At 43.6% G+C, this 71,730-nt stretch overlaps 4 protein-coding genes across 7 annotated transcripts; 2 read left to right on the forward strand and 2 right to left on the reverse strand.

Annotated features, from left to right (window-relative positions):
• Window positions 1-9,573: 9,573 nt before the first annotated feature.
• Window positions 9,574-17,577, forward strand: LOC121568920 (eukaryotic translation initiation factor 3 subunit D). The gene is made up of 16 exons (XM_041879401.2): window positions 9,574-9,679; window positions 10,358-10,483; window positions 10,594-10,639; window positions 10,805-10,941; window positions 11,037-11,122; window positions 11,235-11,307; window positions 11,538-11,653; window positions 12,665-12,797; window positions 13,026-13,173; window positions 13,372-13,502; window positions 13,678-13,763; window positions 13,994-14,123; window positions 14,233-14,375; window positions 14,845-15,037; window positions 15,293-15,386; window positions 17,473-17,577. Exons 2-16 carry the CDS (start codon window positions 10,361-10,363, stop codon window positions 17,487-17,489), a joined length of 1,656 nt encoding a protein of 551 aa, XP_041735335.1. The 5' UTR covers window positions 9,574-9,679; window positions 10,358-10,360; the 3' UTR covers window positions 17,490-17,577.
• Window positions 17,578-20,521: 2,944 nt separating this feature from the next.
• LOC121568916 lies at window positions 20,522-25,591 on the reverse strand. Of its 4 annotated transcripts, none has more exons than XM_041879397.2 (5): window positions 25,471-25,591; window positions 24,104-24,200; window positions 22,296-22,886; window positions 21,876-21,998; window positions 20,522-21,778 (listed from the first exon to the last, which is right to left on the reverse strand). In XM_041879397.2, exons 2-5 carry the CDS (start codon window positions 24,133-24,135, stop codon window positions 20,785-20,787), a joined length of 1,740 nt encoding a protein of 579 aa, XP_041735331.2. In that variant the 5' UTR covers window positions 24,136-24,200; window positions 25,471-25,591; the 3' UTR covers window positions 20,522-20,784. The 4 variants fall into 4 exon arrangements, with proteins under 4 accessions (XP_041735331.2, XP_041735329.2, XP_041735332.2 ...); XM_041879395.2 differs by having other exon boundaries at window positions 21,876-22,001; XM_041879398.2 differs by lacking the exon at window positions 25,471-25,591 and having other exon boundaries at window positions 21,876-22,001; window positions 22,296-22,881; window positions 24,104-24,348.
• An 8,541-nt stretch (window positions 25,592-34,132) lies between these two features.
• On the forward strand, window positions 34,133-35,037 carry LOC121568627 (GTPase IMAP family member 4). The gene is made up of 3 exons (XM_041879038.1): window positions 34,133-34,214; window positions 34,354-34,926; window positions 35,027-35,037. Exons 1-3 carry the CDS (start codon window positions 34,133-34,135, stop codon window positions 35,035-35,037), a joined length of 666 nt encoding a protein of 221 aa, XP_041734972.1.
• A 30,773-nt stretch (window positions 35,038-65,810) lies between these two features.
• LOC121568628 (apolipoprotein L4-like) lies at window positions 65,811-66,899 on the reverse strand. Its single transcript, XM_041879039.2, is given in 3 exon segments — window positions 65,811-66,138; window positions 66,140-66,694; window positions 66,793-66,899. Coding segments are annotated over 3 exon segments (990 nt in total).
• Between the last annotated feature and the right edge of the window lie 4,831 nt (window positions 66,900-71,730).

Below are 71,730 nucleotides of genomic sequence, written 5' to 3' on the forward strand. Positions count from 1 at the left end.
AATTAACTAATTAGGATAGGGATTCGAGGGAGTAAAACAGTTGATTACTCTTAAGGAACCAATTGAGCTCTGCTATAAAAATCAAGAATTAAAATACCCATACTGGTATCAGAACATATACCTATTGCATTGTTGGGAAGAGAAGCATTGTGTAAGTTGAACTGTACAATAAGATGTACACCAGACGGCTGTCTGGTAGAATATTTTCTAAAGGAGGCTAAGGTTAGGAGAAGATTATAAAGGAGTAGGGTTTTTGGGAATCATATTTGCTTGAAAAGACAATCTGTCTGAAAAATAATGTTAAAAGGGGTGACTGTTATTCTTGGTTACATTCCTACACCAAGAGGGGAAAGAGATTTCAAACTAGGCTAAAAGATGTTCAATCGTTTGCCAAGTCTGTGTGTAAAGAAGTCAGAAGCAGGTGGGGACTTCCCGATCACATATTCTAATATTAGTGGTAAGGGCTTTTGTGAATGAATCAGTGAAATGGTTTTTAAAAGTTATGAGAACTAGGGTTGAAGGAACTCTAGGACAGTTAGCTAAGTTTCAATGTTAGTTAGTAGTAAGAGAGAGAGAACTAGTGGTGACAGATGGAAATACAAGTCAAGAGTTCAAAGTCTTAGGGAGAATGGATGAAGTAACAACAATGAGATCAACACTTCAGCCTATTATAACAACAGTGAGAAGCAATTTAACTCCTTCAACATTGACAGTTATTAAAGCCATAAATATATCACATTTGATACAAGGGAGCCAATCGCTCCAGCACCAATTTTGAGGAAAAGACTGTTATTAGGGTTAGGATGGGTGATACAGCTCATCTTCCTTGTAGATGTGAGAGATGGAGTGGGGGTGGTGACGTTCCTCCCACATGGAGAGATAATTATGGAGAAGAAGTGTTGTTATTAGGACCAGAAGTAGAAGCTGTTGCACCTAGTCAAAGGAAGTATATTTTGTACAACGATATGAAGTGGAAGAGGGTTATGAGTGATTGCTCACTTATTTTGCGTAATGTTACATTGAAAGATCAGGGAGAATATATGTGTACTTATTTAGTGCAAGCATTAAAGTCTGTTCCGGCTAAGAATTATTGGTTAAAAGGCTATGTAACTCGTAAGGTGACGCTTATGTTAGAAGATTTGAAGTCTGTTGAAACTTCCACAGTCACCAAAGGAGTTCAGGAGAAGCATATTACAGTAGCTACTCCAACAGTAAATAATACGCAGAGGATATCAGTAACTTTCCCACTGGAAATAGTTAAGAGTGTTAATACATCAACTAAAGCAACTATTTTAATAGTAACTTTGAAAGAGATTAATGGTACGACGGAGATAACAAATGTAGGAAGTATGACACAGACACCAACAACAACTTTTCTGAAACTAAAGGATGTAGCAAGAGTGACTCAGGAGTTTATGTTACGGATGAAGAGTGCTGTCAATGGTAGTAAGGATAGTGTTAAAATAGGAGAGCAGATGGAGGTAGAGAAGGATATAGATTCATCTGAAATAGTGCAAGGTACTATCATGGAGGTACAGGATGAGTTCTTTGATTTCAACGGAACATCAGAAGATACATCTGATCAATACCGCTCGTTAGGGAAGAGAGAAACTAAATGGAAGGCATATGGGTTTGATTCTTCTGTTTTGAAAATTAAAGATGGATGGGCAGGTAGGAATCTTTGGTTCCAGCAGTTAACTCATTCTGTAAGATCAGTGAGGAATATTGAGGGTCCATGTCTGTTGAGAATTCCAGCACCAGGCACATGGGGTTCTATTTTAGAGACGGTCGCTAAACCTTTATCAAGTACGTGTCAATCTTATGCTTTATCATGGCTGTTGTATCAGCAACAATCATTAACGGATACAATAATGTCGTTGTCGAAACATTTGTTTAGGCCTCAGTTTAAATGTTCTTGGTTAAATTAAATACCCTATGTGAATTTGTTAGATAGGAAGGAAAATCAGTTAACAGCGCTTCATGAAGCATTGGAGAGGAAACCAGTGAGGGCTAAAAGCTGTTTTTGTTCTAATAAAACATATGATGGATAGGAGTTATTTAGGGGTTTGTGGTGAGAGTATATATTCTTACCTATGGATGGATAGGATGTTGTTACATGTCGACGTTGAAGCTTCCATATGAGGTTTTTACCATTGAAAGAGGGGAAGCACCGGACACAGATAAATCTGAGTCTAGGTTTGGAAATAGGGTGAAAAGGGACATGGCAGAATTTCATAGTCTGGAAGCCTACCATTGGAGGATAAGTCTAGGAGAGAAGTGGGGACTGGGACTTTTTCCATGGTATGGTGTAACATTTTTTGCAGATCATATTGATAATATTACTTATACTTTGCAGGGTTTTGCAAATGAAATGGTAAGAGGGTTTAACCTTCTGTCGAATACTCAAAGAAGTCACAGACTGACGCTGTTGAAACATGACATGGCTCTTGACTATATTCTAGCAAAACAAGGTGGCTTATGTTTGGCTATGAATTTGACGGGGGATGATTGTTATACTTTGATTCCAGATAGTTCCGATAATATCACTAGTGTTATAGATGCATTGAAGAATATAAGGGATGCATTTGGTAGATCTGAAGGTGCTGGATGGTCAGCGAAGACTTGGTTACAAGATCAGTTAGGCCCAGTGGGAGCAGTGATGGTTCAGATTTTAGTAGCAGCTCTGATAGCACTGTGTGTGATGTTTTGCTTTTGTACCTTGTTACTGACCTTTGCGAAAGCTATGATATTGAGATGGGTTGGAGTTGTGATGCCTGGAGACAACACTCAGATGCCGTTGTTGACTGTTCCTGATCTGGATGAAGAGGGACAAGTGGGACTGGATGGAGTATTGATGGATAAATATCCATTTTGATTATTTGATCATTTTTCAAATGTTTTTCAATATTAGTGTGATTTTAGTGTTTTGTTATGAATCAAAGGGGGGAAATAGAATAATGTGATTCATTCATATATCATTTATATATCATTTTTATATTCTTTCATGTATCATTTATATATCATTTTTATATTCTTAGTTGATATTGATGTTTTAATTTGAATGTGTTGTTTTGCAAAAGATACTGTTTGGTCTTTTCTTTTCTTCCAGAAGCATATGGGGGAATATGTAGAGATTGAAATACTCAAACAAGGACAATATGAAAGGACAATATGAAGGGACTGGAGGAAATGGAACAAGGAAGGTGTGGAAAGGTTCCGATTCCATCATCGATGATGCATTGGAAGTCGACACTGCTGAGGAAATGAAGTGTAGTGGACTACATTCCAGTGTCTGCAATGAAATATAGACATATTTGCATGTGTAATACATAATTTGTGTCATATTCTTAGGTATTAATTTTTGTAGAATGATATTTGATGTTATTGGATACATGTGGGGATCTTAGATGTTTTTGTTTATTTCGTGGAAGCTTAGGGACATGGAGTCTAGGCAGGGATAGAGATAATCCACAGTAGGGTCCGATGGGTCGACCAGCCTGAGAGTGGACATTTTGGATAGTATTTTGTTTGCTGGGGCTTTCATGTGTATTTAATGGCATCATAGTTTCAAATGCATTGATAAAGATTTCTGAATTGATCTGGAGTACTTAGGTGGTTGCCTGGGGCAGAGGGGCCGTGAGAGAATTGTACTGTCTTGATTGATGGATGGATATTTGGAAAGAAGGCTGCCAGACAGGTTTTTCGCTCTCACACTTCATAAAGATTTGTTCATATTTCATAATGTATTCACACTTCATAAAGATTTGTTCATATTTCATAGAAAGGTATTTGCACTCCATAGAAAAATTAGTTTTTGGTTTATTGTTAAAGATACTCAATAAGATAAATTGTTACTTGTCATAATCCTATTATTTTTGTTTTCGAGACTTTTAGTTAGTCTCGAAGGGGGGAAATATGTAGTGTATTAAGAATTATGACTTTGCTAATGTTTTTAAGGGGAACCTGAGAGGCTGTTTATTCAGTGTTAGAGGGAGTAGTTTTAGAGTGACACCATAGAACAGACAGAGTCTGTTTGTTGGAGACAGGTGATTGGACAGTAGAGGGAGCCACCCATATTTTGGGAAAGATTATAAGTACTGGATGGGAACAAAGAAGGTCAGAGCAGCAGACATATTATTTTCGGACACTGCTCTCCGGATGCTATATACATCTGTAAACTTATGCTGAAATCTTGTGATATGAATAAAACTTATGATCAAAGCTCAGTATAAGTGGACTCCTTTGTTACAGCATAATTAGCAACATTAACTCGACACTACACCATCATGAGGTTGCTACAACCTAGCCTATGAATGAAAGTTTACCTTGCACACAGGTCAAGAGTACATTTTTAGATGACAGACAGTGACACATGGACAGACAGTGACACATTCAATACCGCCTTGCACACTCTTGCCTGCATCTATCTTATCTAGGGTGTAATCCTTAGTCCAACAGTTGCAAACAAGAGTTTCTATTGGACAAATTCAGGTATTTTTATCCCTGTTTCGTTTGCTTCCGTTTAAGAAACGTTTTTCAACAGAATCGGCGGAATGAATACACCCTTGATCACGCATAAACACAGTTCACTTTCATAGCAGCCACGTTGTATTCCTTCTTGCCTCTATGCACTCTCCTCCCCTCACTTTTTCCCTTCGTTTGTAGACTTCAATGAACAACACATTAGCTGTATGACCAGGCAGAAAAACCTTTCCAAGCCAAACCAAGTCATAAACGCTACACACAGCCTACATCGTTGTCCCCATATTAGCTAAAGTAACATCCTAGTCAACATAGATAATAGAACTAATGCGTTAGTAAACCCGCTACAATCATGTAGTAATGTTTCAGTGTATAGTCAGTAAGCAGTTACACCGGCGGGCCCCGATGGCAATAAATTAATAAAACCAAAAGCTTACCTTGACTTGGAAGAGTTCCAGTTTTGTGTTGGATAGTCATAGCCAGCTACTAACATAGAATCCCTCTGTTTGAGCCGGGTGTTTGAGTAACTAAACTAGCCAGCTGCATTTGCTTCTCCTTCATTTTGAAGAAATGAACTTGTTGAAAACTGTTCAACTATTGTCGTTCTCTCTCTTTGATTCAACTACTCACCACATTTTATGCACTGCAGTGCTAGCTAGCTGTAGCTTATGCTTTCAGTACTAGATTCATTCTCTGATCCTTTGACTGGGTGGACAACATGTCAGTTCATGCTGCAAGAGCTCTGATAGGTTGGAGGACGTTTTCCGGAAGTTGACATAATTACTGTGTAAGTCTATGGAAAGGGGTGAGAACCAAGAGCCTCCTAGGTTTTGTATTGAAGTCAATGTACCAAGAGGAGGACGGAAGCTAGCTGTCCTCCGGCTACACCACGGTGCTACTCTACAGAGTGCTGTTGAGGCTACTGTAGACCTTCATTGCAAAACAGTGTGTTTTAATCAATTATTTGGTGACATATTCATATATTTTGTATAAATTAATCTAACAAGGATAACTTTTTCAATGTTTTAACAAAACATTTTTTATGAAATTCACTAAGGACAATGGTCCTCCCCTTCCTCCTCTGAAGAGCCTCCACTGATTAAGAGCCATATTCCTGTCAAGCTTAGAGATGATATCATGTCAAATGTTGTTGAAGTGCTGTGGTTGAAGGTTCACCTGCCTCATCTCAAGCCTATTCTTGTGGGGTGTTGCTATAGGCCACCAAGTGCTAGCAATCAGTATCTGGATAGTATGTGTGAAATGCTTGATAGTGTATGTGATGTTAACGGAGAGGTCTATTTTCTGGGTGACCTGAATATAGACCGGTTTTCATCAAGCTGTCCACTCAAGAGGAGGCTTCTCACTGTAACCAGTGCCTGTAATCTGGTTCAGGTTATTAATCAACCTACCAGGGTGTTTACAAACACTACAGGAAATATATCATCCACGTGTATTGATCACATTTTTACTAATGATGCGGAACTTTGTTCTAAAACTGTATCCACACCCATTGGACATGGTGACCATAATATACTGCAGTGGGCTATATCCAGAAAAGCCAAAGTTCCAAAGGCTGGGCCTAAAATAGTGTATAGGAGATCATACAAAACGTTTTGAAGTGATTCCTATGTTGAATATGTAAAAAAGATTTGTTGGTCTGATATGTGTAATGACGAGCATCCAGACGCTGCACTTGATGCATTTATGACATTGTTTCTTCCAGCTATTAATAAGTATGCATCTATTAAGAAACTGCCTGTTAGAACTGTTAATGCTTGATGAGGAATTGAAAAACGGTATGGTTGAGAGAGATGAAGAAAAAGGAGTAGGCTAATAAGGCTGGCTGCACATCTGATTGGCAAACTTACTGTAAATTGAGAAATTATGTGACTAAGCTGAACAAAAAGAAGAAGAAACTGTATTATGAAACTAAGATAAATAATATAAAGTATGATGAAAAAAAGCTTTGAAGTACTTTAAATGAAATAATGGACAGAAAGACTAATTCAACTACATCTTTCACTGAATCAGAAGGCTCATTCATCACAAAACCTTTTGATATTGGCAATTATTTGTATGACTATTTCATAGCTGAACTGGGCAAACTCAGGCATGAAACGCATAAAAGACCTAATAATGAAAGGAAAGCGTTGAAAAAAATGTTTTCTGTCAAGTTAGTGTGAAAATGTATTGTTGTCCATCAATGATGAGAAACCACCTGGTATTGACAACTTAGATGGAAAGCTACTGAGGATGGTAACGAACTATACTGCCACTCCATTTTGTCATACAGTGCATTCGGAAAGTATTCAGACCCATTGACTTTTTCCACATTTTATTACGTTACAGCCTTATTCTAAAATGGAATTAATGATTTTTCCCCTTGTCAATCTACACGCAATAGCCCAAAAACAGGTTTTTAGACATTTTTGCAAATGTATTAAAAATAGAAAACAGAAATATCTTATTTACATAAGTATTCAGACCCTTTGCTATGAGACTCGAAATTGAGCTCAGGTGCATCCTGATTTCATTCATCAACCTTGAGATGTTTCTACAACTTGATTGGAGTCCACCTGTGGTAAATTCAATTGATTGGACATGATTTAGAAAGGCACATACCTGTCTGTATAAGGTCCCACAGTTGACAGTGCATGTCAGAGCAAAAACCAAGTCATGAGGTCGAAGGAATTGTATGTAGAGCTCCGAGACAGGATGGTGTCGAGGCACAGATCTGGGGAAGGGTACCAAAATATGTCTGCAGTATTGAAGGTTCCCAAGAACACAGTGGCCTCCATCATTCTTACATGGACGAAGTTTGGAACCACCAAGACTCTTCCTAGAGATGGCCTCCCGGGCAAACTGAGCAATCAGAGGAGAAGGGCCTTGGTCAGGGAGGTGACCAAGAACCCGATGGTCACTCTGATAGAGCTCCAGAGTTCCTCTGTGGGGATGGGAGAACCTCCCAGAAGGACAATCCTCTCTGCAGCACTACACCAATCAAGCCTTTATGGTAGAGTGGCCAGACAGAAGCCACTCTTCAGTAAAAGGCACATGACAGCCCGCTTGGAGTTAGCCAAAAGGCACCTAAAGACTCTCAGACCCTGAGAAACAAGGTTCTCTGGTCTGATAAAACCAATATTGATCTCTTTGGCCTGAAAGCCAAGCGTCACATCTGGTGGAAACCTGGCACCATCCCTACGGTGAAGAATGGTGTTGACAGCATCATGCTGTGGGGATGTTTTTCAGCGCCAGGCATTGGGAGACCAGTCAGGATCGAGGGAAATATGAACAGAGCAAAGTACAGAGAGATCATTGATGAAAACCTGCTCCAGAGCCCTCAGGACCTCAGACTGGGGCAAAGGTTCACCTTCCAACAGGACAATGACCCTAAGCAAACAGCCAAGACAATGCAGGAGTCTCTGAATGTCCTTGAGTGGCCCAGCCAGAGCCCGGACTTGAACCCAATCGAACATCTCTGGAGAGACCTGAAAATAGCAGTGCAGCGACGCTCCCCATCCAACCTGACAGAGCTTGAGAGGATCTGCAGAGAAGAATGTGAGAAACTCCCCAAATACAGGTGTGCCAAGCTTGTAGTGTCATACCCAAAAAGACTTGAGGCTGTAATCACTGCCAAAGGTGCTTCAACAAAGTACTGAGTAAAGGGTCGGAATACTTATGTAAATGTCATATTTCAGTTTTTTTTTTTTTATCAATTTGCTAAAAATGTTATAAACCTGTTTTTGTTTTGTCATAATGGGGAATTGTGTGTAGATTGATGAACAATTTAATCCTTTTTAGAATAATGCTGTAACGTAACAAAATGTGAAAAAAGTCAAGGGGTCTGAATACTTTCCGAATGCACTGTATATATGTACACTACCGTTCAAAAGTTTGGGGTCACTTAGAAATGTCCTTGTTTTCTAAAGAAAAGCAATTTTTTTGTCCATTAAAATAACATCAAATTGACCAGAAATACAGTGTAGGCATTGTTAATGTTGTAAATGGCTATTGTACCTGGAAACGGCTGATTTTTAATGGGATATAGGCGTACAGAGGCTCATTATTAGCAACCATCAGTCCTGTGTTCCAATGGTACGTTGTGTTTGCTAATCCAAGTTGATCATTTTAAAAGGCTAATTGATCATTAGAAAACCTTTTTGCAATTATGTTAGCACAGCTGAAAACTGTTGTGCTGATTAAAGAAGCAATAAAACTGGCCTTCTTGAGAGTAGTTGAGTATCTGGAGCATCAGCAATTGTGGGTTCGATTACAGGATCAAAATGGCCAGAAACAAATAACTTTTTTTCTGAAACTGGCAGCTTCATTAAATAGTACCGCTAAAACACCAGTCTCAACGTCAACAGTGAAGAGCGACCGGGGATGCTGACCTAGGCAGAGTTGCAAGAAAAGCCATATCTCAGACTGGCCAATAAAAATAAAAAAGATTAAGATGGGCAGTCTGAGATATGGCTTTTTCTTTGCAACTCTGCCTTGAAGGTCAGCATCCCGGAGTCGCCTCTTCACTGTTGACGTTGAGACTGGTGTTTTGCGGGTACTATTTAATGAAGCTGCCAGTTGAGGACCTGTGAGGCTTCTGTTTTTCAAGCTAGACACTCTAATGTATTTGTCCTCTTGCTCAGTTGTGCACCGGGGCCTCCCACTCCTCTTTCTATTCTGGTTAGAGCCAGTTTGAGCTGTTCTGTGAAGGGAGTAGTACACAGTAAGGTTGGCTTCTTGGCATTTATTGCTATGGTCATTACTGCACAGATGGAAAGCAGAGACGTTTTTGGGTGTCAAGATTTTAGTGTAGAAGAACTACAGGGGGGTTTGAGAGAAGGGGGTTCCAGCCTCCCAGGGCGAGGCCTGGTGTAGGATGTTAGGGCCAAAGTAGTGTGAAGGGGTGGTGGGTTTGTTGGGGATAGTGGTGTATATCTAGGGTTAGATGGTGGTGCAATGCATTTTTTCCCCATTTCACTTTTTTGGGGGGAACAAAATGTGCAATTCACACTCCGACCTGTGAATGGCAGCAATATGCAACAAAGCGTCTAGTCTGCCGGAAAACCAGTCTTTACGGTAGTTTTACAGTCTTTACGGTACTTTTATACTTCCTTTTTCTAAGGCGCTTTTAGAAGAAAATTGTGACTCGGTTGATTGGCCGAATAAAAGCTGCCGTTTGGTCGTCACAATCTTCAAGGTGAGATTCGAATGAGACATTTAAAGATGTATGAAAATGTCATGTTTACAAAGATGTTTTGGATAAACATAATGTGAGATGTACTCGAGAGGACGTTACTGCCACTGCTGTTAGCAACTTGCTATCTGCCACCTGGCTAACGAGCTAGCAAGCATGCTGGTTAGCGTGCCATAGTGTCCATATGGAAACAGAACGTAACTACGCTCACTCATTGATGTCCCCTTACTACATTTGGGTGTTGTGAATTTTTTTGTTAGCTAGCTAACTAGGTCACCTGCTAATATAATGCTAGCTGGCTAACGATAGTAAGCTTAGGCCAGGGGGTTGTAGATAACGACGTTAGCTATAGCTTACGCTGCATGATGATTACGTATACAATATGCAAATAGTATATCGATGGCAGTTTTTTAGCAATCCAATGGTAATGTCTCCTGGGTCCGTGATGACTAGGCCACTGCGCAAACTGAAATGCCTATCTAATGTTAGTGCATTGCTGAGTGAAAACAGTGCTGTTCATTGATATTGTCTGAGACCCTGAGGACAAGGTTACTAATTTTATAATCCACTTGCCCTCGTATGTACACTAAATCTCAATCTAATATACATAGTATAAGGTAACTAGATATTGTTCAAATCAGCGTTTCGTTTGAAATGTTAAAACATCTGCCCTAACCTCAGACCATGGCGAAGTTCCACGCCCCTGAGATTCAGGACAATCCCTCAGGATGGGGTCCTTGTGCTGTCCCTGAGAAGTTTAAGGACATGCCCTACCAGCCCTTCAGCAAAGGAGACCGTCTGGGAAAGGTTGGTCTTCCTCTGCTGCCTCACACTTTTAATTATAAACAGCAGTTTGTCCTGCTTCAAGAGGAGGAAATTAGGCTGACTGATCTACTTTATTCTGTCCATCTGTGCAGGTAGCTGATTGGACTGGAGCAACCTACCAGGACAAGAGATACACAAGTGGGTTAAATTGTATTGTAGGATTCATAATAACAACATGATATGGTGTGAACATAATCCAGAATATCTTGCCTATTCTAAATGTCTATATTCAATATTTATTTATTTTCTGGTATTTCAGACCATGGATGCCATAATTTGACGTTTTGTTGATTGTTTTGACAGACAAGTACTCATCTCAGTTTGGGGGTGGTAGTCAGTATGCCTATTTCCATGAGGAGGACGAGACGAGCTTCCAGCTGGTGGACACTGCCAAGACGCAGAAGACTGCCTACCAGAGGAACCGCATGAGGTTTGCTCAGGTACAAGACTAACCTGCTCGACCACACACACAGTACCCCAAAAATGCTTTTCTGTGTCACCTATAACAGGATGGTGTTTTTTTCTGTTTTTACAGAGGAATCTGCGCAGGGACAAGGACCGCAGGAACCTGACCCAGTTCAATATGCAGACCCTGCCGAAGAGTGCCAAGCAGAAGGAGAGGTGAGCTGCATGCAGTTGTTTAGCCAATCCACTGCTAATGTGACATTCTAAAACTCATGTCGTTGTCTGGTTTTCTCTATACCTCTGTCTAATCTAATGTGGCTCTGTCCAGGGATCGCATGCGTCTACAGAAAAAGTTCCAGAAGCAGTTTGGTGTCCGTCAGAAGTGGGACCAGAAATCCCAGGTATGGGAAGATCAACGATGAATGTGGACTGTTTTATCAGTGCACCTTCTGACATCTGAAGCATATTGTGATACTCCTCAGATAACGTCTGATGTAGTCGTATAAATTTTCTGGCAACAGTCTTCCCAAACACCTGCTAACGCTACCATACGTGCCTGTCTCTCCTCCTTTCCCTTTCCCCCTTACCCCCCTTTCCTTTCCCCCCTCATACCTTTCATTTCAAGGCCCAGTTGAAGCCCCGGGACTCGTCGGTGGAGGTCCGGAGTGACTGGGAGGTGAAGGAGGAGATGGACTTCCCCAGGCTGATGAAGATGAGATACATGGAGGTGGAGGACCCCACTGACATGTGAGTGACTTATCAACACTGCATCTGTGCTCAATCCAGGGGAGAACGACTGCCCCCTCGCATTGAGGATTTCAAGTTGAAGGCCGACCGCGGTACTGCAGGCAATGTTTCCAGAAAACAGGATCCCCGTTATAGTGAATGGGGAAATGGCGATCTTCGTGGTCAATATTTGTGGATATACAAAAAAAAAACGAAAAATATTCATGGTACCAATAATGGCTTCTATTTCACCAGATGTATGTCCTTGAACCGATTTACTTTAAAATCACACACGGACGAGTTATAAGAATAATCTAGTTGCTAATGGCAGCCTGCAGTACCTCTGTCGGCCTTCAACTTACATTTACATTTTAGTCATTTAGCAGACGCTCTTATCCAGAGCGACTTACAGTTAGTGAATACATATTTTTTTATACTGGCCCCCGTGGGAATCGGAACCCACAACCCTGGCGTTGCAAACGCCATGCTCTATCAACTGAGCTACATCCCTGCGGCCATTCCCTCCCCTACCCTGGACGACGCTGGGCCAATTGTGCGCCGCCCATGAGTCTCCCGGTCGCGGCCGGCTGCGACAGAGCCTGGATTCGAACCAGGATCTCTAGTGGCACAGTTAGCACTGCGATGCAGTGCCTTAGACCACTGCGCCACTCAGAACTTGATATACTCCATGAGAGGGGGCAGCATTGAGCTAGCCTTCAACGTCGCTTCATAGAGTAGGTCAAACTGCGCATGCAATGTTTCCAAAAACTCCTCCATGTAAAAAGATGGCGACACGCTGAAATGACACTTCCTGATCATCGAATGCGCCACTGAGCAATCTCATATGAAACAATGGGGTGACGTCATCGATGGCTTTGTCCATATTTTTTACAGTCTATGGCTCAATCACACAGTTCAGAACAAAACCCACAGTCTGAATAACATGATGTTCAAGCTGCTTTTCAGCTGCAATCAGTCCGTTTTTTCCCTTTTATATCCACGTAAAGTCAATAGATGTTCTTTCTCCCTCAGTGAGTGCTGTGGTGCGTTGGAGTACTACGACAAGGCCTTTGACCGCGTCACCACTCGCAACGAGAAGCCTCTCAAGAGCATCAAGAGGATCTTCCACACAGTGACCACCACCGACGACCCTGTCATCCGCAAGGTACACACTCTCAATTCCACACATGTACAGCACTGTGCCAGGTACAATAAGCCAGAGCAACATATTATTGATTCAGTCCTTTTTGTTGTTTTGTCTGCCCATTCTTGTTCAGAACAAATGGTTTCACACATTTCAGAAACAAAAACATGGTTATTACAATGTCCACTGCCCTGTAGACTGTGTTCTCTGCTCTGATGTAAATCCTTCCCTATACCCTCCTCTCTGCAGTTGGCTAAGACCCAGGGCAACGTGTTTGCCACCGATGCCATTCTGGCCACCCTGATGTGCTGCACGCGCTCAGTCAACTCCTGGGACATCATTGTGCAGAGAGTGGGCAACAAGCTCTTCTTTGACAAGAGGGACAACTCTGACTTTGGTGAGGCTTTCTCAAGTAAATCTATTCAACTGTTGGTCTGTCTGACTGGTCAAGGACGTCTTGTTTACTAGTGAATCAGTAGTTATACCTAATATCCAACTCAATAATATTTCAATCTTCTTGTCATCATAATGCCAATGTTTAGGGGTGCTTTTGTTTTTTTTGGCTCATCGAACCATTTGTAAATGTTCATGTCAGATCTGTTGACGGTGAGTGAGACTGCCAACGAGCCACCACAGGACGAGGGCAACTCCTTCAACTCGCCCCGTAACCTGGCCATGGAGGCTACCTACATCAACCATAACTTCAGCCAGCAGTGTCTGCGCATGGTAAGACCACAACTATACACCAATGGACATGTCTAGTGCCATTCCTTCAATGTGAGTGTGATGTGGAAAGAGTCCATGCTTTTATGCCATTGTAAAAATACATCTTATTTGGATGTTAATTATTTAAAAGTTCAGAGAGTTCTAGTATGATGACGTGTCTTTGTTTTTCCCTCAGGGCGGGGAGAGGCACAAGTTCCCTAACCCCAACCCATTTGTAGAGGAGGACATAGACAAGAGTGAGGTGGCCTCTGTTGCCTACAGGTGGGTACTGACCCCTGCTCTCATGCTGCTCTCAGTACTGCAGACCGTCTGATCAGTCAGTCTATACACAGTTACTTCATTTACATCTGTAAGAAGACATTTTTTTTTTTAGGTACTACTGTTTTTAAATGGATCCATGTAATCTGTGTCCTGCAGGACTCTATACTCTGGGTTAGTGGTGAGGGGTGTTGCTGTGTAGACCTGTAAACTCACCTGTGTTTCTGTCTCAGGTACCGCCGCTGGAAGCTGGGGGAGGACATTGACCTGATTGTACGCTGTGAGCATGATGGAGTGATGACTGGGGCCAACGGAGAGGTGTCCTTCATCAATGTCAAGACCCTTAACGAGTGGGACTCCAGGGTAAGAGGCCAGTAATAGATATTTGATGCTATCACTGGGGATGAAATGCAGTGTTAACCTCCCCTCTAATGGTTAATGGTGTTGTTGAATGTTTTGTTCTTGTCTTTAGCACTGTAATGGAGTGGACTGGCGTCAGAAGCTGGACTCTCAGAGAGGAGCTGTTCTGGCCACTGAGCTAAAGAACAACAGCTACAAACTGGCCCGCTGGACCTGCTGTGCCATGCTGGCTGGGTCTGAGTACCTCAAGCTAGGGTCAGTACCCCCACACACACACACACACACACACACACATACACACAGGTAGAGTGCAACTATACTGTACACATAAACAGTTTTTCCCCTTCAAATGTCTATAAATTCACTTGGTTATCAGTTGAATTTGACCCTGCTGGTCCTCTGAACGTTTGAACATCTTGAAGAACAATCTCGTCTTAATGGCCATGTACTCTTATAATCTTCACCCGGCACAGCCAGAAGAGGACTGGCCACCCCTCAGAGCCTGGTTCCTGCCTAGTTTTTCCTAGCCACCCTGATTCTACATCTGCATTGCTTGCTGTTTGGGGTTTTAGGCTGGGTTTCTGTATAAGCACTTTGTGACATCTGCTGATGTGAAAAAGGGCTTTATAAATACATGTGATTGAATAGCTCGGTACATCCTCTGTTGTAAAACAATTCAACCAACCTCCATCAGTTAAATCCCCCCTCCCTCCCATGTCTCCAGGTACGTGTCTCGTTACCACGCGAAGGACTCAGCACGCCACGTGGTCCTGGGCACCCAGCAGTTCCAGCCCACTGAGTTTGCCAGCCAGATCAACTTGAGCATGGAGAACGCCTGGGGCATCCTGCGCTGTGTCATCGACATCTGCCGCAAGCTGGAGGAGGGCAAGTACCTCATCCTCAAGGACCCCAACAAGGTGAGCCCGGGACTGCTGAGCCTCTGTGATGCTTGACCACGGAGCAGAGCATACCCTTGACTGTTTGTGTAGAGAGCTGCCAATGACTTGAAAGACTAGTATTCAAAAGACTAGTACTTGTCTCCGAGCAACTTGTAGTAGTTAATTTCCCCCATTGTCTGACACCGTGTCTGCACACAGAGCCCTATAAATGTTAGTGTTCCTTACAGTGTGAGTCAATATCATCATCTTGTGTTTGTGTGCTTTTGCCAACAGCAAGTGATCCGCGTGTATAGCTTGCCTGACGGGACCTTCAGCTCAGATGAAGATGAGGAAGATGATGATGATGAAGAGGACGAGGAGGAGGAAGGTGAGGACTGCCACCTTACACTACGCGGTAGCTGTACAGTGTTTACAGTGCATTAGGAAAGTATTCAGACCCCTTGCCTTTTTCCAAATTTTGTTACGTTACAGCCTTATTCTAAAATGGATTAAATTGTTTGTTTTTTATCCTCATCTACACACAATACCCCACAATGCCAAAGTGAAAACAGTTTCATTAAAATTTTTTGCAAATGTATTACTAATAAAAAAACGGATACCTTTTTTTATTTGCTGTGAGGCTCGGGTGCATCCTGTTTCCATTGATCATCCTTGAGATGTTTCTACAACTTGATTGGAGTCCACCTGTGGTAAATTCAACTGTTTGGACATGATTTGAAAGGCACACACCTGTCTATATAAGGTCCCACAGTTGACAGTGCATGTCAGAGCAAAAACCAAGCCATGATGTTGAAGGAATTGTCCGTAGAGCGCCGAGGCAGGATTGTGTTGCGGCACAGATCTGGGGAAGGGTACCAAAAAATGTATGCAGCATTGAAGGTTCCCAAGAACACAGTGGCCTTCATCATTCTTAAATGGAGGAAGTTTGGAACCACAAAGACTCTTCCTAGAGCTGGCCGCCCGGCCAAACTGAGCAATTGGGGGCGATGGTCACTCTGACAGAGCTCCTCTGTGGAGATGGGTGAACCTTCCAGAAGGACAACCATCTCTGCAGCTCTCCACCAATCAGGCCGTTATGGTAGAGTTTCCAGACGGAAGCCACTCCTCAGTAAAAGGCACATGACAGCCCGCTTGGAGTTTGCCAAAAGGCACCTAAAGGACTCTCAGACCATGAGAAACAAGGTTCTCTGGTCTGATGAAACCAAGATTGAACTCTTTGGCCTGAATGGCAAGAGTCACGTCTGGAGGAAACCAGGCACCGCTCATCACCTGGCCAATACCATCCCTACGGTGAAGCATGGTGGTGGCAGCATGCTGTAGAGATGTTTTTCAGCAGCAGGGACTGGGAGACTAGTCCGGATCGAGGGAAAGATGAACGGAGCAAAGTACAGAGAGATCCTTGATGAAAACCTGCTCCAGTGCCCTCAGGACCTCAGACTGGGGTGAAGGTTCACCTTCCAACAGGACAACGACCCTAAGCACACAGCCAAGACAACACATTTACATTTACATTTTAGTCATTTAGCAGACGCTCTTATCCAGAGCGACTTACAGTTAGTGAATACATCTTTTTTTTTTATACTGGCCCCCCGTGGGAATCAAACCCACAACCCTGGCGTTGCAAACGCCATGCTCTATCAACTGAGTTACATCCCTGCCGGCCATTCCCTCCCCTACCCTGGACGACGCTGGGCCAACTTGTACCACCGCCATGAGTCTCCCGGTCGCGGCCGGCTGCGACAGAGCCTGGATTCGAACCAGGATCTCTAGTGGCACAGTTAACACTGCGAAGCAGTGCCTTAGACCACTGCGCCACTCAGGAGTGGCTTCGGGACAAGTCTCTGAATGTCCTTGAGTGGCCCAGCCAGAGCCCGGACTTGAAACCGATCAAACATCTCTGGAGAGACCTGAAAATAGCAGTGCAGCGACGCTCCCCATCCAACCTGACAGAGCTTGAGAGGATCTGCAGAGAAGAATGGGAGAAACTCCCCAAATACAAGTGTGCCAAGCTTGTAGCGTCATACCCAAGAAGACTCGAGGCTGTAATCGCTGCCAAAGGTGCTTCAACAAAGTACTGAGTGAAGGGTCTGAATACTTATGTAAATGTGATATTTCCGTTTCCTTTGTCATAATGGGGTTTTGTGTGTAGATTGAGGGGGGGGGGGAAACAATTGAATCCATTTTAGAATAAGGCTGTAATGTAACAATGTGGGAAAAGTCAAGGGATCTGAATACTTTCCGAATTCACTGTATATATTACAATGTGTGGGCAGTGGTCTCTGAATTTGATTTATATTTGATTGTATTCTCAGTCTAATGGTTTGTAAGTAATGTGATTAATAGATGACTTTTTGTGCAATACGTTTTCCATATTCTGAATGACTTATGTTTACTGATTTAATGTCATTTTCTCTCCCCCTCCTTTCTCTCTACTTCCTCTCCTCTTTTTGTAGATGAACCAGAACCCTAAGGTGTGGCGATTGCACCAGTGACCAGGTGGCCTGCACCACACAGAAAATACTCCCTTGTTACGTTCAAATAAAGATCTGTGAAACTGGCTCGTTTCCATTTATTTTTTATATTCTCCTACTAAAAGGAGAGATCATTATTTTCCTACTGAAAAATAAACACTAAGCAGGCATGAGTCATCAAAATGAGTAATGATGAGGATTCCTATTCTGCTCGGTATCTGTGAAGTGTGTATATAGGGTTGATAGCAGTTGAGTATTCTGGTATATTTACAGATACTTGACATTTCTGTATACATGTTGAGTGAATGGCTACTGGGTAGTTGGTGAGGGCAGAGCTACATCAGTCAGACTGCTGATCTATGTCCCAGATTACTACCAAGGCATGTCACCCGTCTGCTCCTCAAACACATGGTCAAAGCTGAGCCAATGTAAAGGTGTTCTTCCAGTCGATGCTTTTATCTGCCAAAGAATGAATGTTGTTTTTAGAGAAGGACCTTCAACAATCAAACATAATGACAAATATGACCTTCATTCATTACTAAGGGTGAGTTCTTACATTCAATCTTGTTTGCCAGAAATGTGTTACTACTGAAAAGTGAGTCTGTTTCGTTATCGCCAGGGCCCTGTCCAGAAACAACCCCTCCCAACTCATCAGGCGCTGAGCCAGTGTCCAAAAGTTGAATCTTCCTCAGGCACAATAAATAAGCTGTTCCCAAACAGTATTGCTTGGGGCAGTGTTAAAGCCAGACCGTTATTTCCTGCCAAAGTAGTGTTGTCTAGCTGGATGAACATTCAAGGAATTCCACTGTGAACTTTGGATCCCTCGGACAGTAAAGATTGATTAGTAGGGTATGGCTATAGACCGTAAGCCATTCAGAAAAGACTTCCCAAGATGGGAGAGGAGAGGACTGGGGAAAACATTGACTGTATACGTTCAGTTCTGATGAAAGTGGAGTATTTTCGAAGGCACTGGTTGTGTGTTGCCATATCATACAAGTATGATAAACAGTGGATTCAGATGAGGTCATGGTGGAAATGGAACACTGGAGGCTCAGATTCTCAACCAGGTCATCTTTTGATCTATCCTGGCAAAACTAGAAACAGGAAGTGAAAACACACACTGCAGTCAGATAAACTGTCCTGACAGTCTCTCAATACAATGATTGTAATGATCTCATGAGTGATTTTCATTCACAGCTATAATACATACTGTGAGAAAAGGTTGTTTAATAGAATTATGTTATTCTGTTTGTTCATTTAGGCCAAGCAGTCCCTCTCTGTAGTCTCAGGGTTGCGAATAATCCTTATCGGAGAGAGGCGGGAAAGAGTGCTGTGGGCAATGCCATCCTGGGCAGAGGGGGTGTTTGACGCGGTGGGGGTGAGAACCAGGGAGGCGCTGAGGAGGCAGGGCAAGGTTGCAGAGAGGAAGGTGACAGTGGTGGACACGCCTGGTTGGAAGGGGTTCCCCTCCAGGGGCTTCTCTCTGGGGGTCCGGAGGGAGATCATCCACGTCGATCCTGGAGGAGGCCAGGGAGAAGGAGGGGCAGGAGGAGAGGTGGCACCAAGAGGAGGACAGGGAGAGAGAGAGATGGGGCTGGACAGGGTCAGCTGGAGATGGAGGAGGAGACAGGGGAGGTGCAAGGAGAGGGAGAGGAGGCCACGAGACGGCAGAAAAAGAGGATACACAGAGGAGAAATCAGACAGTGAGTAAAACACTATACTATACCTACAGTACTCACTGAGAAAGTTGTTTTATGTGATTAACAATATATACTGTATGTCTGCCAGTATTTTCTCAATGTGTGTAAACGATAAAGAATGGAATGTAAATATAGAGTCTGAACTGGATGGAAATGTATCATTACTGACTCGTTACTGCTTGATAGAACCTCGTTACTGTTTGATAGAACTTATCTGCATGCACTGTATTCCCATCATTCTGCATATTTTGAATGTCTGATCAATTTGCATGATTTTCTGTTATTAATGTGAATATGAATCATTATAGCCGCAATCCCTACTAGTTCTGAAAATAGCTCTGATTATCACAAGTTACAGTGTGTGTGTGTATTGCTGCCTTTGATTACCACACTTGACTGTTGCCAAGGCTACACTGGGGCAAGGGCAATACACTGGCTGTAAAAAGCTATTGCCTCTCAGGATGTCCTATGCGAGTCCTCCTGCTTTTGTTTCCTTGTATGCAAAATATAGAAAAGTCAAATGATATGGGCAAGGGATTTAACACTTTCTGTACATATAGGATTACATATAGGGAACTCACATGTTTTAGGATGATTTATAATCACCATTACAATAAGTTGTGTGGAAGCAGAAAATATTAGGTAACACATATGGAAAGTGTTCTTATTGTGTTCTGTTGTACAACACAATGCTTTTGTCTTGAAGTACACATGACTACGGACTGCTTCACACTGATGTCTGGTATTAAATTGTCATGATGAAAATGAGAATGCAGTACAAAATACCAATAAAATAATATTTTAAAAAATAATATGCCATTTAGCAGACGCTTTTATCCAAAGCGACTTACAGTCATGCGTGCATAAATATTTTTTTTGTACATTGTACATACATGATTTATTTAATACTTTTTTTACAAAGGTATTTCAGAACGCTAGAAACTAGGCCTACTATTATTAACATTTACATTTTAGTCATTTAGCAGACGCTCTTATCCAGAGCGACTTATAGTTAGTGAGTGCATACATAATTTTTTTATACCCCCCGTGGGAAACGAACCCACAACCCTGGCGTTGCAAACGCCATGCTCTACCAACTGAGCTACATCCCTAACACAAATAAGGCCAGACATGATGAGTCCCTTTCCATTTCATAACGTCTCATAGAAAACTTTTCACACAAGTCAACATCAGAATAAATTGCACTAACATGTTTCATTGCCTGTTAGCAAGACGTCTTCCAACTTCTGGTAAAGTGAGGAAGATGAGTCTTCTGTGCATGAAGGTACATGTCAGCAGCACAATCATAGAAACATTATTAAAAAAAAATATTTATTATTTCAGTATTTTGACTGAACACATCCTTGGAAACAGGCCATGACATTAAACAGACTACTCTGAATAAGTGCTAAGCTGGATACATTTAATTAAATTGGCTTCATTTTTATTTATTACATTCAATTATGAAAAAATTAAGGAGAATCAAGTAAAATGCATAATCAAAATGACTCACAGACAGGCAATGTACAGTATGTGCAACTGTACAGTATGTTTTGAGGCCCTAACTTCAAACTGGTAAGTCATTGATGTTGTCCTACTGTGTCATACACATCCATTTTTTCTCTCTTTCAGATTCTCCTCCAGGAGGGTAAAAAGGCTGCTCCAGGATTCTCTGGCACTTTCTGAACTTCCAAATTCCTATACACAGCGAGTCATGAATCCTCTGCCAGGAGTCCAGCTCTCTGCGCCACAATGCCACTCTGGCACGGATGAGCTGGGAGATCTCACTCTTACTGCCTTTGGCCAGGCTCACACTGTCTTTACAGATGAAGAAAACATCCAGGCCAATGAAGAGGGCGTTGAGGGTGATGAAACCAGCCCGCGCTGAGCTGGAGAGGGCGAGTGGGGTGCCTTTGGCCACCTGTCCAATGTCCGGGATGTCCCCTGCTAGCTTGGGCAGGTTTCGTGCTGCTTTGCCTTCCTGGAGCGCCAACTTACCAGCACTTGCGATCAAATTTTCCTTTGCAAGGGCCTTCACACTCAGAGTCGAGGCACAGTCCACTATGGAGTCGATGCCTTTTACGATGGCCCCACCTCTAGCAATCACATTCCCTGCTCCCAGCACGACGTCCACCCCTCTCTGCCCCAGGATGGGCTCCATATTCCTGGCCACATCCTCCAGACACTCCTGGAGACTCGCCACGTCCTCCATGAAACTCTGGAAGAATTCACTGGCTTTCTTCTCATGGATGCTATTGACCTTCATCTCTGTGATGCCAGTGGTTAAACTGTTGACCCCACTGGTGACCCCCAGGCTGACCCCTGCAATGGTGAGAGCCAGTGACACCCCAGCAGTGACAGGGGTCAGAGCTAAGCCCACGATGGATAGGATCCCTCCAGCCACCCCCACTGAGCTGCCTGCCACACTGGAGATCTTAGCCCCCAGCTTCATCCTGTCCAGCTGCACAGCACTCTCCTCCAGCTTGGTCAGAAACTGCTCCATCCTGGGTCGGCGCTGGCTGAACCGGCCAATGAAGCACTGAGCAGCCTCTTGGAACAGGAACGTCAGTCTGAGGTGCTGGTCCATCCTGACAGAGGGGACACAGATTCAACATCTATTTACTGTATACCAGTAAAATAAAAATATTAACAGAAGTTTAAAGAGAACAACCAAACTAACCTTACCTGATATCACTCAGCTGATTCAAATGATCCAGCATATTTTGTATGGACTCTTCCCTCACATCACCAAGGTTGACCACAGGGATGTCATTCTTCTTTTCCCAAAACAGCATTTGACTGATGGAGCTACTGTAACAATGCATTTTAATTTCAACATTACATTATATTCATTAGATTATTATGTGGCTTTTGAATTATATCACAACAGCCCAAGAACCTTGTCAAATTACATTTCTGAGAAGAAAGGACAAAAATAGTACAATTATGCTAATATAATATAAATTATGACATTAAAACTGTATGAGGCATCTTACCCAAGTTTACTCTCAAGCTGTGGTCTGATCTGTATTCTAACAGTAAAATGGCAATGAAGAACATTACATAAGTTAATGTTGAAGCATTTGTGATGGGAGCTCCACTTACCCTTTCTCCATCCTCTTACAGAGCTGCTGGCTGATTTGTATGTATCTATCCAGCTGGAAGGCCAGCACCTCTACATTGAGGAGGCTGGGCCTAAAGAAGGCCTTAGCATCCCTCTTAAAGTGGATGAGGAGAGGGCAGGTCATTCTGGCAGCAATGATGACAGCCTGAACACTGGCAGGGCTCTTCCCCAGACAGAAGAACCTGTTCTCCTCAAACACCAACAGACAGGTGACCGCCAGACACTCCATAGCATCCAGGAAGTAATCCAGCTTCTCCAGGCCTCCCAGAGTGTCCTTTAGTACAGCCCCCAGCTCCTTCTCCAGCTCCTCACGCCTACTGTCTGCAGTCACCTGGGTCAGACCGCTCCATAAGAACTCCCCAAACGCCTTGGGCTTGGTCGCTGAGTTACGGACATGGTCGAACTTAAGGTTGATTCTGTCTGCCCTCTCCTTGATGTCCCTCATCATTTCCAGTTCTTTCTCCCTCTGAAGGGCCCATTTGGAATGCCTGTCGCAGAACTCCCTCACTGTGTTAATGTGGCTGAGGGTGTCTGAGATGTACCGGCCCAAGAGCTCCCTTGTTAACTCTGATCTGTAACAAAAGTGGGCTTCAGTTAGGAGCTTTACTATTGAATTCAGGATAATCAGTATATAAAATTACGAAGTTGTAGATTTACAGAGTGCCTATCCACCAACTTTATCCTTTTATTGAACGGCCTTTATTGAATGAACCTTAGATTCTTTGTCAACACTGCCCTCTGTTGTCTTTGTAAAGTAGCCCAACAACACTCTCCTTTCTGCCCCAGTTATTAAACCTCTTAGATGTAAGGTCCCCTGTTTAGGTGACCTGCGTGGTTCTGGTACCGAACGACATTTTCGCTTATAAATCGATCTGTGGACACCGTAGATCGAAATGGCTTGCATTGAGCGAAAGCCCTGGTTCCCACAGACACAGTAGTATCTTTTTCTGAACCTGTGTGATGCAGGATGTGAAACCTGAAACCACTTGAAACTGGGATGTCCCTCCTACCATTTCATTCACTCTTCCGACTGTCCATCAACTCCTGAACCCTATGCCACTGACAAAGCGCATGCCTGCAATCGTTACATCATAGAGAAGCAGGAGAGAGTGGTTTCATCATGGTAGCACATTCAGAGATCGAATTATAGCCATTCATCTAAAATCATTCATAGCTTTAAAAAATAAAGACATAAAAATAACACATTCTGTTTGTCATAGAGGGCCAGGATTGATATGAGATGAAAGGCGAGTTCCTAATGAGTTCAGGAAGCCAAGCTACAGCTATGTGAGATGTTCACAGCCATGGGGCAGACATTTTGATAAAGAGAGACCTTTAAAAGATATGCACAGTTTCTCTAACACTAAACATACAAATATGTAATTTACAGTTATAAGGAAGGTGAAATGTTATATTATACATTTCATTATGCTATATTTAGAAAGCATATGTCATTTCAAGCCATATTCATACAGTTTTGTTGAATAGGAAATACATCATAAAATATTTCATATTTTCATGTGTATCATATTTGTACTGTGTACTTGAGCTTGTGTCCTCAAAAGTGACTACACCTCAGCAATTTATAACTATTTTTTACCAGAAAGGTGAGATGTTAACCTTTTTTTGAGTATGCAGCATTACTAGTTATTTTGTATGGCCCTCATGAGCCCTCGTGATACATAATTACTTTTGGGGATTACGTTAATGACATTTTCGATTACATTTAGTTACATTTAACTGGTTAACGTCTGCTAAATGACTAAAATGTAAATGTAAATAGTCTCACCGTGACATGATGCTCTCCCTGTGTTTGGACATTTCCTGGTTTGGTTGATATCGTTACTGAACAGTGTTGCCTTGTCCCCATGGCATGTCCAATGCAACTGTAGATAATTCAAAAATCACAGCCATTAAAAATAAAAGTCTACATTTCTATTCTGATATAATTTATAAACAGGATTCACAGAAGGATGAACGCGCTTTTACATGATGGTCTTTCTGGGGGGCAGGGAGAAATAACGAGGAAGCAACTTGATTTACGCTCTGGGGGGCGGGAGAAATAACGAGGAAGCAACTTGATTTAACGCTCATCGCTTTTATTAGAATGTTTACAGTACGAACAGTGAAACAATTAATAAATCCTGCCGCGAGAGGTACTCGATCCGGGTAAATATGTGCCTGAACGAACAAAGTCAAATCTGAGACATGCCGGATCCTGTTCCAACAGCTCAAATTAAGCACAGGGGCAAACGTGTTGAAACAACATTTAAAAGGAGCAATCTGCAGTTGCTACATTCATTTTTTGATGTATAAAGTGTAAGAAATGCTATTTTTATAAATAGCTTATTGCTATTACATTGCTATAACTAATTCCTTTTTTCAAGACAAGTTTTGTCAAGAACTCGAAGGCACATATATTGCAGAAAACATGTTCTGCATTGCACAAAAGGCACATGATGCTGAACACACACTCAGAGACAGAATGCTGACACCAACCTTGCATAGACATTGATAAAACAGGAAACGCCTGACCACAGGGTGTTAGGGTCATTGCTGATTATAGACAACAACATCTCGTGACTCTTGCCACAGATGCACTCACACACACAGACTTACTCAAGATAAGATAACTAAACACACACACCAAATCTCCTACTTTGCTGAACATTCGGAACAAAGGGCCTGAGCTACAGCGCGTAGATCTCCTAGACCCAATCACAGAGGACGACGCTCGAACAGCATGGACCAACCAGAAGACCAGATCTGCCAGACTCAACCTACTTTACTAAACTGTATAAAACATATGTGCACTGTGTTTTCGGGGCTCCGTCTGCAAGTTCCATATGAGCTGAAAGAACGAGTCCGTGCACGCTTGTACCAGATATCTTTACTCTGAATAAACTGCCGCTTGTCATACAATTTACCACCTAGTCTGAATCCATCCTTGACCGACTCTCCCTTCTCCATATCCCGTTATCAACAAAAGTAACGATAGCCTTGAAGAATATAACTTATTGCCTCATTAGCTATCTCCAGTTCCAACCCTCCATTTTTAGCTGAAACAGGGGCGGGTAAAATGCTTTGTTATTGTTTCAACTGTTGATTGCCCATTTCATTTGTGTAAAGAAATTTGGATTTATAAAACTCACTCACCTTGACAAAGAGGCTAAATGCTGTTCAGGCTCCCTACACCAGGAATGTTGTCTTCCCAGTTTCGTTTCCCTTACTTCACCAAACTCAACTTGGACCCATTGAGCTATGATAAGAACGCTTGTACACGTCACCACCACTCCTTTGAATGATTGAGACTGCGAGGCAAGAAAGAAACGCCCAAATACAGAGCAAAGCCTTTAGTAAACAAATTTGTTGCGTGGAACAAGATTGTGGTCTATTTTTATAAGCTAATTTTAAAGTTTTATTTAGAAGGATGGCGAGACTAAATGTTCTGTAAAATACTAGCGACTTCAGAGGGTAGCTGACAAATATAGTAACCATTTCAGACAGATGTGGTATGTTACCTGTAAAAACATATAAGGCAATGTTTATATCTCATATAGAGCAAGTGAACAGCAAACCTGGTTCCAAAAAACTATTAAAGCAACACCTCGTGGCACAACGCCTCTCCCTCATGTGGCCTACTTTTGTGTGTATGTACTGACATGTACAGTTGAAGTTGTAATTTTACATACACCTTAGCCAAATACATTTAAACTCAGTTTTTCACAATTCCTGACATTTAATTCTAGTAAAAATGCCCTGTCTTAGGTCAGTTAGGATCACCACTTTATTTTAAGAATGTGAAATGTCAGAATAATTGTAGAGAGAATGATTTATTTCAGCTTTTATTACTTTCATCACATTCCCAGTGGGTCAGAAGTTTACATACACGCAATTAGTATTTGGTAGCATTGCCTTTAAATTGTTTAACTTGGGTCAAACGTTTCGGGTAGCCTTCCACAAGCTTCCCACAATAAGTTGGGTGAATTTTGGCCATTCCTCCTGACAGAGCTGGTGTAACTGAGTCAGGATTGTAGGCCTCCTTGCTCGCACACACTTTTTCAGTTCTGCCCACACATTTTCTATAGGATTGAGGTCAGGGCTTTGTGATGGCCACTCCAATACCTTGACTTTGTTGTCCTTAAGCCATTTTGCCACAACTTTGGAAGTATGCTTGGGGTCATTGTCCATTTGGAAGAACCATTTGCGACCAAGCTTTAACTTCCTGACTGATGTTGCTTCAATATGTCCACATAATTTCCTTCCTCATGATGCCGTCTATTTTGTGAAGTGCACCAGTCCCTCCTGCAGCAAAGCACCCACACAGCATAATGTTGCCACCCCAGTGCTTCACAGTTGGGATGGTGTTCTTCGGCTTGCAAGTGCCCCCTTTTTCCTCCAACCATAACGATGGTCATTATGGCCAAACAGTTCTATTTTTGTTTCATCAGACCAGAGGACATTTCTCCAAAAAGTACGATCTTTGTCCCCATGTGCAGTTGGAAACCATAGTCTAGCTTTTTTATGGCGGTTTTGGAGCAGTGGCTTCTTCCTTGCTGAGCGGCCTTTCAGGTTATGTCGATATAGGACTCGTTTTTCTACCTGTTTCCTCCAGCATCTTCACAAGGTCCTTTGCCGTTGTTCTGGGATTGATTTGCACTTTTCGCACCAAAGTACGTTCATCTCTAGGAGACAGAACGCGTCTCCTTCCTGAGCGGTATGACGGCTGCATGGTCCCATGGTGTTTATACTTGCGAACTATTGTTTGTACAGATGAACGTGGTACCTTCAGGCGTTTGGAAATTGCTCCCAAGGATGGACCAGACTTGTGGAGGTCTACAATTTTTTACCTGGGGTCTTGGCTGATTTCTTTTGATTCTCCCCTGAATCAAGCAAAGAGGCACTGACTTTGAAGGTAGGCCTTGAAATACATCCACAGGTACACCTCCAATTGACTCAAATTATGTCAATTAGCCTATCAGAAGCTTCTAAAGCCATGACATCATTTTCTGGAATTTTCCAAGCTGTTCAAAGGCACAGTCAACTTAGTGAATGTAAACTTCTGACCCACTGGAATTGTGATACAGTGAATTATAAGTGAAATAATTTGTCTGTAAACAATTGTTGGAAAGATGATTTGTGTCATGCACAAAGTAGATGTCCTAACCGACTTCCCAAAACTATAGTTTGTTAACAAGAAATTTGTGGAGTAGTTGAAAAAACGAGTTTTAATGACTCCAACCTAAGTATATGTAAACCTCCGACTTCAACGGTACGTGTAACTGATAGATGAACACACATGCGGACTACATGTGACATGTATGTGTAACTGATAGATGAATACACATGCGGACTACATGTTGATGTTTTAAATGTATGTCAATTGTAAAGTATTTTGTCTGTAATGTCTTTTTTGTTATGTGTCGGACACCAGTAAGACTAGCTGTCACCACTGACATCGGCTAATGGGTTCCTAATAAAATCCTAAATCTTACCCTTTCGAACAGACCCTTATTTATCACTTATTTGCAGGTATAACCATTTTATACATATCAGTGGGTAACTGGCAAATTGGGAGGGGTGGGGAGTGGGGGGTGTTGCGTGGGGGCTGTTTGCAGTTCAAATTAGGGAGGTGTTAAACAATGGAAGTGTTAAAGAATTTACCTGCAAAAAAGCAGAGAACCGTTCACACAGACCTGATACCTGTATTTTGGTTACAGGGTCCGTGAAAATACAAGAATCAGGACTAGGTCTTTAGGTGGCTTTTATTTTTCCATGTTTAAAAAAAAACTCCACTACCCCTTTCAGATATACGAAAAAACCTAGTATAAAAATGCAGGCATGGTAAATTAGTGGGATTTTGGTCTGTTTATGAAAGAGATATAGATATAGGACTGTCATGATAAAAGTTACTGCAGTATCTTCTACCTGCCACACGAGGGGACATGGCACCAACCTGATGTCACGCTCTGGCTCCGGGACTCTGTATGTTGAGCCAGGGTGTGTTCGTTTCTTTGTGTTCTGTTTCTTGGTTGGGTTGTTCTAGGTTGTTGTATTTCTTTGTTTGAGTGACTCCCAATCAGAGGTACGCAGTGTCAGCTGTTGGCTCGTTGTCTCTGATTGGGAGCCATATTTAAACTGCCTGTTTTCACCGTGTGTTTGTGGGTTTTTGTTCCTTTACGGTCATTGTTACTGTGGACTTCACGAGTCGTCTTTTGTTTTGGTTTTTTGTGCGTTTGTACAATAAAGTCATCATGTTCACCTTCAACGCTGCGCATTGGTCCTCTCTTGTAGACGATCGTGACACCTGAGTGACTGGAGTAAAGCATATGATCCTAGCATTGTAGTGTTGTGATCATATACCTCTATGCTTGTTCATGATGAACACATAGCCTATCATTAATAGGCATAGAATCATCAAGAAAGAATCTGATGAATCTGATGATGAGTGTCAAAGGATAGTTCCAGTGTGTTTCTTGTTTCATGTGTTATGTGTAAATCAAAGCGAAATGTGTTCACTGTTTTATCCATTCATCCATTAACTCACTCATGGATTCATTTGTATGCATGTTGTTTTTATTATTATACCTGCAACCAAATTGGCCAGCGATAGGCCAAAGAGTTTCTGATTTGATAGTTTCTTAGCATTTATCCCACCTCAATCAAATCAAATGAAATTGTATAGGTTGCGTTTTATCGCAGGTGCAGTGAAATGCTTATGTTTCTAGCTCCAACAGTGCAGTAATACCTAACAATACAAAACAATACACACAAACCCAAAAAATAAAAATAAAGAAATTATGAATATCGGAACGAGCAATGTCCAGAATATAAATATCTATGTATATGATGGTGTGTCTAGACAGTATGGCCAGTATATGAAAATAAAAGGTGTATACAGCAGTAGTTATATAGGATGAGCCTTGACTAGATTACAGTATATACACTGTGTACAAAGCATTAGGATCACCTTCCTGATATTGAGTTGCACCCCCTTTTGCCCTCAGAGCAGTCTCAATTTGTCAGGACATGGTGTCAAAAGCGTTCCACAGGGATGCTGGCCCATGTTGACTCCAATGCTTCCCATAGTTGTGTCAAGTTGGTTGGATGTCCTTTGGGTGGTGGACCATTTTGATACACACAGGAAACTGTTGAGTCAACAGTGGGAAGCATTGGAGTCAACAAGTAGAGGTGCAGTTCAAGACACACTGATAGATTAATTATTAATGACTAATTATTACACCCTGAAACTGTGTGAAATGTGTTAGAATGTGTGAGTGTAGGACCAGTAAAGATTATGACATTGTGTTACTATTTAGCAATGTGAGTAAGAGTTAGGCCAGACAACAAAGGACAAGGATAACTATCTACAGGCAATTGAGAAACCAAGATAACTAGGAATTTAGGGAGGAGAGAAACTGTTAGGCTTGGAAAAGTGTGTGTGTGAACTGATGGTCAGGAGAGCAATTATAAAGTGGAAAACTACAGCCTGCCTAAAGAGGGGAGGGATTTTTGTGTGACGTATGAATATAAAAGATGGACTCTGAAATTGTGATGGCAGAATTCTCAATGAATAAATATCTCTGACAATGCAGACCGGGACTCTGTCCGTTTCTTGATTTTGGGAGATGCACAGAGACACTGAAATAGTTTGTTAAATAATTAACTTAACACACATTCAAAGCAGTGTGCCTGGCACCTACTACCATACCCTGTTCAAAGGCACTTAAATATTTTGTCTTTCCATTCACCCTCTGAATGGCACACATACACAATCCATGTCTCAATTGTCTCAAGGCTTAAAAATCCTTCTTTAACCTGTCTCTTCCCCTTCATCTACACTGATTGAAGTGGATTTAACAGATGACATCAATAAGGGATCATAGCTTTCACCTGGATTCACCTGGTCAGTCTAGAGAGAGTGGTTCAATATTCCCCTGTACAGTGGGGGAAAAAAGTATTTAGTCAGCCACCAATTGTGCAAGTTCTCACACTTAAAAAGATGAGAGAGGCCTGTAATTTTCATCATAGGTACTATGACAGACAAAATGAGAAAAAGAAATCCAGAAAATCACATTGTAGGATTTTTTATGAATTTATTTGCAAATTATGGTGGAAAATAAGTATTTGGTCAATAACAAAAGTTTCTCAATACTTTGTTATATACCCTTTGTTGGCAATGACACAGGTCAAACGTTTTCTGTAAGTCTTCACAATATTTTCACACACTGTTGCTGGTATTTTGGCCCATTCCTCCATGCAGATCTCCTCTAGAGCAGTGATGTTTTGGGGCTGTCGCTGGGCAACACAGACTTTCAACTCCCTCCAAAGATTTTCTATGGGGTTGAGATCTGGAGAGACTGGCTAGGCCACTCCAGGACCTTGAAATGCTTCTACGGAAGCCACTCCTTCGTTGCCCGGGCGGTGTGTTTGGGATCATTGTCATGCTGAAAGACCCAGCCACGTTTCATCTTCAATGCCCTTGCTGATGGAAGGAGGTTTTTACTCAAAATCTCACGATACATGGCCCCATTCATTCTTTCCTTTACACAGATCAGTCGTCCTGGTCCCTTTGCAGAAAAACAGCCCCAAAGCATGATGTTTCCACCCCCATGCTTCACAGTAGGTATGGTGTTCTTTGGATGCAACTCAGCATTCTTTGTCCTCCAAACACGACTGAGTTGAGTTTTTACCAAAAAAGTTATATTTTGGTTTCATCTGACCATATGACATTCTCCCAATCCTCTTCTGGATCATCCAAATGCACTCTAGCAAACTTCAGACGGGCCTGGACATGTACTGGCTTAAGCAGGGGGGACACGTCTGGCACTGCAGGATTTGAGTCCCTGGCAGCGCAGTGTGTTACTGATGGTAGGCTTTGTTACTTTGGTCCCAGCTCTCTGCAGGTCATTCACTAGGTCCCCCCGTGTGGTTCTGGGATTTTTGCTCACCGTTCTTGTGATCATTTTGACCCCCACGGGGTGAGATCTTGCGTGGAGCCCCAGATCGAGGGAGATTATCAGTGGTCTTGTATGTCTTCCATTTCCTAATAATTGCTCCCACAGTTGATTTCTTCAAACCAAGCTGCTTACCTATTGCAGATTCAGTCTTCCCAGCCTGGTGCAGGTCTACAATTTTGTTTCTGGTGTCCTTTGACAGCTCTTTGGTCTTGGCCATAGTGGAGTTTGGAGTGTGACTGTTTGAGGTTGTGGACAGGTGTCTTTTATACTGATAACAAGTTCAAACAGGTGCCATTAATACAGGTAACGAGTGGACAGAGGAGCCTCTTAAAGAAGAAGTTACAGGTCTGTGAGAGCCAGAAATCTTGCTTGTTTGTAGGTGACCAAATACTTATTTTCCACCATAATTTGCAAATAAATTCATTAAAAATCCTACAATGTGATTTTCAGGATTTCTTTCCTCAATTTGTCTGTCATAGTTGACGTGTACCTATGATAAAAATTACAGGCCTCTCTCATCTTTTTAAGTGGGAGAACTTGCACAATTGGTGGCTGACTAAATACTTTTTTCCCCACTGTAAATACTGCATATTTCCTTGTGTCTCTAAGTTACATGTCTCGGTGCTTCATTTTTCCTTCACAAGGCACTGGGTTCAGGGAGATTAAATATGGGCCCTGCTCTCACATTGGGATTCCCCAGCATGTTCGCGCCACACTGCTTTGGTGGTGACACATTGCTAAACTAAATGGATTGAATTGAAAAAGTGCTGTGGCTGGGAAAGTCAAGTCTTCCAATATCACTGAAGCAAGCACAATGTGATTCAGCTCGTGATATACCCTTAGGAATGCGTTCAGCTGTGAAAATGAGCCTTTTTTTCTATAAAATAAAGCTTTACCTCTCGTCTCAGCCCATTCCATTCGCTGCTTTTATCTGCCAAAGAATAAACATACAGTGACTTCAGAAAGTATTCATACCCCTTGACTTATTCCACATTTTGTTTTGTTACAGCCTGAATTCAAATTTGATTAAATTGATTTTTTCTCACCCATCCACACCCAATACCCAGTAATGACGAAGTGAAAACATGTTTTTAGAAATGTTAGCAAATATATTGAAAATGTAATACAGAACTTTAGTGCCTTGTTGCAAACAGGATGCATGTTTTGAAATAGCTTTTTAGGTTAGTATTGTGGAGTAACTACAATGTTGTTGATCCATCCTCTGTTTTCTCCTATCACAGCCATTAAACTCTGTAACTGTTTTAAAGTCACCATTGGCCTCATGGTGAAATCCCTGAGCGGTTTCCTTCCTCTCCAGCAACTGAGTTATCTGTATCTTAGTAGTGACTGGGTGTTTTGCTACACCATTCAAAGTGTAATTAATAACTTCACCATGTTCAAAGGGATATTCAACGTCTGCTTAAAAAAAAAAAACATTTACCTATAGGTGCCCTTCTTTGAGAGGCAATGGAAAACCTCCCTGGTCTTTGTGGTTGAATCTGTGTTTGAAATTCACTGCTAGACTGAGGGACCTGTCACGGATGCCGCCGAGGCTGCTCCTCCTCCTTGCTCGGGCAGGCTTCGGCGTTCGGCGTCCCCGGAGTACTAGCTACTACCGCTCGATGTTTTCGATGTTTGTTTTGTAATGTCTAGTTGGCACACCTGTTTCGTATTCTGTATTGATTATGTTACATATAAGTTCCCTTGTTTTATGTTTGCCTTTGTGTGTTGTTGTCCGCGTGTCCTGTATGTATGGTTGGCATTGATCATCCTGTTTATTACGCACTCCGCGTATTATCCTCCTCTTGTGTTTTGGAGGTGTTTGTTTTGTGCGTATTTTTGGAAAGTAAAGCAGTCGTTACTGATCTTCTGTGTCCTGCGCCTGACTTCACCGCTGCATACACTTCAGCATTTTGACAGGACCTTACAGATAATTGTATGTGTGGGCTACAGAGATGAGGAAGTAATTCAAAAATTATGTGTAACACTTTTATTGCACACAGAGTGAATCCATGTAACTTATTATGTGACTTGTTAAGCAATTTTTACTCCTGAACTTATTTAGGCTTGCCATAACAAAGGGGTTGAATACTTAGTGACAAATACATTTCAGCTTTTCATTTTTAATTAATTTGTAAAACATGTAAATAAGCATAATTCCACTTTGACACCATGGGTTATTCTGTGTAGGCCAATCTAAATGTAATCCATTTTAAATTCAGGTTGTAACAAAACAAAATGTGGAAAAATATAAAGGGTGGGAATACTTTCTGAAGGCACTTTATGTTGCTGTTGGTGAAGGATCTTCAACAATCAAACAGATAATGTCAACTAAATATGACTTTCATTCATTACTAAGGAGGAGCTTTCACATTTAATCTTGTTTGCCAGAGATATGTGTGGTACTACTGATAATTGAGTCTGTTTCATTATCTCCAGGGCCCTGTCCAGAAATAACTCCTAACTCATCAAGACCATTTCCCTTATCTCCAAAAGTGTTAGGTCTTCCTCAAGCACAATAAAGAAGCTGTGTTCCATACAGTATCGCTTGGGGCAGTGTCACAGCCAGACTGTTGTTTCCTGCCAAGGTAGTGTTATCTAGCTGGATGAACATGCAGGCAGTCCCACTGTGAACTTTGGATCCCTCGGACAGTAAAAGGGTCTGTAAAGAATGATTAGCAGAGGGTGGCTATCGACCTTAAGCCATTCAGACAACAAGATGTCCCGGGAGGGGAGAGGACTAGGGAAGATTTTCTTCCTTTAACAAAATAGCTACTGTATACTTTCAGATCTGATGAAAGTGGACAAGTTTGAAGTAGCATTTTAGAAGGCACTGGTAGTGTTATCATACAAGTATGATGACCAGTGGATTCAGTATGGATTCAGAGGAGGTCATGGTGGAAATGGAAGAAACTGGAAGCTCCTCAGATTCTCAACCAGGTCAGTTTTTGATCAATCCTGGCGTACGAGAAACATGAGGTGAAAATTAAATACAATTGAATTGTGTTATTCTGTATATTCATTTAGGGTGGTACGATGCTTTTTACAGGCCAAGCAGCCCCTTTTTCTGTGGTCTCAGGGTTGCGAATAATCCTGATCGGAGAGAGAGAGGCAGGGAAGAGTGCTGTGGGCAACGCCATCCTGGGCAGAGGGGTGTTTGACACGGTGGGGGTGAGAACCAGGGAGGCGGTAAGGCGGCAGGGCGAGGTGGCCGAGAGGCAAGTGACGGTGGTGGACACGCCTGGTTGGGAGTGGTTCCCCTCCAGGGGCTCCTCTCTGGGGGTCCGGAGGGAGATCGTCCGGGGCGTGTCGCTGTGCCAGCCTGGCCCCCACGCCGTGCTCCTGGTGGTGCCCCTCTCCTTCACCTTCACCAGACGGGAGCGGCAGGCGGCTGAGGAGCATGTGGAGTTGTTGGGGGAGCGGACTTGGGGGCATACCGTGGTGCTGTTCACTGTGAAGGGAGGGCGGCTGAAGGACTCCACCCTGGAGGAGGAAGTGGAGGAGAGCGAGGAGCTCCGGGGCCTGGTGGAGCGATGCGGGGGCCGCTATCATGCCCTGTATGGGAGGCCCAGGAAGGGCCACGATGCCGTGGCAGAGCTACTGGAGAAGCTGGACAACATGGTGGCCAAGAACAGAGGGGAGTTGCTTTCCAGCGAGGAGATACTGGAGGAGGCCAGGGAGAAGGAGGAGGAGGAGGAGAGGAGGCACCAGGAAGAGGACAGGGAGAGAGAGGAGGATCTGAGGAGGGTCAGGGAGGCTTTGAGAGAGCTGGAGATGGAGGAGGAGACAGAGGAGGTGCAAGGGGAGGGAGAGGAGGCCACAGAGGAGTCCACGAGACAGCAGAGAGGGAGGAGGAGATACATAGAGGAGAAATCAGACAGTGAGTAAAACACTATGCTATACCTACAGTACTCACTGAGAAAGTTGTTTTATGTGATTAACAATATATACTGTATGTCTGCCAGTATTTTCCCAATGTGTGTAAACAATAAAGAATGGAATGTAAAAATACATTGTACTTACACATTTTGTGTGGTTCAACAGCAGGTGTGGAAAGCAGCTCTGCAGTTCCTACATCAGCCCCACCACACCTCACCTGGTCTGACCTCAAGACCATTGTCAGTCAGAGATGTAAGACACAATAAAAGAGGGGAGAAGACACAGAAAGATAAAGACCTTGCTGACTTCCTGATGGTCTATAACATTATACTGACTGCAGTCCAAAAGGCATTCATATCTTCCACTATTGATTTTGGATATGGATACAAAACAATGAGTATATTTCCATGACATAGACTGACCAGGTGAATCCAGGTGAAAGCTATGATCCCTTATTGATGTCACTTGTTAAATCCACTTCAGTCAGTGTAGATGAAGGGGAGGAGACAGGTTAAAGAAGGATTTTTAAGCCTTGAGACAATTGAGACATGGATTATTTATATTTGCCATTCAGATGGTGAATGGGCAAGACAAAATATGTAAGTGCCTTTGAAAGTGGTATGGTAGTAGGTGCCAGGCGGTTTGTGTCAAGAACTGAAATTCTGCTGTGTTTTTCATGCTCAACAGTTTCCTGTGTGTATCAAGAATGGTCCACCAACCAAAGGGGGGTTATTAATACGTGTCACATATCAGTTTGCAAACAATGTAAAAATCAATAAAAAAATCTTTGAGTTAATATAGCCTCCATACAAACATGGTCTAATTTTTGCTTTCTTGAGTAAGGCAGTTCCAAAATGAGGTGTTTCAGTCTAGCTCAGTGCTTTCTGTGGTGGTGGGGCAGCCAGCGGAAAATACGGAGTTGGTAATGTTCTCTAGCTGTGCCGTGATTGGCTCAGTATTCTGTCACTCATGGGGACACTACGTCACCTCCAAATCTAAGGTTAGAGCTCGAAAATTCAAGCCCCTTGGGTGCTGCCATAGAGTTACATTAGAAGTGCCCATCCAAGAAGGATCAAGGTCATTGGCCACAAATAAAATGACGTCAAATCACGTTATATCTACAGTAGCTTTGATTGGACTGATCATGTCAACATCATACTTTCAAAATCTTAAATAGCAGACATCATCATGAATCAAGTCGACAATCTACTGGCAAATCCTTTTTAATCCTTGTCATATGAAGATAAATAATGAAGAGAAATTATAGATAAAACGTATCAGTGCTCATCGGCCATTGGACATAAACATTACACAACAACTTGGAAATCACTAATTCAACAATGAGTGGTTTGGAAGGAATCAGTGGCTAACTGCAAGCATTGCAAAGCAATCACTAGCCTGCTATTCAGTGGATTGGGTGTGTGGTTCCAATTCTGAGTTTAAGGGTCTCGTTTCCAAACTTAAAATGATAAACATTCAACATTGGCCATGCTGTCAATCCAGCATAATTTCTGCCACGCTCAAAACAACTGTTAACGCGGAACTGGGAAATCGGACTTCAGTAAGTTCAAGACCACTGGGAAGTCGGGAAAAAATTAGCTCCAACTGGGAAAATACATTTTGAACGGTCATTCAACTCAGTATTATAAGTCGGGAACTTGGGCCTCTTCTAGAGCTACGACCTGAAGATCACTGACGTCGTCATGATTCGACCTTGTTTTTTTCCGAGTTCCCAGTTGTCTTGAAAGCACCATAAATCCAGAGAATGCCAGACTTTGATGACAAAGTTTGATGACAGAATTTGCCCAAGAAGGACCGCCGCTCCACCTTCCTGTTCAAGTGAGCACAACAAGGTGAGTCCAAAAATGTCTTGTATGCTGCTGTATAAATGATGTAATATGCCAGGGAGATATGTATACTGTAGCTAAGAAAGTCATACTAAGTGTATGTTGTGCAGTAAACTGTTAGTAGCCCATGTGCCTCACCCTAATAATTTGGTCCCCTCTTAATTTCGCCTACTGTTCTGACTTGGTGCTGCACATGTAGCCTATAACCTGTTTTAGGGAAATGTAATCATTGAATATTGTAAGAGCTTTCATTGTCTGCTTATATGCCCCCTTTATTTATCCTATGGTTCTGACTTGGTGTACAGGGAGTACACTGTAAGCACGGCCCATGTTCTGAATTCTGTCACTGTACATTTCAAAAGTGCTGAACAAATAGTTGTATTGACTACACCCGTCCTAGCTCGCTCATGAATGTCTTAATCGAAATTACGGATTGCCTCTTATCCGCTTATCATCCCCTTATGCCATAGTTTGTACATCTCAATTGTCAGTAGAAACCACATTTGTTTAAGCAAGTCAGCCATATCAGCTATGTATTTTTTAAAGGCAGTAAATTAGGCTGAATTAACTGTTTCGCCGCCAGACAAGGATCCACTGATAGCCAGGTGTAGCAGTGGTAAGATGTTGGGACTTCTGTTGGGACAGCTTTATGTAGGCACTAACAGTTTGTGGGCACCGTTTGTCACTGTTATAGTGCAATTATTGTATTGTTTAGTGTTGTGTTGTGTAGTGGCTTTGCTGGCATGCATCCCCCCAATTTTTGTTTTTTGCCCCACCAAGATTTACATGCTAAAATCACCACTGATCATTTCTGACTCGTTAACTGTTTGATATAACTTATCTTCACGCATACAACACTGTGTGAAGGATTTCCCATCAATCTGAATGTTTTGAATGCATGGATGAGCATGTTTTCTCTTATTGAGGTGAATGTGAATCATTAAGTTTCCCCACCTTTCCTGAAAATAGACTTTGAGGCAATCACAAGCTGGCTCTGATTATCACAAGGTACAGTGTGTGTATAGCTGCATTTGATTACCACACATGTTGACTGTTGCCAAGGCTACACTGGGGCAAGGGCAAGACACTGGCTGTAAAAAGCTATTGCCTCTCAGGCTGTCCTATGCTAGTCCTCCTGCTTTTGTTTCCTTGTATGCAACATTTTGAAGAGTAATTCTATTGCTAGGACAAAGTCCAGAGATAAATTATATGGGCAAGGGATTTTAACACTATGTCTTTATCCGTTGATGTCTGGTATTAAATTGTCATGATAAAAATTAGGATGCAGTACAAAAGACCAATTAAATAAGGATTTTATTTTACAAAGGTATTTTAGACCCCCAGCAACTAGACCTATCATTATTACTGAACCAGACATGAGACCAGACATGAACAGTCCATTTCCATTTCATAACATCTCATATAAACTTTTTCTCAAGTCAGCATCAGAATAATTTGTATGAACATGTTTCATTGCCTGTTAGCAAGACATCTTCAACTTCTGGTAAAGTGAGGAAGATGAGTCTTCTGTGCATGAAGGTACATGTCAGCAGCACAATCATGTAAACAAGCATAAATGCATAAATTTTATTGTTATTTTGGTACTTAGTCAGAGGGTGGAGACTGAAAACAAGAAGATAAATTCATTCCATTCTACTATGTCAAACCAAGATAAATATATATGTCAAATATTTGGACAGGTCTTTTAGTGCTACTAATTCATGGAAGACAAGTGATGGGAAGTTTGGCTCTTTTACTGACTTATCTTTTCGACTCATTCAGTCAAAATAACGAATCATTTGACTCATGTAGTATCTGAACATGTATAGCTTTGGCTGAGGTTTTCATATTGTTGGTTAAATACTTTGCTTTGCTGAAACTATACTTTGCTTTGCTGAAACATCTGGAAAGTGTTACTATAGGGGCCCCCTAAAACAGTGGAGATGGGGATATGTGGAGGCCAGGGATTGGTCTATTCAAAATACGCCATTTTGTGTTACATAGGATATATACCATGTTTTAACAAAGGGACGAAGAGAGTGATCATATTTGAGATTGGGTTAGTTGCTCTCCAGATTCTGCAGAAATCTGTAAATTGATGCTGAAATCTTTTGATATAATAAAAGTTATAATCAAAGTACAGTGTCAGCGGATTCCTTGTCAACACAGCATTGCAGCATCGTTGTTCGGCCACCACAGAAATTGGCGACGAGGATTTTGGGACGTGTTGCGTCTATTTCAGCGTTACATCATGGGCTCCGAGCTGACTCTCGCTCCAGAGTCCGGCAGATAAGGGTGAGCTTTCTCACAACTTTGGGCGCTGGTCAGTTCGTGTGACTGTGTGTGCGTTGGGGGGGGACGCACCGTGACGGACCTGTGTGTGCCGTGCTATTTGCTGTGTGATGAATTTCCATTCTAAATTTCTAAATTTGTTAGAAACAACGCAAACGGGGAGAGTATGAATATAATACAAGATCTAAGGAAAAAAGGAATTGATAACACTGGGCCCAGGGATATTTGGCTTGAATAAAATTGAAGGGAAAAGGGAATAGAATGAAGGAATAAGACAAGGAACTAAGGAAAAATGTATACTAATTAGGACGTCGCTGATCTACGGAAGCCCTCAAACGAGGCGATCATTAGATGGGCCACAAATCCTGTGAAGTCACTAGGTGGATTTTCGGGTCAGTCCAAGGGACTGTGAGTTTGTAGAATATACATTCAATTGTATGTTACCTCTCGGTATATAGTTGACGAGGTATATGTCCGAAGTAGCCTCTCATTGAATATCTGCAACTCAAGGTAGCAAAAATTTAGGAAGGACAATAAGGAATAGGAGCGACGGAAGCATGCTTTTAGATATTGTATGAATGGATGCATTCTTGTTGATTATGTGTGTGTGAGAGAAAGAGAGTGTGTGTTTGTGCAAATAAAGAGGTCTCTGCTGTGTTTCAGCTGTGTGTCGACTCATGCTATGATAAGATTTATGTTAGAGATATATACATATATATGTTTTGGTTGAGAACAGGGGTTTTAGTTTTTGTAAGGAAATATGTTAATTACGGTTAAAACCTTATGAGTCTCCATTTGAGAGAACGTTTTCAAATTTGTTCAAATCTATGAGCCCCCGGGAGGACGTTATGATTGTATAGAGAGGATTTATAATGGATAAGAAAATAACTATACATCTGCAGATTAGAGTAAAATAAGTGAAGAAAGAAGAGAGAGAAAATAGTCTATAGTTACGTTAAGAAACTTCGAAGTAGGATTTGTGTTCTATGTTTTGTGTTGGTTTGTGCGTTTTGTTCAGTGTTACTGTTTGTCTGTGTTGGAAAGAACGGAGGGACAGCTGGTCTGTCTGCTGTTTGACTTAGAAAAAAGTTACTTGCAGGAGAGCTCCTCTCACCCTGAAATCGCACTAATAAATGAACTGCGCATGTGTGGAGCTCTAAGGGTTTACAGTAACACAGAACGAATATGCCACTCCCCTGCCTGCACTGAGCTGCTGGGAGACGCAGACTTATAGCTGAAAAAAGAAGGAGGGGGAGACTTTGAGTACACACAAATAAAGTATTCTGTTTGTTAAAGTGGCTGTTGCTTAACTATGAAACTATTTGATTGAGATCCATTTAATTTATAAATGAGAGCTATGTTGACGGATTAAAAATAAAATTAAATAAATAAATAAATAAAATAAAATGTTATTGCGCTATTTATAATATTCCTGAGTTAAGCTGTTTGCTTATTTTTAGCGCGAATGTGAACATAGGTATGTCTAAAAGGGTATTGTATGGTTGAAATAACCCAGTGAGTACATAAAAGACTAAATTGTTGTCTGTTTCTTTTGTTCTCCTGTGGTGTGAGAGACGAGAGGGAGGAGACAGAGAAAGAGGAGGTGCTGACCAGTGCGTCACGCGACAGCGTGGGCTGTCCTGGATCCAGTCCAATTAAGGCCAGTACTGTTCTATCCACAAAACGTACTTTCCCTTACAGGATATTATAGATGAAGGGCATTTATCTGTTTGTGTATGCCTAAAATATTTAATGTTGTGACCATTTGGCAGGGACTTGGCAACAGACTGATCAATTGATGTAATTGAGAATTGCACATTGAAGTTTTTTTGTGCATGGGTTGTTTTGATTAGAGTTGTGTTGGAAATCCAGCACTGAGATTATTCTGTAAAATTAAGGTGATTGGGTGCTTATCAAGCAATTGGTTTGTGGGTGCTGTAGTGTTGCTGGATTACAGGTCTTTCTTTTTTGATTGCTCTGAAGTTGACTAGTTTCCTTTCCTTTTCTTTATCGGATGTGGTAAGATTGCCACTAATCAATAATTTGGTAGGAAAAATAAATAAATAAATAAAATAAATATAAAATAAAAAAAATAGGAGGGAATGATAAGCAACATAGCTTAAAGTATTTTTTGGTTTACAAATTAATTAGTTTAAAATAATAATAATAATAAAATAATTCACAATAAAGGAATATAAAAGAGTTGTTACAATGGGGAAAAAGGACATCAAAACTATGAAAGTAATTACTCCTGTTGATGTAGTACAAAATAGTAATCTTTTAGTTAATGGTATTGCAAGGTTATCTGAAAAATTGAATAAACGTTGGCCTGACATTGAACAACCATGGCCAGTGGAAGGGACTCTTAACCCAGATGTAATTAAAATAATGCAAGTGCTTGTGTCCACATATAAGGCAGATCAGAAGAAGGGGAAAAAAGGGGAACAGCGTGAAGAAAAGAGACAAAGAGAGCTGGGTGTTCTTAAGTTGTTTGAAAATAAGGGACAAAAACTGATAAAAGATACAAAATATAAAAGAGACAGAGGTATAGAGAAAATGGCAAAAGAGGCGAAGGTAACAGATAAACTAATGGCAGAAGTCAATACACCTTTCTCACATAAGGATTCAACAAAAAGACCCCCACCTTACGAGGAAGAAGTAGAGTTTAAGGACGTCTATCCTTAACTTCCAGTAATCATTCAGGAGGGTGATTATTGCATCAGAGATGAAGATGAACGAATAATAGAGAGAGGACAAGCAGAAACGACCATAAATATGAATCCAAACTCCAAAAGTAAGAAGAAAACGACATGTCTGGAAACTAAGGGTAGAGTGAGGTTCAGGAGGATGGAATTTGAAGATGATGATGATGATGATCAGAGTGATTCAGAAGAGATCATGGGTGGATATGACCATGTGATCAGACGGAGGTTGGCTAGAGCGGAAAGAAGGGGTGATGGAAGTTGGAAGAAGAAGGATACAAGAGATTCGATCTCTGATGAAAGTGAAGATGGAGACAGCGATGAAAATTTGGAGATTAAAGGTGCTTCATGTTCAAGAGGATTTTATCCTACAATGACTAGTACAGAAGAAATAGAAAGAGATATGGATCGATGCATATCATGCTTGGATAAGGCAAATAATTTAGAAGAAGTAAGATAATTGGAAGAACAACTCAAGAAGTTGAAGATACAGTGGGGGAAAAAAGTGTTTAGTCAGCCACCAATTGTGCAAATTCTCCCACTTAAAAAGATGAGAGAGGCCTGTAATTTTCATCATAGGTACACGTCAACTATGACAGACAAATTGAGAATTTTTTTCTCCAGAAAATCATATTGTAGGATTTTTAATGAATTTATTTGCAAATTATGGTGGAAAATAAGTATTTGGTCACCTACAAACAAGCAAGATTTCTGGCTCTCACAGACCTGTAACTTATTCTTTAAGAGGCTCCTCTGTCCTCCACTCGTTACCTGTATTAATGGCACCTGTTTGAACTTGTTATCAGTATAAAAGACACCTGTCCACAACCTCAAACAGTCACACTCCAAACTCCACTATGGCCAAGACCAAAGAGCTGTCAAAGGACACCAGAAACAAAATTGTAGACCTGTACCAGGCTGGGAAGACTGAATCTGCAATAGGTAAGCAGCTTGGTTTGAAGAAATCAACTGTGGGAGCAATTATTAGGAAATGGAAGACATACAAGACCACTGATAATCTCCCTCGATCTGGGGCTCCACGCAAGATCTCAACCCGTGGGGTAAAAATGATCACAAGAACGGTGAGCAAAAATCCCAGAACCACACGGGGGGGACCTAGTGAATGACCTGCAGAGAGCTGGGACCAAAGTAACAAAGCCTACCATCAGTAACACACTACGCCGCCAGGGACTCAAATCCTGCAGTGCCAGACGTGTCCCCCTGCTTAAGCCAGTACATGTCCAGGCCCGTCTGAAGTTTGCTAGAGTGCATTTGGATGATCCAGAAGAGGATTGGGAGAATGTCATATGGTCAGATGAAACCAAAATATAACTTTTTGGTAAAAACTCAACTCGTCATGTTTGGAGGACAAAGAATGCTGAGTTGCATCCAAAGAACACCATACCAACTGTGAAGCATGGGGGTGGAAACATCATGCTTTGGGGCTGTTTTTCTGCAAAGGGACCAGGATGACTGATCCGTGTAAAGGAAAGAATGAATGGGGCCATGTATAGTGAGATTTTGAGTAAAAACCTCCTTCCATCAGCAAGGGCATTGAAGATGAAACGTGGCTGGGTCTTTCAGCATGACAATGATCCCAAACACACCGCCTGGGCAACGAAGGAGTGGCTTCGTAAGAAGCATTTCAAGGTCCTGGAGTGGCCTAGCCAGTCTCCAGATCTCAACCCCATAGAAAATCTTTGGAGGGAGTTGAAAGTCCGTGTTGCCCAGCGACAGCCCCAAAACATTACATTTAACATTTAAGTCATTTAGCAGACGCTCTTATCCAGAGCGACTTACAGGAGCATTTAGGGTTAAGTGCCTTGCTTAAGGGCACATCAACAGATTTTTCACCTAGTCTGCCCGGGGACTAGAACCAGCGACCTTTCGGTTACTGGCACAACACTCTTACCCACTAAGCTACCTGCCACCCTTAACCCAAAACATCACTGCTCTAGAGGAGATCTGCATGGAGGAATGGGCCAAAATACCAGCAACAGTGTGTGAAAACCTTGTGAAGACTTACAGAAAACGTTTGACCTGTGTCCTTGCCAACAAAGGGTATATAACAAAGTATTGAGAAACTTTTGTTATTGACCAAATGCTTATTTTCCACCATAATTGGCAAATAAATTCATTAAAAATCCTACAATGTGATTTTCTGGATTTATTTTTCTCATTTTGTCTGTCATAGTTGACGTGTACCTACGATGAAAATTACAGGCCTCTCTCATCTTTTTAAGTTGGGAGAACTTGCACAATTGGTGGCTGACTAAATACTTTTTTCCCCCACTGTACAGAAGGAAAAACTGCTGAAAAAAGAATCCCAAAAATTGGAGAGGAAATATACATTGCGGACAAGAAAAGGGAGCACAAGTAAGAAGATGATGCCAGTGATAATTTGAGGACAGAACCTGGAGTATAAGCCTTTGCAGAATACCGATATGTCAGATGTACTTGAGAAGCTGCCTACTCTTCAAGATGGAGCATATCCTTGGATTTCAAAGTTGGAAGAAATTACGGTGGGAACACAGTAATTTCCAGGTATGGAAGACATTTTTCAGAGAGCTGGACTTAATAGATATACAGTGGGGGAAAAAAGTATTTAGTCAGCCACCAATTGTGCAAGTTCTCCCACTTAAAAAGATGAGAGAGGCCTGTAATTTGCATCATAGGTACACGTCAACTATAACAGACAAAATGAGGAAAAAAAACCCAGAAAATCACATTGTAGGATTTTTAATGAATTTATTTGCAAATTACAGTGGAAAATAAGTCTTTGGTCAATAACAAAAGTTTCTCAATACTTTGTTATATACCCTTTGTTGGCAATGACACAGGTCAAACGTTTTCTGTAAGTCTTCACAAGGTTTTCACACACTGTTGCTGGTATTTTGGCCCATTCCTCCATGCAGATCTCCTCTAGAGCAGTGATGTTTTGGGTTAAGGGTGGCAGGTAGCTTAGTGGGTAAGAGCGTTGTGCCAGTAACCGAAAGGTCGCTGGTTCTAGTCCCCGGGCAGACTAGGTAAAAAATCTGTTGATGTGCCCTTAAGCAAGGCACTTAACCCTAAATGCTCCTGTAAGTCGCTCTGGATAAGAGCGTCTGCTAAATGACTTAAATGTTAAATGTAATGTTTTGGGGCTGTCGCTGGGCAACACGGACTTTCAACTCCCTCCAAAGATTTTCTATGGGGTTGAGATCTGGAGACTGGCTAGGCCACTCCAGGACCTTGAAATGCTTCTTACGAAGCCACTCCTTCGTTGCCCAGGCGGTGTGTTTGGGATCATTGTCATGCTGAAAGACCCAGCCACGTTTCATCTTCAATGCCCTTGCTGATGGAAGGAGGTTTTTACTCAAAATCTCGCTATACATGGCCCCATTCATTCTTTCCTTTACACGGATCAGTCATCCTGGTCCCTTTGCAGAAAAACAGCCCCAAAGCATGATGTTTCCACCCCCATGCTTCACAGTTGGTATGGTGTTCTTTGGATGCAACTCAGCATTCTTTGTCCTCCAAACATGACGAGTTGAGTTTTTACCAAAAAGTTATATTTTGGTTTCATCTGACCATATGACATTCTCCCAATCCTCTTCTGGATCATCCAAATGCACTCTAGCAAACTTCAGACGGGCCTGGACATGTACTGGCTTAAGCAGGGGGACACGTCTGGCACTGCAGGATTTGAGTCCCTAGCGGCGTAGTGTGTTACTGATGGTAGGCTTTGTTACTTTGGTCCCAGCTCTCTGCAGGTCATTCACTAGGTCCCCCCGTGTGGTTCTGGGATTTTTGCTCACCGTTCTTGTGATCATTTTGACCCCACGGGGTGAGATCTTGCGTGGAGCCCCAGATCGAGGGAGATTATCAGTGGTCTTGTATGTCTTCCATTTCCTAATAATTGCTCCCACAGTTGATTTCTTCAAACCAAGCTGCTTACCTACTGCAGATTCAGTCTTCCCAGCCTGGTGCAGGTCTACAATTTAGTTTCTGGTGTCCTTTGACAGCTCTTTGGTCTTGGCCATAGTGGCGTTTGGAGTGTGACTGTTTGAGGTTGTGGACAGGTGTCTTTTATACTGATAACAAGTTCAAACAGGTGCCATTAATACAGGTAACGAGTGGAGGACATAGGAGCCTCTTAAAGAAGAAGTTACAGGTCTGTGAGAGCCAGAAATCTTGCTTGTTTGTAGGTGACCAAATACTTATTTTCCACCATAATTTGCAAATAAATTCATAAAAATCCTACAATGTGATTTTCTGGATTTTTTTTCCTCAATTTGTCTGTCATAGTTGACGTGTCTCCTGAGTGGCGCAGTGGTCTAAGGCACTGCATCGCAGTGCTAACTGTGCCACTAGATCCTGGTTCGAATCCAGGCTCTGTCGCAGCCGGCCGTGACCGGGAGACTCATGGGCGGCGCACAATTGGCCCAGCGTCGTCCAGGGTAGGGGAGGGAATGGCCGGCAGGGATGTAGCTCAGTTGATAGAGCATGGTGTTTGCAACGCCAGGGTTGTGGGTTCGATTCCCACGGGGGGACAGTATAAAAAAAATATATATGTATTTGCTAACTGTAAGTCGCTCTGGATAAGAGCGTCTGCTAAATGACTAAAATGTAAAATGTGTACCTATGATGAAAACTACAGGCCTCTCTCATCTTTTTAAGTGGGAGAACTTGCACAATTGGTGGCTGACTAAATACTTTTTTCCCCACTGTATGGGGACTGCGGTGAATGATCCTGAGTTGTTAGCTGCAAGTAGAAATAGGCTGTGGAGAGCACTGAAATATATGTTTCCAACAAATGTGCATCCTGACAACATTCTGATTGACCCACTAGGACAACAAGAAATTCCGAGAGCCTATGTGTCAAGAGCTCATCAAGTGTGGAGAAATATTACTGGAAATGATCCAGATGTGAGTCAAATAGTGCAGTCAATTTTGCGAGCTAAACTGCAGATGGGGCTGCCCTCACCAGTAAGGAGCAAACTGGCAGAGGTGGTTGGACTTGGAAGCATGGCAAAAGGTGTCTATATAGATCATATAGCCCATCAAGTGGATCTATACACGAAAAAGGAACACAACCAGAAAGAACAGGACCAAAAAACTCTCAGAAAACTCAATCAAATACAACTGGTGGAGAATAAGAAGAAGGAGAAGAAACAGGCTTTGGTTATGCAGAATCAGTGTTCATCAAATCAACAATCACTGCTACAGCTTCAACCGAACCAGTTCCAACTGCAATTGTCCTAGCCACTACTAGTGGGACCAGTTGTTTCATATCCACAGCCAGCTTCCGGACAGACACAGAATTGGAGAGGAAGAGGACGAGAAGGCTTAGGAAGAGGAAGAGGAGGAAGATTTAATCCATACTTCCAGCAATCTTCAGAAGTGTGTTATAATTGTGGACAGGTTGGTTACTTTGCCCGTGAGTGTAATGGGCCAGGAGGAAACACCAGAGGAAATTTCAGAGGAAGATACAGGGGCCAGTCAAGATCATTTGGAGGACCGGTGAACCCTTATAGTGGCCAGGAGCCAGGATTCTAGAGGTGCCCAGAAGATCCGAAATGGGGGTGTCAGCTGGTAGCATCAGGACCGGAAAAAGATCCAACAATTGAGGTGAATGATGGCGGATAGCGGAGCTGCTTTCAACTGTGTTCGGCCTGAAGATGCTACACATCTTCCTATGTCCAATCAACTGATTTGGACAATTGGATTTGAGGGAGTGAAACAGCTGATTCCTCTTACGGAACCAATTGAGCTCTGCTATAAAAATCTGAAAACTACAATACCCATACTGGTATAGGAACATACACCTATTGCATTGTTGGGAAGAGATGCATTGTGTAGATTGAATTGTACAATAAAATGTACGCCAGACGGCAGTCTGGTAGAAGTGCCAAAAGAAACGGTTACCTTTGAGAGCTATGGTTAAAGATACTGGGAATGGTCAACTCCATAGTAATCTTTCATGGACACAGGAAGGCCTTGTAGCATTTGAAACAATCAAACAGAGGTTACAAGAGGCACCAACACTAACACTACCAGACTACTCTAAGAATTTCTTGCTATATGTGTCTACTTCTACTGGAGGTAAATATGCTTGTGCAGTTCTTTGTCAGCCAACAGGTACAGGGACGAATCCTCAACCTATTTCCTACTACTCTACTGCCTATTCAGAAGTAGAACTAGGGCTACCACTGTGCTACAGAGCAATGGTGGGAGTATATTTAATGTATGACAAAGCATCATCTGTTACGATGGGATACCCAGTAACAATCCTTACCCATCATAGTCTCAGAAATCTTCTGAACTATGGAAAATATACATTGACTATGCCTAGGCTCAGAGACTATCATAGGCTCTTAGAGCAGGAAGATGTCACCCTAGTGAGGTGTGATAAGGTGAATCCAGCTGAGAATTTGCCAACTTCAGAGGATGGTGAGCCACATGATTGTGTTCAAGAAGCAGAGAAATACTCGAGGCTTAGATCAGATTTGCAAGCCCTTCCATTATGTGAGGCAGACCTGGAGTATTGGACTGATGGGTGTTGTTATCGTGTGGGAGATAAATTGTGTGCTGGCTATGCAGTAGTTAAAGCCCAAGGAACTGGATTTGTTGTTGAAAAGGCTGAAGTAATACCACAGCCTGCGTCCGCACAACTTGCTGAACTTGTGGGGCTAACAGAAGTGTGTTTGTTAGCAGAAGGAAAGCGAGTGACGATATATACTGATTCTGCGTATGCACATAGTGTATGTCATTTGTTTGGAGCAGTGTGGAAAGGTTGAGGGTTTAAGAAAACGGATAATAATGAAATTGTTGCATGCTATGATGAAGCCTAAAGAGATAGCGATAGCTAAGTGTGCAGCTCATAAAACAGATGTGTCAAAAGTCACACAAGGGAACAAAGCTGCTGATGAAGCTGCAAAAGCTGTCACAGGAGCGGACAAATTGGGCAAGGTTTTTCTGGTCACTCATGGAGTGGACTTGGAAGACAAAATTACGCTTAAGGATGTGATTTTGATGCAGGAAGCTGCTTCTACTATTGACAAACAGTTATGGCTAGACCGAGGTGCTGTCAAAGATGCTATGGGTCTTTGGAGAAACCATGAGGGGTTGATAGTACCGCCTCTAGACCTATTAGGTCTGATGATTCAGGAAGCACATGGGTTAGCTCATGTTGCAAGGGGGGAGGTTAGGAGAAAGATCACAAAGGAGTATGGTTTTTGGGCACCATATTTGCTTGAAAAGGTTGACTATGTCATAGCAGGTGCACAATCTGTCTGAAAAATTATGTTTGCAGGGGTGTGACTGTTCTTCCTGGTTACATTCCTACACCGAGAGGTCCTATGCGTGAGTTGGTTATCGACTTTGTTGATATGATAAAACCAATTGAAGGGAATAGTAGATAGATTTTTACGATGGCCGGAGGCATGTCGAAACCAAGTGAAAAGACGCTCAGTCGGTTGCAAAGTTTTTATGTAAAGAAGTCATAAGCAGGTGGGGATTTCCCGATCGAAATATCCTCAGATAATGGGAAAGAGTTTTGTGGATAAATCAGTGAAATTGATTTTTGAAAATTGGGAAAAAAGTCAGACCAAAATGTTACGAAAACTAGGGTTGAAGTAACTCTAGGAAATTTTGAATATCTGATTGTGCGATAATTTTCACATTTATTTGCATATTGTTGTGATATTTAGTCTTTTCTTATGAATCAAAGGGGGGAAATGGAATGTGATTCATTTTATATATCATTTTATGTATCATTTTTATATTATTTTTGATATTGATGTTTTAATCTTCATGTGTTGCTTTGCAAAAGATACTGGTTGGTCTTTTCTTTTCTTCCAGAAGCATATGGGGGAATGTGTAGAGTGGGATTCAAATACTCAAACATGGACAATATGAATGGACTGGAGGAAGTAGAACAAGGATGGTGTGGAAATGTTCAGATTCCATCATCGACGTTGCATTGAAAGTCGACACTGCTGAGGAGCTGCAGTGTAGTGGACTACATTCCAGTGTCTGCAATGATATATATATACATATTTGCATGTGTAATACATTCCAGTGTCATATTCTTACTGTATTAACTTTTTGAATAATTATGTTTTCTGTTGTTGGGTACATGTGGGGACCTCAGATGTTTTTGTTTTGTCTTTGACGCTTAGGGATATTGGGTCTAGGCAGGGACAGAGAGAATCCACAGGAGGGTCCGATGGGTCGACCAGCCTGAATGTGGATGGGTTTTTGATGGTATTTTGTTTTCTGAGGCTTTCATGTGTATTTGATTGCATCATAGCTTAAAATGCATTGATAAAATATTTATAAATTGATCTGGAGTACTTAGGTGGCCGTGAGAGAATTTTACTGTCTTGATTGATTGATGGATATTTGGAAAGAAAGCTTTTTTTTCGCTCTTACACTCCATAACAATTTGTTTACACTTCATAAAAATTTGTTCACACTCCATAAACTTGGTTTTATTGCTAAAGTTACACAAGATTTGTCATAATCCTATTCTTTTTGTTTTCGAGACTTAATTAGTCTCGAAGGGGGGAAATATGTAGTATCTGAACATTTATAGCTTTGGCTGAGGTTTTCATATTGTTGGTTAAATGAACTATACTTTGCTTTGCTGAAACATCTGGAAAGTGTTACTATAAAACAGTGGAGATGGGGATATGTGGAGGCCAGGGATTGACCTATTCAAAATACGCCATTTTGTGTTACATAGGATATATACCATGTTTGAACAGAGGGACGAAGAGAGTGATCATATTTGAGATTGGGTTAGTTGCTCTCCAGGTTCTGCAGAAATCTGTAAATTGATGCTGAAATCTTTTGATATAATAAAAGTGTCATGAGCACTCTCTCTCCCTGGTAGCAACATTAATTGCATTCAATTATCTTCCACTCTGCTCACCTCCCTCTCTCTACTCAGCCTAACTAGCTCCACCTGCCCTGCTCTGCTCTTGTTACCTGGCCAGCTGCACTGCATTTCCCACTCACCATCCTCACCTTGCCTCACTCTGTTCTAATTACTCTGCCAGCTGAACTGCATTTCCCCACTACCTCTCCCAGTATATCAAGCCCTGGTTTTCAGCCAAGCCCTGTCAGATCGTCTTCAAACCCGGACCAGTAACCTGCCTGTCTGCGCTCTGACTCCCTGTTTGTGATACCGATCCTTTCTTGACTGCCTCCTTGTTCTACTGCCCCGTCTATCCCAACCTGCCTTCTGGACCTCGACTACTCTCCGATCTTCAGCCCCTCCGGTAACTCGTTTCTGCCTTCTGTCTCTCACCACGATATTTGCCCAGCCCTGATCTGTACTTCTGCCTGCCATTCATATTGCTGTTGTGTGTGTGTTCCCCCAGGTCTCCGACCACCAGATGAGCGTGCCCAGACGTTTCACCACCCTCAGCCCGATACGCCGCTCCATCACTGGGGAACACACACACTAAGCACTTGGACTGGACACCCCCGGACATTTGGTGACCCCCCGAGCACAGGTACCCACAGGAGGACCCTGAAAGACCCCTGACACCCCTGGGACTCCTCTTCCCGCCTGTAACCTTGAATAAAGAACTCTGAATTTGAACTTGCGCTCTTGGGTCCTCTTCTGTTCCTGACAGAACGATCTGACCATCATGGACCCAGCGCACTCCCTGACCACGATGGAGGAAGAGCCAGAGAGGACTGCCCTACAGCGACTGGAACGCTCTGAGGGAGACATAAATCGGATGGCTGGCGACATCGCTTCCCTTCTCCAGCTATTCAACCAGCAGCAACAACAGTTCCAACTGCAGCAACAACAGCTAGCCCAAGCCCTGCAACTACTCTCAAGCCCGGCTACTCCACCTGCACCCCCCTGGTCCTTTTGTTCCTGTACCACCGATACTCCTTCATCCCTCCGCTGGAGGTCCCAATGCTGCAGGCCCGGCAGTGCTGCCACCAGATCCCCACGCTCCTGAACCAAGGATTGGGAACCCGGAACGTTTTGATGGCAACCAGAAGCAAGTAAGACCATTCTTGAGCAGCTGCCGAATCCAGTTTGCACTACAGCCCAGGACTTTCTCAACAGAGGGAGCCAAGGTGGGGTATGTCATCACACATCTCACCGGTCGAGCTCGGTTGTGGGAACGGCGGATTCGACCGGCAAACCCCAGCCTGTGCCTCCTTCAGTGCCTTTGAGGAGGAGATGTTAAAGGTCTTTGACCTAGGCTCGCCAACAGCCGAAGCGTCACAAGCTCTGCTCACCATCCGTCAGGGCAATCGGACAGTGGCAGACTTCTCCATTGACTTTCGTACCCTGGCCAGTCAAAGCTCGTTTAACCCAGAGGCACTGGTGCAAGCCTTCCTCCATAGCCTGGCGGACTATATCAGGACGAGCTTGTTTCCCATGACCCGCCCTCAACGCTTGATGCCGCCATTGACCTTGCCGTTCGCTTGACCGCCGTATACAGACCCGGAGGAGGGAGAAGGGCCGTCTCAGTCAACCTGCCATCCGTACTCGGGTCGATACCGCTTCTGTCCAGCCCCTGCCTGTCAAGTCCCATAGCCAACTCAATCAGCCTGAGCCCATGGAGATTGGCCGGGCCTCTCTGACTCCCGAGGAGCGTCGGCGCCGTCTAAGCTCCAACCTTTGCCTCTACTGTGGTGGCGAGAATCACCGTGTCGCTACTTGTCCGGCAAAAGCCGCAGCTCACCAGGTGTAGGGGAGATCCGGGTGAGCTCAACAAGCCTTCAGTCTCCCTCCATCCGAAAGACCCTGCTTCATCTCCGCCTTCAGCTTTCTGACAAGACTCATACATTGGCCGCCCTTGTGGATTCCGGGCCGAAGCAAACATCATGGACCCTGAGCTTGCACAGCAACTGGGCGTGAACCATCATCAACTGACACAACCCATTCCTGCACGAGCCCTGGATGGGCATCATCTTGGCACTGTCACTCATATCTCCGCCCCTGTGACAATCCTGCTGTCAGGAAACCACCAGGAGTCCATCCAGTTTCACCTCCTACACTCACCTGGCCAACCACTCATTCTTGGATACCCGTGGCTCCGTCAGCACAACCCCCACATCGACTGGGAGACAGGAACAGTCCGTGAGTGGGAAGGAGTTGTCACCAGACCTGTTTAAGGGGGGCCACCCTGCCCGTTCACCGGGAAGGATCTAGCGCTACCTCCGACATATCCAATGTTCCGGCCTGTTACCACAGCCTGAAAGAGGTGTTCAACAAATCCAAGGCGACATCTCTACCCCCACACAGACCCTATGACTGCGCGATTGATCTCCTGCCTGGCACAGCACCTCCCAAGGGTCGTCTGTATTCACTGTCAGCCCCGGAAAGAAAGGCCATGGAGGACTACATTAATGACTCTCTTGCCTCCGGGATAATTAGACCGTCGTCTTCCCCCGCGGGAGGCGGGATTCTTCTTTGTCGGCAAGAAGGACGGTTCTCTTCGTCCATGCATAGATTACCGGGGTCTGAAAGCGACATCACGGTTAAGAATCGCTACCCACTGCCCTTACTTTCGTCTGCCTTGAACTGCTGCAGGGAGCCACTGTATTCACTAAGCTGGACCTTCGCAATGCCTACCATCTGGTGCGGATGAGGGAGGGAGACGAATGGAAGACAGCGTTCAACACACCAACCGGCCACTATGAATATCTCGTCATGCCCTTCGGCCTCACCAATGCCCCAGCAGTTTTTCAAGCCCTAGTGAATGATATCCTCAGGGACATGCTAAATACGTTCGTATTTGTGTACCTTGACGATATTTTAATATTCTCAAAGACTCTGTCAGAACACACGCACCACGTCCGGTTGGTCCTGCGCCGCCTGCTGGAGAACTCTCTTTTCGTGAAGGCAGAGAAGTGCGAGTTCCATGCCAAGACCGTTTCATTCCTGGGGTATGTGGTGACCGAGGGCAGCATTCAGATGGATCTCACGAAGGTGTCGGCTGTCACTTCCTGGCCAGTTCCTGAGTCTCGGAAGAAGTTGCAACAGTTCCTGGGCTTTGCCAACTTTTATAGGAGATTCATCAGAAACTATAGCACAGTGGCTGCACCCCCTCACGGCGCTAACCAGCACTAAACAACCGTACCAATGGACATCAGCTGCTGATAAGGCCTTCAATATCCTCAAGACATGTTTCACTTCTGCTCCCATCCTCCAGATGCCAGATGCAGCAAGGCAGTTTGTGGTGGAGGTAGATGCTTCGGACGTGGGAGTGGGTGCAGTGCTTTCTCAAAGAGCAGCTGAGGATGGCAAGATGCACCCCTGTGCCTTCTACTCCCGTCGGCTAACCCCTGCCGAATGCAACTACGACATTGGGAACCGCGAGCTGTTGGCTGTCAAGCTCGCCCTTGAAGAATGGCGGCACTGGTTAGAGGGGTCAAAGGAACCATTCGTAGTGTGGACAGACCACAAGAACCTGGAGTATATCCAAACAGCCAGGAGGCTGAACTCCCGTCAACAGCGGTGGTCTCTGTTCTTCTAGCGCTTCAATTTCACGCTCTCCTACCGCCCGGGATCTCGCAACATCAAACCTGATGCTCTTTCCGGATGTTTCAGAAGGACGAGACCACCGCCATGACAGCTCCCATTCTTCCCAGCCACTTGGTCGTGCGGCCCTCACCTGGGAGATCGAGAAGCAGGTCATGGAGGCTCTTCGGGACCAGCCAGGTCCAAGCACCAGCGCCCCCAACCGTCTGTTTGTTCCAGCAAATCTCAGGTCACCTGTGATTCAGTGGGGGCACGAATCCCGTCTGGCCTGTCATCCCGGCATCACTCGCACCCTTCATCTGGTCCGCCAGCGGTTCTGGTGGCGGGGGATGAGACGGGATGTCCGAGAATTCATCCGAGCTTGTCCCACTTGTAACGAAACAAGACTCCCAACCAGCCTCCTGCTGGGTTGCTGCAACCCCTACTCATACCAAAGAGGCCCTGGTCCCACGTTTCACTGGACTTTGTTACGGGCCTTCCGCCCTCTGACGGACACACAGTCATCCTTACCATTGTTGACCGCTTTAGTAAGATGACCCACTTCGTGCCCCTTCCCAAACTACCCTCTGCTAAAGAGACCTCCCAGGTGGTCCTGGAACATGTGTTTCGTATCCATGGCCTACCCCAGGATATAGTGTCAGACCGGGGCCCGCAATTCTCAGCAACCTTTTGGAAGGAGTTCTGTCATCTCCTTGGGGCCACCGCCAGCCTATCGTCTGGATTCCACCCGCAGTCAAACGGCCAGACTGAACGCATGAACCAGGAGCTGGAGAAGGCACTGAGGTGTGTGGCTTCCCAAAATCCCCGGGCCTGGGCTCAACACCTGCTCTGGGTGGAATATGCCCATAATTCACTCACCAGTTCCTCCACCGGGCTCTCCCCCTTTCAGTGTGTCTACGGGTATCAACCTCCACTGTTTGCCAGCCAGGAGGCGGATGCCACCTGTCCGTCTGCTCTTGCGTATGCCCGCCGCTGCCGCCGCACTTGGGCCCAGGCTCGCACTGTGCTCCTGAAGTCTGGAACCAGCTACGCCGTCGGTGCCAACCGACGGAGGACCCCAGCACCTACTTACCGGGTTGGTCAGAAGGTCTGGCTGTCTGCCGGGATCTGCCGCTGCGGGTTGTATCGCAGCTGGCCCCTCGCTTCATTGGTCCTTTTCCTGTGCAGAAAGTCATCAGTCCAACGGCGGTCCGACTTCAGTTGCCCGCTTCCATGCGGGTCCACCCCACCTTCCACGTCTCCAAGGTCAAGCTCGGTCCATGAAAGTCCCCTGGTCCCTGCAGCTCCGGCGCCACCTCCTCCGCGCCTCGTAGATGGCGGTCCTGTCTTCACCGTCCGGCGGCTGCTCCGCTCTAGGCGAAGGGGTAGGGGTCTCCAGTACCTCGTTGATTGGGAGGGATATGGTCCAGAGGAGAGGACCTGGATCCCGGCCAGGAGGATAGTGGACCGGACCCTTATCACTGACTTCCACCGACTACATCCTGATCAGCCTGCAATCCGTCCAAGAGGGGTTCCTAGCCGTCCGGCCCGCCCTGCTCCTGTCTCAGTGCCTGTCCTGTCTCCCGACCGTGACCCTCCAGCTCCTTCTGAGGATGAGGAGATTCACTCGGACCGCTCGGAGGAGTTCTGACCCGCCGCCTGCTCCCCTCCACCCTCCCGGCATGATGTTGTTCTTGGGACTTCTGGGGCCGTCCCTTGGAGGGGGGGTCCTGTCATGAGCACTCTCTCTCCCTGGTAGCAACATTAATTGCATTCAATTATCTTCCACTCTGCTCACCTCCCTCTCTCTACTCAGCCTAACTAGCTCCACCTGCCCTGCTCTGCTCTTGTTACCTGGCCAGCTGCACTGCATTTCCCACTCACCATCCTCACCTTGCCTCACTCTGTTCTAATTACTCTGCCAGCTGAACTGCATTTCCCCACTACCTCTCCCAGTATATCAAGCCCTGGTTTTCAGCCAAGCCCTGTCAGATCGTCTTCAAACCCGGACCAGTAACCTGCCTGTCTGCGCTCTGACTCCTGTTTGTGATACCGATCCTTTCTTGACTGCCTCCTTGTTCTACTGCCCCGTCTATCCCAACCTGCCTTCTGGACCTCGACTACTCTCCGATCTTCAGCCCCTCCGGTAACTCGTTTCTGCCTTCTGTCTCTCACCACGATATTTGCCCAGCCCCTGATCTGTACTTCTGCCTGCCATTCATATTGCTGTTGTGTGTGTGTGTTCCCCCAGGTCTCCGACCACCAGATGAGCGTGCCCAGACGTTTCACCACCCTCAGCCCGATACGCCGCTCCATCACTGGGGAACACACACACTAAGCACTTGGACTGGACACCCCCGGACATTTGGTGACCCCCGGAGCACAGGTACCCACAGGAGGACCCTGAAAGACCCCTGACACCCCTGGGACTCCTCTTCCCGCCTGTAACCTTGAATAAAGAACTCTGAATTTGAACTTGCGCTCTTGGGTCCTCTTCTGTTCCTGACAAAAAGTTATAATCAAAGTACAGTGTCAGCGGATTCCTTGTCAACACAGCATTGCAGCATCGTTGTTCGGCCACCACACTCATTTCGTTCATTTGAGTCAATAATGCCAGAGATACTGCATATAATGATGATGATTTTGTCTCCACCCTAACAATGGGAGTCGTTCTCCCAAAGGCGGGAAAGCAGGTGGTCTGCTAATCTGTCTGATTATTGTGGACAGATTTTGACAGGAGTAAACCCTCTCGCTTCCCCTTTTCTTACCGGCAAACGCAGGACCACCTACCGGCGAATGATGAACTGAAAACTCGAAAGAGTCATGATTCTACAAGCCTCTCGTTCACTGGTGAACGATGAACTGAATACTTGAAAGAGTCATGATTCTACAAGCCTCTCGTTCACATGTTCACCAGTGACATGCAGTGAGGTCTGAGGCCGGGTAGGCACTTTCACACAGGCATGCACACACACTCATAACGTGGATTTTTGCTACAGTGTTTATCGGTATGACACGATCACAAAGATAACCATCAAACAACCACAACCAACCATCAAACAGCAGCAGGTAGGCGGCGCAACCGTTAGACACACATTCACAGGGCTTAATAACTTGCGGCCCACGCAACTGCCCTACACGATCAGGTAACTTTCAGCACCACAGACAGCGACCGTAATGTAGCGTTAATTAGCTAGCTAGGTCTTTCAAAATCTCACAGTTTCTTTTACTTTTGTATTGTGCATGCTGATGTTCAATCTCTGTTGTTCATTCATAGCCAGACTTAATGTAGCGTCCCTGGGTGGGCATCCTCGTCGCCATTAATGTAGTGTCGAGAACTATGCTGAGATGCTGTGAGAACAAGAAATCCGCTGACACTGTCCTCGATTATAATTATTTATTACATTTGAAGATCTCAGCGCCAATTTACAGACATCTGCAGACATCTGGAGAATAACCGGCCCCAATCTCTAATATGTTATTCTCCCCTCCTTTGTCCTAAACCATAGTATATATATCCTATGTAACCTGATATGGGTGTTTTCCCCTACAGACCAATCCCAGGACTCCACCTAACAGACTTCCTCTGTTTTAGGGTGCCCCTATAGAAATGCTCTCCAGATGCTTTCTCAAGCTGAGTCAACATCCTCTAAGATCATTTGCAACCGTCAGCAAAGTCATAAATTGTTCAGACACTACACTATCCTTGAGCTGCCAAATGTCTTATAAGCTATCTGGCTTTGGATGTGAGACACAGATTTCTCATGCTTGTTGAGTGCTATAGGCAAGTTGTTCAAGTCGCAGTAACCGCCTCTTATCCACACGCTGTCGCTTGTGGAGAACAGCAGGCAGGGGAGGCAGTAGAGTTGGCTGCTAGCAGCGCAGCCACAGAGCGTCTTTCCATTGATGCCACTCAGATTGAAATTATCTTGTTATTTTCTGTCCCTTCCTTTGATTTAGGTCCCTAAGCTCAGGTGTTGGTCTTCCATCCCTTATCACCCCATTTCACTAGAAAATCCAACTTTGAAAACTGTTTCAGACGCAATATGTTAGCCATCCTGATCAGCTTACTTTAACTAGAAGTAAAACTAACGTTCCGTAACCACCTGGCAGATGACATGGGACATCCATAGGCAGGAGCGAGCTCAGCCTATTCTCCTGCCTATCCCAATACTTTTTTTCACCCAAATATGCATGCACATTTATTATTGTGCAATTAAAATGTTATCATGCAGAAAAAAACATGAAGATGACAAAATTATTATTGATCAAATGTATATTTATTTATTTATCATTACAGGTACTTTTTCATTCATTTTCACAGGTACAGTCTACTGCCTACCCTGACCGCACGACATGGATGTTCCCCATAGAGGGCTTATTGGAGCTGTCATTTGTGATTGACTTGTAAAAGTGTGCTTTAAACATAGTAGGCTGCATTTGTTGATTGCTATCCATAGCCTACAAATAAGATTATTTGAAAAAATGTCTAGTTGTGGCAGTAGCATAGCCAGAAATTCGTTGGTGGGTGAGCCTCCAGAAATTTTGGTGGGCCCCAAAAAAAAAAAAAAAAAGAAGAAAAGAAAACAGCTAACTTCATGCAATTATACACACTTTGTCATTGGGGCAAAGAGAACAATTTGCTGTTTTAAAGCAAATTTCCTGCAATTCTACACGTTTTGCCATGGGGCAGAGAGGATAATGTGCAGTTTTGTAGCTAATCTCATGCTATTCTACACATTTTAATTAAAGCCAATAAAGGGACTGAATTATGAGCTGTCTTGTTTGCTAAATGAACAAATGAAGTAGGCAGTGGCATGGTGCATATAGCCTTAGAAGCACAGTGACATATGCCTCAATGCTGTCATTGAGGCATAAGGAATGCTCAACTCCCTTCTCTTAATCTTATATCGAGGTGTAGTTGAGTTTTGATAACTGGTCACTCGATTTGCTAGCAACAACATTGAGTCACCATCAGTTGATAGCCTACTTGTAAAAATGTAAGTTCTGAAAAAGCTTACCTGTACCTATGTTTGTCCTGTACAACTTTTCCTTATTTGTGTTGCTCAACTGGAGACATATCAGCCTTGACATAAGCCTACTACAAACTGAGATTAAATTGGCACGTGCATTCACGCTGAGTTGAGCAACACAAATTTAGGGAAAAACTTGATGGTTGTAATAAAAAAAAGTTTGTATTAAAAAAAGTATGAATTTCAGCACACCGTTGAAGGACCCCTGTTGTACAAGACGAGGAAAGGTACAGGAAAGCATTTTCAGAATTTACATTTTTACAAGTATTGATTGACTTACTGTGACTCAATGTTGTTGCTAGCAAATCGCGCGACCAGTTATTAAAACTCAACTCCACCTTGATATAAGAGAACAGAGTTGAGCATTCTTCAGCTAAGTTAGGTAAGGGTTATGGTTCAGGTTGGGTTAGGTTAGGTTTAGGTAGTGATGTCCCAAGGATGCCCGATAGCGCTAACCGTCTGGAGCCGCTGAGCCGGAGGAGCGTGTGTAGGACTGTGTAGGACTCATTGCGGCCAGCAGGTCAAACGAACGACTAAAATGAACGAATCACTCAGAAAAACGAATCATGACTTTTCAGTCATTAAAGAGTCGTCCACAAATAACGAGTCGTTCGCAAACTGCACATCATAGCCTACAAGTCAGACTCCGAAGATGACAGAGACACCAAAGATACTGTGAGGAACTGCTAATACTTATTCATGCGTTTTTACAGTAGGCCTATTTTGTTTAAGTGGTAATCATCTTTACCAGTCATATCCTTTGCCTTTATTTATCCGTCATTTTATTTTCATCAGTTACTAAACTGTGTCAAAGAGGGACAACATGAATTCCAAAATGATCAACAATAAACTGCGCGTGACTCACTTGAAACTGATAGGTCTACTAGTCGGTGAGGTTACAAAATATATAAGGTTTTACTTGAAGGTTTACTCTAAGGTTTCAACAGGAGCATGACTCAAATGTGTAGGCTATGTGCATTATGAAATGTATCTCTTTAGATTGCCTTACATCAGTCGCCCTTGTACAAGGATAGATTCAGGTATGCCTAGGCCTACACCGGGATGGACGGTAAGTAAAGTGACATGCTGTTGTAAGGGATTTTTGTAATAGAAGTTTGGATTGGAAAATATGGCTTTTAAGTATGTACACTACATATATGTTGACACGCATTCAAATTAGTGGATTCTGTTATTTCAGCCACACCCGTTGCTGACAGGTGTATACAATTGTTCGTCATGAGCTTCATGAAATGGGTTTCCATGGTCAAGCAGCCGCACACTAGCCTAAGATCTTCATGCGCAATGCCAAGAGTCGCCTGGAGTGGTGTAAAGCTTGCCACCATTGGTCTCTGGAGCAGTGGAAACGCGTTCTCTGGAGTGATGAATCATGCTTCACCATCTGGCAGTCTGACGGAAGAATCTGGGTTTGGCGGATGCCAGGAGAACGCTACCTGCCCCAATGCATAGTGACAACTGTAAAGTTTGGTAGAGGAGGAATAATGGTCTGGGGCTGTTTTTCATGGTTCGGGCTAGGCCTCTTAGTTTCAGTGAAGGGAAATCTTAACAGCATACAATGACATTCTAGACAATTTCGTGCTTCCAACTTTGTGGCAACAGTTTTGGGAAGGTTTTAGAATGAGATGTTTGACGAGCAGGTGTCCACATACTTTTGTCCATGTAGTGTACGGTCCAGAATCACTGCGCTCCTGACATTGGCAAAGCTGTCAAACAAACAGGTATTGCAATGAATGAAATTCATAAAATACAAAATATTTTATGAACTGAAATGGAAAAAGTCCTTGAGTCTGTGTTGCCATTAATAGCACAAACGAATGGTACACTCATTAGTTTAATGCAACGGCAATACGTTTGTAGAAATTGAAATGTTACTAGGCAACTTGGCACTTGTGGGAAATGAAGAAAGGTAGTTCTACGTGACGAGAGAGCAGCAGAGAGCTCGCATCATCACGAATACCAGGTGAAAATAATATTCTAAACGTTAATACTAAGGTTCTATTTTCTTAGAGAGTAAATGAGGGGGTTATTAGTTCAATACATCTTAGACACCCACACAGCCACATTCACACAGTGAAGGAATTCTCTGACAGGCTTTCCAAATGGGCACTTCAGAGGGAGAGAGAAGCAAAAATTATGAAAGACATCAAGGAGAAGGCCAACAGAATCAACCTGAAGTTCGACCATGTCACCAAATATAAGGGCAAAGCCAAGGCACAGGCCAAGGCATTTGGGGAGTTCATATGGAACGGCCAGAGCCAGGTGACTGTAGACAGTAAGATTGAGGAGCAGGAGAAGGACCTGGGGGCTGTAATGAAGGACACTGGGGGGGTGGAGAAGCCAAGACTGTTTCGTAGATGCTGTGGAGTGCCTGGCAGTCACCTGTCAGAGTTTGAGGAGAACAGGTTCCTCTGTCTGCATCAGGGGACGGGCCCTGACAGTGTTCAGGCTGTCATCACTGCTGCCACAATGACCTGCCCTCTCCTCATCCACTTTAAGAGGGATGCTAAGGCCTTCTTTATGCCCAGCCTCCTTTCCAGCTGGACAGATGCATACAAATCAGCCAGGAGCTTTGTGACAGGATAGAGGAAAGGTAAGTGGAATGCTCATAACAATCCACCACTGTAGGTTGCCTAGTAGGCTATAGAGTGGTGAGGAGGAGGAGTCTACCGTGTCCGGAAGCAACTTTGCTATTCATTTTCTGGATTAAGGTTATCTCAAACATAGTTTTAAGATTTGTTTGACTATTTACAGTTACAGCTGATTTCGGGATTGTATATCGATTCGCTCTCCTTAAATATTTGTCATCTGATGTATTCGTTTCAGTCTCTGAATATAACTTTTTGCCACCAGCTCCTGATATCAGGGCATAAAAATCTTTGTGTATACAGTGCATTCGGAAAGTATTCAGACCCCTTGACTTTTTCCACGTTTCGTTACAGCCCCCCCCAAAAAAAAGAAAGAAACATCACATTTACATAAGTATTCAGACCCTTTACTCAGTACTTTGTTGAAGCACATTTGGCAGCAATTACTGCCTCGAGTCTTCTTAGGTATGACGCTACAAACTTGGCACACCTGTATTTCGGGAGTTTCTCCCATTCTTCTCTGTAGTCCTCTCAAGCGCTGTCAGATTGGATGGGGAGCGTAGCTGCACTGCTATTTACAGGTCTTTCCAGAGATGTTCGATCGGGTTCAAGTCCAGGCCTGGCTGGGCCACTCAAGGACATTCAGAGACTTGTCCCGAAGCCCCTCCTGTGTTGTCTTGGCTGTGTGCTTAGGGTCTTTGTCCTGTTGGAAGGTGAACCTTTGCCCCAGTCTGAGGTCCTGAGCAGGTTTTCATCAAGGATCTCTCCCTACTTTGCTCCGTTCATCTTCCCCTTGATCCTGACTAGTCTCCCAGTCCCTGCCGCTGAAAAACATCCCCACAGCATGATGCTGCCACCACCATGCTTCACCGTAGGGATGGTGCCAGGTTTCCTCCAGATGTGACGCTTGGCATTCAGGCCAAAGAGTTCAATCTTGGTTTCATCAGACCAGAGAATCTTGTTTCTCATGGTCTGAGAGTCCTTTAGGTGTCTTTTGGCAAACTCCAAGCGGGCTGTCATGTGCCTTTTACTGAGGAGTGGCTTCCGTCTGGCCACTCTACCATAAAGGCCTGATTGGTGGAGTGCTGCAGAGATGGTTGACCTTCTGGAAGGTTCTCCAATCTCCACAGAGGAACTCTGGAGCTCTGTCAGAGTGACCATCGGGTTCTTGGTCACCTCCCTGACCAAGGCCCTTCTCCCCCGATTGCTCAGTTTGGCCGGGCGGCCAGCTCTAGGAAGAGTCTTGGTGGTTCCAAACTTCTTCCATTTAAGAATGATGGAGGCCACTGTGTTCTTGGGGACCTTCAATAATGCAGACATTTTTTGGTACCCTTTCCAAGATCTGTGCCTTGACACAATCCTGTCTCGGAGCTCTACGGACAATTCCTTCAACCTCAGTGCTTGGTTTTTCCTCTGACATGCACTGTCATCTGTGGGACATTATATAGACAGGTGGGTGCCTTTCCAAATCATGTCCAATCAATTGAATTTACCACAGGTGGACTCCAATCAAGTTGTAGAAATGGATGCTGTATTACTTTGTTGGTTACAGCGAGCAAAGACGACCATCACCATCCATCATAGTTAGCACGTTTTTTATGTTATTGCTCCATTGCCACACATATACCACAGGTGTATGTGGCAATGGTCGTGGCAAAGGTTTTAATATGCAATTGTGCCAGCTCATTCGCCTGACATATTTTTACTGCAGCGTCCAAATGTAACTAACTTTCCCGCAGCAATCTTTCTCTAACTCTGGAGTCAATTATACCAACCACAATCTGATGTCGAAGAATAGAGGTTAGGTCTACAAAATTACACGTCTGTGCTTTCAATTTCAAATCTGTAAGACGTCAAACTTTTCACCTTGCTGTTGTATACGACAGGGAAACACATAACGTGCATATGTCTCGTTCTTCTTAGGTGAACAATATGCATCAAACTGATCCAGTACCTCCGCAAACTCGTCTTTATCCTCCTCATTTGGAAACGTGAAGGTATTGAATATATCGATTGCCTGTGGTCCCACTATAGTAAGAAAGAGAGCAACTTTACGTTCATCCGGCTCCAATAGCAGACATATACAGCAAAAACGGCTGCCGAACTGTTTTCCAATTCGCATCCACATTCCATCCAAGCTCAAAGCCTCTGGTGGCTTGATAACATCCATTGCACTTCCATAAACTCCAACATTCACAGAAAAAACACGATTTCCACTCCTGGTATCATGTATTACTTTGTTGGTTACAGCGAGCAAAGACGACCTTCACCATCAATCATAGTTAACAAGTCTTTAATGTTATTCCGCCATTGCCACACATATATCACAGGTGTCGTAAAAGAGTGTTGTAAACAATCACTCAGAAACACATCAATACAGATGATCAATTGAAACAGTACGCACCTGTGCTCGATTTCGAGTCTCATAGCAGAGGGTCTGTATACTTATGTAAATAAGTTATTTTACATTTGCAAAGACTTCTAAAAACCAGTTTTCGCTTTGTCATTATGGGGTATTGTGTGTAGATTGATGAGAAAAAAAATGTATTTGATCAATTTTAGAATAAGGCTGTAACGTAACAAAATGTGGAAAAAGTTAAGGTGTCTGAATACTTTCCGAATGCACTGTACAGTATTTTTTAAACTGACAAATAAACTAAATCAATCCAAATTGAGCAGCGGCCAATTGATGAATGGAAAGAGACATCTGTTACAAAACACGAAAAAGTTGAATGACATTCGGAGATTGTCAAGCCAAGCCTTTAACACTGGGTAAGCCTACAACATAGGGAGGAATGTATTTTCTGTTTGTCGAGATTGACATGGTCTATTTATTGTAGTGTTGAAAACAAAAACCATGATATTGAAGTGCCCGAAGTCGGTATGCTTTGTTTATTGATTGTGTGGTCATTGGCACAGAAACCTGTTGGTGGAATTTTTTTTGCATATATTTTATTTAATTATAAATATGGCATAAACATTTTGAAAATCTGATTCAGCCCTAGCTGATCATTTTCTGCAGCCGGCTCTGATCGTAGTGTAATGAAACAGGCAGGGAGAGTGAGCTTGTCTGTGGTGTTCAGCGAACCCTCAACCTTCTGGCCCGTAGCCCTGTGTGGCATCGACTGTGCCACAAAAGCATGCTGAAGTGGCAAAGTCGATATCCACAATTATAAACACAGGCTCGCTACAGTTATTGTTATTTGTGGTCGTAAATATTATTTAGAGTTAATTCTATGAGATGGGAGGTTGTTCAATTTATTTTACAGTACAAGGGGAGGGTCATGTGAAAATATTTGTAACTTTGGGGAGGGTGATTTTTTTTGGGGGACACCTTGAGTCGGATCAGCCCCTCCCCCCAGTACATTTCGATCTGTCCCATTGCAAGACGTCTTCAACTTCCAATGAAGTGAGAAATATGAGTCTTCTGTGCATGAAGGTACATGTCAGCAGCACAGTTATAGAAAAATTACATTTCATTTCAGTATTTTGACTACACGGAACACATATTTTGGAAACATCAGGCCATGATATTAAACAGACTACTTTGAATAAGTGCCAAGCTGAATACGTTTCATTAAATTGCCCAGATTGTTTCATTTATTATAACATTAAATTGTAAAGTTGATTATAAAATTAGACTTGTGTACAGAATGATTGATGAAAATGGAAAAAGTGCTTTGTGTCATCTCTTTATGTTTAATTGTTGAACAAGCTACACAGCGAGTCATGGAACCTCTGCCAGGAGTCCAGCTCTGTGCGCCACAATGCTGATCTGGCACAGATGAGCTGAGACCTCTCACTCTTGCTGACTTTGGCCAGGCTGACGCTGTCTTTACAGATGAAGAAGACATCCAGGCCAATGAAGAGGGCGTTGATGCTGATGAGACCAGCCCGCGCTGACTTGGAGTGGGCTAGTGGGGCCACCTGTCCAATGTCCGGGATGTCCCCTGCTAGCTTGGGCAGGTTTCGTGCTGCTTTGCCTTCCTGCAACGCCAACTTACCAGCGCTTGTGATCAGATCTTCGTTTCACTGGCTTCAAACCCGAGGAAAGGTCAACTAGGAAGTCAATGCCTTTTCCGATGTCCCCAGTGGTGGCAATCACCTTCCCTGCTCCAACCATGTCCACCCTGCTCTGCCCCAGGATGGGCTCCATATTCCTGGCCACATCCTCCAGACACTCCTGGAGACTCTCCACGTCCTCCATGAAACTCTGGAAGACTTTACTAGCTTTCTTCTCATGGATGCTATTGACCTTCATCTCTGTGATGCCAGTGGTTAAACTGTTGACCCCACTGGTGACCCCCAGGCTGACCCCTGCAATGGTGAGAGCCAGTGACACCCCAGCAGTGACAGGAGTCAGAGCTAAGCCCACGATGGATAGGATCCCTCCAGCCACCCCCACTGAGCTGCCTGCCACACTGGAGATCTTAGCCCCCAGCTTCATCCTGTCCAGCTGCACAGCACTCTCCTCCAGCTTGGTCAGAAACTGCTCCATCCTGGGTCGGCGCTGGCTGAACCGGCCAATGAAGCACTGAGCAGCCTCTTGGAACAGGAACGTCAGTCTGAGGTGCTGGTCCATCCTGACAGAGGGGACACAGATTCAACATCTATTTACTGTATACCAGTAAAATAAAAAATATTAACAGAAGTTTAAAGAGAACAACCAAACTAACCTTACCTGATATCACTCAGCTGATTCAAATGTTGGAGCATATTTTGCCTGGACTCTTCCCTCACATCACCAAGGTTGACCACAGGGATGTCATTCTTCTTTTTCCAAAACATAATTTGACTGATTGAGCAACTGTAACAATGCATATTAATTTCAACATTACATTATATTCATTAGATTATTATGTGGCTTTTGAATTATATCACAAAAGCCCAAGAACCTTGTAAAATTACATATATGAGAAGAAAGGACAAAAATAGTACAATTATGCTAATATAATATAAATTATGACATTAAAACTGTGTGAGGCATCTTACCCAAGTTTACGCTCAAGCTGTGGTCTGATCTGTAATCTAACAGTAAAAAAATTGACATCAATAATTTTTAACTTCCCTCATTGAATTTTCAAACCCCAAACCCCGGCCTGGTCTGCATCTGCTTGGCCTGTTTCTCAAGCGTTCCCGGATGTCTCGCGATGTTGCGCCTCTAGGTTTAGAAACTGTGATAAAATAGTGTACCCAGATACTTTTGGAGGAGATGGGAAATTAAGATTACGTATGTAACCACGGTTATGTGAGCTATTGGATCACTTCAATATGGTATCCTTCCACGCGGCAGGATACATTCCGAGTAAGAATTTCAGATTAGTCCTGTGTACCGTTTAGTGCTGCGGCTGACTCCCATAAATAGCTGCCACCACACTACTTCCACCTCGTGTCCTTTTCGAGGCGCCGTTGATCACCGACAAAGAGGATTGGAGTGATCCAACAGCTCACATAACCGTGGTTACATATGTAACCTTCGTTATGTAGCACTAAATTGGATCACTCTAATATGGTATCACAATACCAGATAAATCGGTGAACTAGGTAAGGCCCAGACAGAGAGCAAAGTCCCGTAGGACTGAGCTCAGGGCAGTCATAGTTGCTATGTCCCTCTGTCCCCACTCAGGGAAGCGGAGGCAACACCCAGCACAGCCGTTCCGACCTCATTAGCAGGGGCAACAATGACTCGATAGTGCCTTTAGGGGAACTCCTCGGAGCAGTGCCCACAATTTAGCTACTCCTCTAGTAGAATGTGCCACTACAGCAGATGGCAGAGGACGGCTGGCCAGCCGATATGCTATAGTAATAGTGTCCACAATCCAATGTGAGAGGCTCTGGCCCAGAAGTCTCTCACCATAGCAAACGAATAGCCGATCAGACTGTCATATTGCCTGTGTCTGTATAATGTAAGAAAACCGTAAAACCGTTTGCACAAATGGCTCTCAAACCAGGTACAGAATATGCCCCACCACATTTGATATGATGCATTGGTGGAAGAAACCATGACGCCCCGCAACGTGTTCACCACATTGTCCTGAATGCCTAGACTGGTCCACTAACGCCTCTGAGTCCAAGCCCGAAGCTGGAGGCGGTGCGGGTCCGGATGCCACAGAGGTCGGGCCTCATTGGCAGCTGCAATAGGGTCCCCGAGAGGAGAGACAACAGAAGACTGAACCATGGTGGTCTCGGCCAGTATGGAGCTATCAAGAGAAGCTGGTGGCCAATCAAGATGACCCTGTCTAGTGTAGCTGTGATCAGGGGAAATGGTGGGAAAGCGTAATGCGGCATTGCCGGCCAATCGTGAGCGAGGGCGTCCAGACCCATAGGGTTCGAAATCGAGAACCAGCTGGGGCAATAAGTGTTCTCCTGAAATGCAAACAAGTCCACCTGTGCTCTCCCAAACCTGTCCCAAAGCTGTAGCACCACCTGAGGGTGGGCTGGATCTGTTGAAGAGCTAGGCGAACCACCCTGAGCTCCAGCACATTGATGTGTTAACCACTCCATGGGGGGGTCCAGCGGCCAGCTGCCTATGAACACGGCACATCAACCCGTCAGAGAGGCTTCAGTGCACACCAGCTCTCTGCGGTGGACTCTGATCAGGCTCACCCCCTTTAACAGGAAGGAGCAGGATAGCCACTTCGATAGGGTCCTCAAACATGCACTCATCACCAACAGTTGACGGTGTCTGTGTTGTTTTGGGTGCCGGCCGTGGGAGTTGAACCATCGCTGGAGTGGCCTGATGGAGAATGTCCAGCGGAACCAACAGTGAAGCCACCGTCAGTAGGCAGAGTAACTGTTGGCACTCTAACACCGACATGGCTCGTCCGAGCCGGAAACAGTTGAGGTAGGATAGGATTTTGTTACTCTCACCTGAGGGAGACGTGCCCTAATGAGAGTTGAGTCTATGGACATCCCGAGGTAGATCACCTTCCGTGAGGGGGTCAGGTGACTCTTCTCCTCGTTTAGGGTGAGGCCCAGAACTCAAATGTGTTTCAAGAGGGTCCTCGTGTCCGTTGTGACCTGTTCCCTGGATGGGGCAGACTATCCAATCATCCAGGTAAGGCAGTTATTCCTCCAGTAGAATGTGCCACCACAGCAAAAGACAAAGGCTAGCGGACCAGCCAAAATGCTGCAGTAACAGTGTCCACCATGCAATGTGAGAGTCCGGTCGGATAGGCCGTTGCCCAAAACTCTCTCACCATAGTTAACGAAAACTGATAAAGCTTTTGTATTGCCTGGGTCTGTGAAAAGTGTCCATTGCCCTATCCAGGCACAACACACTGGGGGAAGCCCCTAGTTCACCCACAACAGTGAGAGGGGCGTGTGTGGATAACTGTAATGGCCGGTTAACGTGTCTGTCAGACAGAACTCTTGGCTAGAATGAAGGGTTTGGGTGTAGGTTGACACTCCTTCATCTGAACTCATTCGGAAACATTCAGTCAACCAGTGCGTCAACACTAGAAGACCCTGAGACATTTGAAGCGACCGGGACTATAGCGGTGGCCACCATCGGAATTGGAGTTTGTAGCCTTCCATCACTGTATTTAGTGCCCATGGGGACTCCACTTGCCTCTCTCACTTCGGCCTTTGGGAAGCTGCCAATGCCAGCGGCAAGCACCTCAGGGTGACTGCAGAGTGCCACCCTTCTTAGACGCAGTCATCTCGCATTTCTCAAGGCGAAAAGCGATACTGGAAATGGTAGTTTCTCTCTGTGGGAAGAAGAGATGGATAGTGTATACCCTGCAGTATAACAAAATAATATGGCAACCCCAGCTATACACTGCGTAAAACCAGCAGTGTAGTCTAGCTGTTATGTGAGTTTCTAAGGGAAACTAGGATACTGTCTGTACTGTAAACTAATGTAACAAAGCTATAGTAAACCCAGCTATATACTGAGTTACAGGGGAAACTAGGATAGTTAGTCTTAACTGTAAGTACAAAATAAAACTAATAACCCCAGCTACACACTGTGCAAGACCACAGTGTAGTAGCTGAAAAGTGAGTTTCCAAGGGAAACTAGGACAGTCACTAGAAACTAGCATAGTTACTGTATGTAGCCTACTGTAAGTAGTGCAACAGAAAAACAATAGTAAACCAGTGAAAAAAACAGTATTGTAATAGAGCAGTCAGTTTTGTGGGGATCTATTTTCTTATAACTAGATGTGATGCCTAGCTTAGAAAGAATACATTAATGATTAAACATAATAGGTTTGTGCTGTACTGATATAGATTGTTTAACATAACAAGCTGTGATTAATGTGAGGAACCGTTAGGGGGTAGGCTGAGACACACACTGCCTCTTTGTTAAACCGCTCAAGGACATGTGTTCTGCTACAAAGAAGAACAAACTATGTCTGAGGTTGCTGACTCGAGACAAGTTGTAAAGATAACAACTAATGCCCGGCAACAGTGAAGCGCCAAGGGACTGGGACCAGCCTGTGCGCCATCGATAGGTTGGGTAAGTTTAAACTATCTCTGTCAGAGTATTTAAAGAAGAACTTATAACAATGGACCAGTTCTCTGTCTGCCCTGCGTGGTATTTCAGTGGACCCGTATATACGAACATCATATTTACCATTGAAGCGTTTTGCATTAATTAAAATACTAGTCCATTTTAGAAGACGTGTATTGACCTCTTTTTGTTCCAATACCAGATTTGAATTGACGCAATTTATCAATTGGTGACCTCCGACTGTGATCTGGTAGAGGGACTTCGCTGGGTATTGTCCGGCCGATTGGACATCGCTGTCATTGGACGGTGTGTTTCACAAAGATTCCGGACAACTAAAAACAGGTAAGCAGACTCCTATTGTTATATAACTAAAGTTCTGCACATTGGCTTTATCCAAATTAATTTTGTGAAACACCTGTCTGATGTAAGTGAACTAAATTATGAAACTATTATGAGTAGATAAGCACCATATTGTGACATGCAAACCTTTGGTGAATGTGATGTTAAACCATGGTACCATAGAGTATTGTTCTACCGGCAAGGTCCGTTTCTGCGGGAGGTACGGCTAGGTTCGGAGAAAATACTGAAATCTATCGGCAAGGTCCGTAACTGTGAGGGTACAGCTAGGTTCGAAGATACAGGGAATAATTGACTTAGTAATTGCTATCGGCAAGGTTCGTAACTACGGGGGTACGGCTAGGTTCGAAGAATTACACCGGCAAGGTCCGTAACTTCGAGGGTACGGCTAGGTTCGGGAAATTTTAGATAATACTAGCGACTGGCAAGGTCCGTAACTGCGAGGGTACGGCTAGGTTCAGCTGAGTATTCTTTAGATAGGGGGGAGGATAGTAGGCGAGGTTGAATTTGACAATGTAAAGATAATGAATAGTCAATATAACTAAAGTGAAATGTATTGAACTGATATAATTAAACTGTAACGTTGGTGTTTTAAATAACATAATACTGGTTTTAAATAATTAAGTTGAAGCAATTTGGTTTATTATTTAATTTAACGTTTGATGTTTGACCCTGCAAAATACTGGTTAAAGAATTAGACTGAAATAATTTGGTTTATCGTTGAAATATAAATATGCACCGACTTTAACTAATTAGGTGGGAATCATTTGATTTAAATAAATAGATAGACGTACTTTAAATAATTAAATA

This window comes from Coregonus clupeaformis, unplaced genomic scaffold (genome assembly GCF_020615455.1).
Source record: "Coregonus clupeaformis isolate EN_2021a unplaced genomic scaffold, ASM2061545v1 scaf0549, whole genome shotgun sequence".
Lineage (NCBI taxonomy): Eukaryota > Metazoa > Chordata > Actinopteri > Salmoniformes > Salmonidae > Coregonus > Coregonus clupeaformis.

Excerpts from the sequence above, each read along its gene's own strand:
- LOC121568920 (XM_041879401.2), top strand. The coding sequence starts at position 10,361 with ATGGCGAAGTTCCACGCCCCTGAGATTCAGGACAATCCCTCAGGATGG. Across the intron at positions 11,308-11,537 it reads AGTGGGACCAGAAATCCCAG|TTGAAGCCCCGGGACTCGTC; the intron begins GTATGGGAAGAT and ends TTCAAGGCCCAG. Across the intron at positions 12,798-13,025 it reads ACGACCCTGTCATCCGCAAG|TTGGCTAAGACCCAGGGCAA; the intron begins GTACACACTCTC and ends TCCTCTCTGCAG.
- LOC121568916 (XM_041879395.2), bottom strand. The coding sequence starts at position 24,135 with ATGTCCAAACACAGGGAGAGCATCATGTCACG. Across the intron at positions 22,002-22,295 it reads TGTAAGAGGATGGAGAAAGG|TAGCTCCATCAGTCAAATGC; the intron begins GTAAGTGGAGCT and ends GCATTGTTACAG. Across the intron at positions 21,779-21,875 it reads AATCAGCTGAGTGATATCAG|GATGGACCAGCACCTCAGAC; the intron begins GTAAGGTTAGTT and ends CCCCTCTGTCAG.
- LOC121568627 (XM_041879038.1), top strand. The coding sequence starts at position 34,133 with ATGACCAGTGGATTCAGTATGGATTCAGAGGAGGTCATGGTGGAAATG. Across the intron at positions 34,215-34,353 it reads CTCCTCAGATTCTCAACCAG|GGTTGCGAATAATCCTGATC; the intron begins GTCAGTTTTTGA and ends CTGTGGTCTCAG.